Source organism: Ruditapes philippinarum, unplaced genomic scaffold (genome assembly GCF_026571515.1).
Source record: "Ruditapes philippinarum isolate M1 unplaced genomic scaffold, ASM2657151v2 ctg4691_1_1_1_1, whole genome shotgun sequence".
Taxonomy (NCBI): domain Eukaryota; kingdom Metazoa; phylum Mollusca; class Bivalvia; order Venerida; family Veneridae; genus Ruditapes; species Ruditapes philippinarum.
The window spans coordinates 5,978-74,965 of record NW_026860664.1 but is presented as its reverse complement, the minus strand read 5'-3'; the positions used below and the strand labels follow the sequence as shown (position 1 = coordinate 74,965).

Here is a 68,988-nt window from a genome sequence, read left to right as displayed (position 1 = left end):
GAACCCGTGCCAATCATGTTAAAAATCAAGTAAAAAATGTATATTAATTTTTTCATTCCATTTTTTTAATAGTTAGGGAGAAAAGGTTTTAAAAAAAAAGCAAAAAAATTTAAAACCATTTTCATCTAAAAAATATTTTAATGCACCAAAACTTTAATGGGGGACTCCCAGAGGAACACTTTATATATTTTTGGCCCAATTAAAAAAAAAAAAAATCATTGAAGGCCATTTTTGGTAAAAAATTGAAGACACAAAGTACAACTAACTTGAAATAAAAAGAAGATGCAAGTAGAAAATGTACCCATACCCATTATTTTTTTAGTCCCACAAGGCTAGTCAAGACCCATGTGTTTTTGCCTACGAACAGACAGACGACGGAGAAGTGATCCCTATAGGTCACCACTACTCTGTAGAGGCAACACAAAAAGTTACAGAAACCCCCAACATACCAAAAGTTAGCCTGTTAGACAAAACTACAACTGACAATGCCTATCAAATGTATACTTTATTCATAAGTATATTAACAATAATTGTATTTTGGTAAGTAAACATAGATAGGGAATGGAAACCCAAGTCTCCAAATGTTCCGACAGGATATTTCACCTCTATATCATCTTGGCTTCAAATTGCACAGGATTGTCAAACGCAAACTTGTATTTTGATTTTATTATGAATTCATTTTCCCTCATTTTGATTTATTATAGCATCAAAGAAGCAAGGTTTAACCTTATGTCAAGCATCTCTCCTCACACTGGAACAACTTCTTGTTGTAACACAAATCCTGCCAGCACATAATGTACTATTAAAGCTATTTCCATACCATATCCTCTTGCGAGTTATATAGGGCACTGGAACTACTCCCGAAGAACTGGATAGTTTTTTGTCCACTTTTTCCCAACTTTCACACCCTCCATGGTCTGAAAAATACCAGGGTTTACAAAATAACAATTTTAAATTCCACAAGCTTTAAAAGAAAGAACACACAAGTAAAGCAGAATTAAAAAGAATCAAAGAAAATGTACCAATACCTATTATTACTAGTTCAACCCAATGTGTTTTGCACGGAACAGACAGACGACGGAAGAAGTGATCCCTATATGTCACCACTACTCTGTAGAGGCACACAAAAAGTTACAGAACCACCAACATACCAAAAAGTTAGCCTGTTAGACAACTTACAACTCACAATGCCTATCAAAAATGTATACGTTTATTCATAAGCAATATAACAAAATTGTATTTTGTAAGTAAACATAGACAAGGAATGGAATAGTCCCAAATGTCGAACAGGATACTCACCTCTGTAATTCATTTGGCTAAAATTGCATCAGGATTTCAACGCAAAACTTGTATTTTTGCTTTTATTATTATGATTCATATATCTTTATTATATGATTTACTATAGGGCATCAAGGGAGCAAGGGTTTAACTTTTTCATTACAAAAGCATCTCTCCTTCACACTGGGAACAACTTTTTGTTTACAATATGCCAGCACATTAGATGTTACTTTTAAGCTATTCCAATACCATTATTCTCTTGCGAGTATAATAGGCACTGAAACTCTCGAAGAAACTGATAGTCTTGTCCCACTCCACTTCTTCACTCCCTCCAATGGTCTGAAAAATCACCAGGGTTTACAAAATTAACATTCTAATTCACAAGATAGGCTTAAAAGAAGACACACAAGTAAAACAGAATAAATAAAGAATCAAAGAAAATTGTACGCAATACCTATTATTTTCCTAGTCACCCATGTGTTTACAAAATTAACATTCTAATCTTATAATGTTAATATTTATCATGTCTTTACAAATTACTTTTTCAAATAAGCAGGTAATTATCAATATTTCATTGGTTTTATATAATATGATGACCCATACTTTTATTTATATGGCAGATTAAAGGCCGTTCAAAAGGAGTTTTTATGGTTGGGGCATAGTTCATGCTAGTAGAAACCACTTACCTTCCAGTCTAGCTAGCTAAAAGACTATCTCCAATAGACATTCCTATCAACTGTTTGTTGAACTAGCTGAATTTTTTTATCTTGTAAATAATTGATACTTTGCAGGCACAAATATAAACGGTTACAAAAAAATCCTTAAAGTATAATATTGAAAATACCTAATTTCTCGCATCATGCCAGTTTCACAAACCAATGATTACACATCTATCCACATCCTCACGTCTTCGCCACAATGTAGAACTTAGAACACCAACATCTTCTTTCCAGGTGGTTTTCAAAAAGACAAAAAAACAAAAAACATTAGAATATAGGCAAAAAAAAAAAACATTTAAAGAACCTGGAAAATAGATCTGCAATACAAAATATAGGTATTAGAGCAAAACAAATACAATCATTCAAACATTATCAAACATAATCATAGGTTACACAAATTTCTAAAACACACAAGTCAAATACAATTACGCGAGTATAAAGTATATCAAAAAACTGGCGGCGCATCACGGTAGCCTGGCCAGAATCACATTTTATAAACAACCATCAAACAATAACTTCAACTCAACACATTACTAAATACAGGGATCAACTTACATAAAGATTTTTTAATAAATCGGAGAGTAATATATCAAAAAACGCGTGGCGGATCAACGTAGCCTGGGTCAGAATCACATTTTTATTACAAACAACCATCAACAATAACTTCAAACTCAACATAATACTCTACATAGGGGTACAGGATAACTAAATATTATTTTTTTTTAAAAAAAACAGCGAAAAGGCATTGATATTATATTAGGTATTTTATTTTTTTTTTTTAAATTTTTTTATTATTTTATTTTATTTTTTTTATAATATTTTTTTTTTTTTTTATTTTTTTTTTTATAAAATTTTTTTTTTTTTTTAATATTTTTTTTTTTTATTTTATTTTATTATTTTTAATTTTTTATTTTATATCATTATATTTTTATTTTTTTTTTTTTTAAAATTTTTTTATTTTTTATTTTTTTTATAATTTTATTTATATTTATTTTTTATTTTATATATTTATTATTTGATTAAATTTTTTATTTTTATTTTTTTTTAATTTTTTATTTTTTTTTTTTATTTTTTTTTTATTTTTATTTTTGGTTTTTTTTTTTTAAATTATTTTTTTTTTATTTTATTTTTTAATTTATTTTTTTTATTTTTAATTTTTATTTAATTTGTATTTATTTTATTATTTTTTTATTATTTTATATATTTTTTATTTTTTTTTTATATTTTGATTTTATTATATTAATTTTTTATTTTTAATTTTTTTTTTATTTATTTTAATTTTATTTAATTTTTTTTTTTTTAATTTTTTAATTATTTTTTTATTTTATTTTATATATTTTTTTTATTAATTATTTTTATTTTTTATTTTTATTTTTTTTTTTTTATTTTTTTTATTTTTCTTATTTATTTTAATTTTATTTTTTTTTTTTATTATTTTTATTTTTTTTTTTTTTATATTTTATTAATTTTTTTATTTATTTAAATATTTAAATTATTTTTTATTATTTTTTTTTTTTTAATTATTTATTTTTTTTTTTTTTATTTTTTTTTTATTATTTTTTTTAATTTAAATTAAATTTAATTATCAATATCGGGCGCATCACGTAGTCTGGCCAGAATCACATTTTATAACAACAACCATCAACAAATCACTTAACTCAACACATAACTACAGGGGTTCAGGGATAACGTATATAAAGATTTTTTATAAATCGTGAGTATATAAAAAAACCGCGGGGGCATCACGTAATCTGGCCAAAATCACATTTTATAACAACCATCAACAATAACTTCAACTCAACACATAACTAACTACAGGGGGTACAGGATAACTTATATAAAGATTTTTTATAAATCGCGAGTATATCAAAAAACCGTGGCACATCACGTAGTCCTGCCCAGAATCACATTTTATAACAACCATCAACAATCACTTCAACTCAACACATTACTAACTACAGGGGGTACAGGCATAACTTACATATTTTTTTTTATAAATCGCGAGTATATCAAAAAACTGCGGGCGCATCACGTAGTCTGGCCAGAATCACATTTTATAACAACAACCATCAACAATAACTTAAACTCAACACATTTCTTACTACAGGGATAACTTACATAATTTTTTTTTTATAAATCGCGAGTATACAAAAAAACAAAAAAAAACGCGGACGGATCACGTTGCCTGGCCAGAACCACATTTTATAACAACAACCCTCAACAATCACTTCAACTCAACACATTACTAACTACAGGGGGTACAGGGATAACTTACATAAAGATTTTTTATAAATCGCGAGTATATCAAAAAACCATGGGCGGATCACGTAGCCTGGCCAGAATCACATTTTATTACAACAACCATCAACAATAACTTCAACTCAAAACATAACTACAGGGGTTCAGGGATAACGTATATACAGATTTTTTTTGTAAATCGTGAGTATATCAATAAAACGCGGGCGCATCACATAGTTTGGCTAAAATCACATTTAATAACAACAACCATCAACACTAACTTCAACTCAACACAATACTAACTACAGGAATAACATATATAAAGACTTTTTTATAAATCGCGAGTATAAAATTACCAAAAAACCGGGCGCATCACGTAGTCTGGCCAAAATCACATTTTACAACAACCATCAACAATAATTCGACACAAAACCAACTACAATGGGTACAGGAATAACTTACATAAAGATTTTTTTTATAAATCGCGAGTATATCAAAAAACCGTGGGCACATCACGTAGTCTGGCCAAATCACATTTTATAACAACCATCAACAATCACTTCAACTCAACTCATAACTAACTACAGGAATAACATACATATTTAAAGATATTTTATAAATCGCGAGTACATGAAAAAAATAGCATACATAAAGAACAATATAAACGATCAAATACAAAAGTTGTAAAATATTATCACACTTACTCTATTAACAAAGAACGTCTTCTCGGCGCGAGTTTCCCACCAAAAATGAACTGTTAGCTCAAATGATCACGTGGTCTGTAATCTGTGAAGCGGGAAAATTCGGCATTTTCCGCCGTGCTTCTCATCTCTGACCTTTTCAGTATTGAAATATTGTTGGCCAATATTGGCCTGAGACATTTGAATATTCAATGACCTTTTATCGGCAATCATCGGAATCCGGCATTCAAATAATTATGATCGAGAATGGGAAATCTTAATTTATAAGTACATAGGGGTGGCAGGATAAAGCCATATACGAAAACGCACGAACAGGAATAACATATGACCTGTTTGAGTAGTGGTTAAGGTCCTTGTTTCGCATGCGGAAGGTCGTGAGCTAAAATCCCACAATGGGTGAAACTTTTATTAGCCCTTTGAATTAAATCATTCTATTTTTGTTTTACTTTTTAATTTATTGATTTTTTTATATTTTTTTTGAATTATTAATAATCATTATTTTATATATTTTTCCATGTATTTCATATACGAGAATGATATAGCTTATAATGTATGGTGGCTGAGTTGGTACACTTTGCGCGTTGCGTTGTCGATAGCGACAACACAACCTTTATCGTTATCGTCTTTTCGTCTTGTCGCTAGCGGAACGCACCAAACGGCGCGTTGTCGCACTGTCGTCTTGTCGCTTGGCTTATAAGCCAATCCTTTGATTTGAGCGACATCGCGACAACACGCCGCACGGCAACGCGCCGTTTGGCGTGCTTCACTAGCGACAAGACGAAAGTAATTAATATATCTAGTAGATATAAGCCGAAAACTGTCCAATATTTTACTTATTGGTCAGTTTGAGGCTTATATCTTACTTAAATTACTTCTGTGACGTCATTTCTTTGTTCTGACCGTACTGTATTTTTAATACAGTACAGGTAGGTGTCCAATATTAACGTGTACAAGTCCAATATTAATTGTGTAACACATTAATATGAAAGAAGCTTCAATCACCACAGGATTTTGTGGAAAATCATCAAAATTAAAGAAAGAATAAAAGATTAAATAAAATGTAAGTTAACACGAGTAATGCAACGTTTTTCCTTTGCCCATTACGTATTTTACAGAATTTTACTAAAAGAACAATAATTGTTATCTGTCGATGATTTCTTTGCTCATTTCACGAATTCTATTTTCAAGCCTACTGGTTTTCGATCTCCAAGCTCTTAAAATTATATTACCGTTTACGCTTCCGTAGTGAGTCAGTTAAGATATGATTTTAATGGGATTGTTAATTCTTGCCTATTGTCCGTTTTTTCTTTTTACATGTATTTTAATTGATAATTATACTTGATTTGATTCATTGTATGTACGTACTGTTTCAGTAAGGTCAACTTTTCAAATAAGTGTAATGATCAGCTTTTCAGATAGATGAAATTATAGAGAAAATAAATTCATCTTTTTAAAACAAAAGCTGTTATATTTGATTACATATATGTTTGACTTATACCCCTGTGGTATGACAAATATCAATTCAAAAATAAGAAAATCTCATTTCGTTGCGTAAATATCCAAAATTAACCCTAATGGTCATTTTAACACAACATTTTACATCTGTGATAGCTGTAGTCATATGAAAAATAAAAATATCATTTTTAACACTTAATGGTCAGTAAAAATCCTTCCTAAAAGTAATAAAATAGAGAAAATAAGAATCCATAAAGTCATCTCAGTCAAGCATTCAAAATATCCAAAATTTAACACAAATTTAAAAACTTTTATTTTTACTATTTCTTGTAAAAATCTCCAATGTACAAATTTATGTAACTGTATGTGTGTAAATCCAACATTTTGTGTAACTGGTTTATTTTGTGTATATCACCGTGTTCATGTACATAATTGGTCTTATTTCAAAACACGAAATGTTCATGCTTCGGACATTTTGTTATTTTAGAGGCTCTCTATAGGGTTTTGCAGGTAAGAAAAAAATAATTACTAAAGCATAAAATTGTACATTTCTAGCACAAGAAACATAATGTCTAATTTTTCGATGGATAACATGATATTTGATAGTAAAAGTAGTAATTTAAAGTTATATATAACTATAATTATTGATAGTTAAATAACGATATCAACATACAATTAAGCAAGACGCACACAGCAGAAAGCATAATGTGCATGTAAGAAAGCAAGATGTAAAAGTCAGAATGCAAGATGTACAAGTCAGAATCTGGGACATACGATAAGTTATAGTATGTCCCAGTCAGAATGCAAGATGTACAAGTTAGAAAGCACGATGTAACGTAAGAAAGCAAGATGTAATTTTTGCGTTAATACCCTTCCATACACATGTATGCAGGACACTTAAACAAGTGGAACTCAACCTCAATTTCATTTGTGTTACAAATTAAACAATATCTTTAATTACGATGTTTGTCTGTATTCTAAGATAATGATCTGAAGTACGCAGTTTTCTCAAAGCTATTCTAAAATAGAGAGAAATAAAGAATCCATAGGAACTCGAGAACGGGACCGCAGATTGCGGCGTATATTTTCAATCGTGTAACGGTTTTTAAAAACGTTTCTGCTACATCTAAATATCTTTAAGTATTATCCGAGTGTATGGACTCAAAAAAATTATTATCAATTGAACCCAATCTGTCTCTTTTAAAACTGGTCAAATTTTACGGTATTATAAAAAAGACATTCTATATACCGTAAATTTGACTGATTTTTAAATTAGCGGATTATATTAAATTGAGATTAGATAATTAAAGACCACCCGCTCGCATAATATGAAAAGATATTCAAAGGTCGGACAAACTATATGTAAAGCCGGTAAGGATTCGGATTTATGCGCCGCAATATGCGGTCCTGTTCCAGAGTTCCTATGAAAGAATCTTGACTCTAAGGCTTCTTAATTGGTGCAATATTTTCTAAATAAGGTTGTCCATACAGAAACAATACATCGTTAGAATTTATACTAGTTCTCCATTTTTGTACATATCCATCTATGAAAACAATGAAATGATTTTATTTTGACCATACCTAAAAAACGTATTTTTCTAAAACACTTCGTACACTGTACATTAGCAAAACGGTTTGTATACCCTACTGTATGCTTGTATCAAGCATAGGCCTACATGAATAAACAATTGAATTTATAGCAATATTAAATGAAATTATTATCTTAAACCAAAATTTTACAATTCGAACATATCTGATAATATTTTGGGCAGTTTATGTTATATGGGTATTATTTTACCAATTTTATAATATTATTAGTGCCGGATATAATATTAATAATTAGCACAGTTACTGCCCTTTGATCAATATTTTCCATTTGTTCAATAGGTTTTTAGAATCTACGCACTCCAATTTTTCTGTGTTTTAACGATTTGGTGCGTACTTTTAGTAAAAACTAATGGAAAAAATGTAAATATATGGAAATTCAGGAATGATATGGAAGAAAGCAAAGGTCAGATATGTAAAATAATCGCCCAAATCGGTCCCTAAAATAATTGTTATGAAACAGTTAAAAAGACAGATTTTTTTGACATTTCTGCAGTGTTTCTGTACTGTACAGTACAGTTCAATACGACTAAATTTTAATTTAAGTATATTTTACTACTTTTAATTGTGAACCCAACAAAGTAAATACATAGAGTTTGGTGTTTCATTTTGGAAAAGTCAATATATGATTGCTAGGCAATTAATAATTCTATTTGACTAAATTTGAAGAAAATCAAACATTTATTAATAGCAATTCTTATGATGGCCACGAAAGTATTTATCTATGCAAGCAAACCAACCGTCAGCACAGATTTTAATTGACAATTAAAGTATGTACTCTCACAGTTAAACTTAACTGTTAGTTGAAATTGTGATATAATACTTTCATGGTCATTATACATGTATTGTAGGCCTACACGTTTTACTGTTTCTTGAAAAGTTTCTACTTCTGGCTGTTATCATTATTGATCTAAGATTATTAAGGCTGTTGAACATCTGTCCTAGTCTTGCAGTTGGAACTGAAATTTAATGTTACTGTTGTATGGTTCTCCCTCATTGTATGATTATACCTGTAAAGGATATAAATGCCTTGTTAATTTAAATAAGTAAGGTTCAACAATTTCTTGTGTAAACCATAGAAATATATGCATCAGAGTGCCAAAATACTGTGCTGAAAAACATAAATGGTCAATGGGCGAGATGCATGATAATGCAGCATGATTAACAACATTTACCTATAAAGAACATAAACAAATGCATTGATTATCTAAATAAATAAGAAACAACAATTCTGGTGTAAACTATAGAAATCAATTTTTCAAAGTGCACATGATGTGTGAGATAATTTGTCTGTGAAGTTTGAAAAAACTGAGGCTTGACATGCAAATTATGTTTAGATGAAATAGAAGTAATAAGTTGTTAGGATGAATAGGTGATGAGATGGGAATAATATAGGATGATGGCTTGTATATCAGACTGTAAAGAAATATAAAACACATAACGAGACACACAAGATATATACAATTACGAAAAACAAGATGATGCATGAAATGATATTCAAAATAAAACAAATATTGACCACATGACATTACAAACAGCTAGGGTCAAATAAAATATAAATGATTGCTATCACAGGTTAAACAAAATTTTCTGTACGACTGACGTCAGTCCACTAACAATGGTTTTTCTCACTAAATTGGGAAGAGGCCCTAGCCACTTGATTTTAGGAACAATTATCGCTAAAATTGCTAATTGGAAGTAAAAAAGCAGGTTTAAGTTCACATTTTTGGGAAAACTGCATGATTTTAAAGAAAATTTCATTTGGGAAGAGGCCTTTTATATGAGACTGTTATATAAGCAGGAAAATCACTGACTAAGTACACATTATCTTATCCTTTTTTAACCAAACCCGATATTTCAACAATTATTTTTTTCAGATCGGTATCCACTACATACAGCATGTAAAGTTGGAGATGTCAACTTGGTTAGAGAATTGATCCATCAAGGGCATATGGTGAATGATGGAAACTTTGACCTTGTTCACCCTCTACATGAAGCTTGTTTCCATGGCAATATAGAATGTGTACAGGAGCTTCTATCAGCAGGAGCAACAGTAAATAATTTCTTAACTACAATGAATCTTTTCAACATGTCAATATGTTATTCTACAAATTTGCAAAATATTTTTTTCTTTTTTTTTAGCATAATTTAAGAATGCAGTGACTGTGATTTTCGACATCTTTATAATATTTTGCTAGTTTGAGGAGGTTTAGAACATTCAAAATAACAACATTTAATTAATGGTTAAACTATGAACTGTTGACTCCCTCCCAACCAAGGGACCATGGGTTTGTGCTTGTCTTGGGTCACAACCATATGTCATCCGCACTGGTTAGTTCCTAGAAGCTGACTTGACAGTAGTTTAAACTTCAAAGCTAGAAACTTGCCTTAATATTGAGCAAAAATAAGTAAATGTCTTACACTAAACTGTTGTAAATTTTTGTTAACTTTAAATATAATGTTTGCATTTTGTTTTTACAAACAGGTAGACTGTAGGAACATTGATGGAAGTACTCCACTATGTGATGCTTGTTCCAGTGGTAACGTTGATTGTGTGAAGTTGTTGCTAAAAAGTGGAGCTAATGTCAACCCTAAACTTCTCCTGTCATCACCATTGCATGAAGCTGTTCTTAGAGGTATCTGTTCTCTAACATCAAATATCTGTCCTTAATTGCAGTTGGGCTTTAAGTCTCACCAATTTTTTAATAGATAAAACAGCAACTTTCCATTTAATCAAGAATGACACCCTGGAGCCTCCACATTTGTTTCTTTAGGCATAAGTGGTCATCTGCATAGAAAACATTCTAGCAGAATTGAAGCACATTCTGTTGAGTGACAATTGATTAAAAGTCGGAGAACTTAACTTTTTGGTATAGATGAAATGTCTTCTTTGAAGTTTTTCTCTTCTTTTTTTTCTGTTACATATTTTTTCTTGTCATCAACATAAGTAAAACTAGCTTACAATAAAACCTGTGATGGGAATTCATTGGAGAAGAGTAATCAACTCGGCTGTCATTCCCTCTTTTAGTTGCTGTGCCATACATGTATTAAAGATTATGAGTTTGAATCCTCCTAGGGACAGAGGAAGCTATCCAGTTGGTGGTTCTTCTCATTAGCCTGGCTGAAGTGATCTACTGAGGGACACCTAAGGTCTTCCTTTTCCTAGTAAAGCTGGAATGCCACTATATGATCGAAACAGGGTTGGTTTGATTTGAAACACAACCAATTATATACTAATACTTGTACAAGTAAAGTGTAATTACCTCTTATTAATTGTATCGTAAATACATGTACATATGAGCCGCGTCACGACAAAACCAACATAATGGGTTTGCGACCAGCATGGATCCAGACCAGCCTGCGCATCCGCGCAGTCTGATCAGGATCCATGCTGTTCGCTTACAGACCCTTTAACAAGTAGAAAAACTGATAGCGACAGCATGGATCCTGATCAGACTGCGCAGATGCGCATGCTGGTCTGGATCCATGCTGGTTGCAAACCCATTATGTTGGTTTTGTCATGACGCAGCTCATATATATTAAAGATAAAGTGGAGTGTGCCCAGTTGTTGGTGGATGCAGGAGCTAACCTCAATCAAACAGACTGTCATTTTGGTACACCTCTACATGCAGCTGTAACCAAGGGAAGCTTGAAGTGTCTTGTTTTACTCTTGAAGGCAGGTTAGACCACTGTTCATCTAACTTAACCTTTAGTCTGCTGTTAGCAACAGGTTTTACATGTGTGAGAAAACTTAAGACCAAAATTAGCCAACACATCGATGCCGTCTGATCATGGTCCGAATTGTTTGCTGTCAATACTCATTTTGAAAATTTTCAAAAATATGATAAATGGTTTTGTCCAGTTTAAGATATTTAGTGGGGTAAGGAATCAACATCATACATTGAGAGAGGGAGGAAATTAAAATTATAGTTGGAGTTTTAAAAAATGGTGTGTTAACCCTGTTAAAAAAGCTTTCTGTATGATTTATAATCAGAAGAGAATTTAGGATTTTAGAATTTCAAGTTCATGATTTCATTGAGGAATCAAGGATAATTTGATATGTTTTCACAATTTCAATGTCAATTAAATGAACCATTAAACCTCTTTAACTGTTTGTTAAAAAGTTAGATTTTTCTAATATGTAAACTTTGAAATACTTTACATTATCAAAAGTTAAATTATTTCTTTAGTTGTTATCTTCTGTTTATATAGAGGAAAACTTCTTTTATAATATTTCAATTAATTTAAAAAAACATACACAACTCATTTATTCATTTTCAGGTTGTAATGTGAACTGTATAAAAATATTGAACACCCCTCTTCACCTGGCAGCGAGACAACAGGACATAGATGCTGTATCCGTGTTGCTACAGTTTGGTGCTAACACCAACATGACAAATAATTATGATCTGACGGCTAAAGATATGGTTCCTAGCTCAACGTCCTCTATACGACAGATCCTACAGCAGTGGGAATGTAGGTTTATACTTTTTCAATCTACGTCATGTACATTTTCATACTATTCTTCTGTGTACATGACTTACATGGTCAAGTGGTTATAGTTACTGTATCTGAAGTTAAAACCTGGCTTAGAAGTTGTGTTCAATACAAATCATTTGAGGAAGCTATCAAGATAGCTTGAAAGAGACTCTTTGATTGAGTTTCATTTGAAGAAGCTATCAAGATAGCTTGTAAGGGACTTTTTGACAGAGTTTCATTTGAGGAAGCTTAAATGATGCCTGAAATAAAGAACTTAGAAGGACCCCAAATCTTCCTGCACCATTTAAGCTGGAAAGGCACCATTTGACCTTAGCAGTGTCAGATCAGGAGTGAAATTCTTTTTTGCATTCAGTAGAAAACACTATTTGTCAAAGACGCTATATATGACAAACAAACTCAAAATTAAAAAAAAATTGCAAAATACTGTGAAAAAAAAAGAAAGAATGATGTTTTTTTTTCATTAATCCAAAAGCTACCCTATTATACACAATGATTGGTAATGCATTTTTCAACAGTGATTTGTTAAGTTGTTAAAAGTACATGTACCTGTAACATTATGACTTCAGCTTATTTGCAAGCTAATAATATTTTTGAACTAGTCTTAAGATACTAACCATTGTTGATGTAATTAGAGGAAAAGTGGTAGGGTTCCAAAATTCCTTCTTATGAAAATTCCTTACTTACTTGGCCAGTGCTCCCTGTCAGTTGTTCAGTTGGTTATTCACTTGTTACAGACATGAATTCAAATAAGCTTTTGAGATAGAAAGAATTTCATATGAACAAATCTTGGTCATGTTGAAGACAAGCATAAAAGGAACTATATTACTGTAGTAAGTATATGAAAAGTTGATAAATAGCAAATATCAGTACTTTGCTACAATCCTATCTATTTTAATTGTAAATGTATTACAGGTAACCCAAGAAGTATGAAGTTTCTGTGTAGACAAGTTATTCGTCAGTGTCTCGGACAAAATGGTTTGCGTCAAGTACACAAGCTAAATTTACCAAACCTTCTCACGGATTTCTTGTTGTATGAATATATCCATTGATAGTACATAATTATACCCTTTTGTTATGTTTGTTGTTGTTAAATAAAATGTATAAATTAAAAGGTTGTTGATTATTAGTCATGACTATCTGTAGACAGTATATGACTTTTCTAAAGTCTTTGTTTATGTATTTATTAATGGTAGCAGTGATCTAGTAAAAGGGCAAGCTATTTAAAACTGAGCCCTTGTTGTGGAAACTGCTAATTTCTTTGAGCAAGAAATTTTACCAAACAATGCTTCATACAGATGTGAAAGGGTACCCCGAGAGGGCAATAAAATTCCCTAGCAGACTGCTATAATCAGATTGAATGACTTCCAAAGTTGATCAATAGATGACCAGCTGTAAAGTCAATGGACATGCTGATGGCATTAAACTGCGTTAGTCAGTGGGATAATTTATTACCCCCACCCCCTACCTGGGAAATAAAGGGATATTGTTTTAGCACTAATTGCATTTATGTCCATCTGGAATCTCATTTTGGAAACAGTTTAAAGTATGTTGTTAAAACAAGTGTAGATAGTTATAAGGAAACAAGACCTTGTGTTTTAAGTTTTCATCAATGTTTTTGGGAAGCACTATAGTGATTGAAGAAATGAGTATGTGTGTTGTTATAGGCAGATTACTTGATAAACCTTAACAATCTTGCTAACTGAAACAATGCTTGAAATTTATCTTCTAAAACTTTCAGAATCGTAAATAAAACATATGGAAGCTGTACAGGTTCATTTGAGGAATTTAGCTTAATTTTCTATGTAAGAGTTTATGCTGCAAGCTCTAGTACCATACCTTGTGGCTGAGGGGTTGCCTCTAAGGGTTGAGGCCTTTGAATTGCAGCCACCATTTATCCCTTCCTAATTGTAACAGGCGACTAAATGAGTTCAATTTACTGGAGTCTATGCACATCTCTTAGTTCCAGCTGTTAAGGTGGTTTTGATCCCGAGGTTAGCCAAAATTATCTTTCCTTTTTCGGAGCTATATGACCCAAATTGTGTTGGTACACCGTAAAACCAATAAAACAAACAATAAATCAGTGACAAGAAATTTCTGAGTAGCTTTTTGTCCGTCCTTTCATGTCTAAAAAGCATACAATAAAAAAGAAACAAGCTTTAAGTTCTTACAAGTTTTTATTTGTATAAGAACATGCATACACAATCATTAAATTAAAGCTAACAAAAATTGAAGTACAAAATGAAATATGAAAGTAAGTGAAAAACAATTCATATTTATGATACAAGTTTGCAAAAGAGAATGAGTGGGAAACATTATTAATTTAATAATGTATTTCTTAACCCTTTCCCCCATGAGCATATTGTGAAAAATGGCCGTTTTCACTGAAAAGCCTCCTGTTACAAGTTCAAACTGTTATGAAACTATGAAAAATGCTTCAATACTAATCAAACTTGGCACAAATGTTGACTGGACCATTGCCTTTGTAACTACATGCTCAGTCTTTAATTTCCTGTTACCATGGCAACAAGGGGACATCTCAAAATTGCCAAAAATCACTATTTTGCCTCGATTTTTTCCATCAAAATTTATTTCAAAGTGCTGCAACTGTTCAAGGGATTGAGATAGAGTCAAAGGCTTTTCAGCGTTGGTTAAACGTTACATTATGATCGACTTGGGGTCATTTTTACCTTCTCACAAGTCCAAAATTTTCTTGGCGATGAGGGGGACTCTGCCCCCCTTTTCAAACCCCCTAACAGAAGGGGGCACATCCCCCTTCTCGCAACCCCCTGATGTATCTTTTGGATGGGGGGGGCGGCGCCGAAAAAGTGCTCAATTTTTTAAGCAACATTTCTCAAACGAAAACTTAGGTTTGGGGTCCAAATAGGACATTTTTTCACTATTTGAGGCCTTAAAAAAGGGGGGGGGTCGAAAGTGCGTTGTTTCGCGTATATATGTGGTAAAGGGTTAATACATCAACATATCTAATTTAAAAAAAAATTAATATTTTCATTTTCAGTTTGCAAAAGTTTGTCTGCCAATAAATTTTGCCGAAATATTTACCATACTGTGCTGTATATTAAATTTATATGTTAAATGAGCCGATTTAATGAACTCCGCCTATTTACATAATGCACTCGATTTGAATGGGCGGTGCTAACTGTAAGTTGGTAATAGGTTATATACAAAGTTTTAAGAAATTAATTTTCTTGCGTCACTTCATTCACTCGAAAATTAATTTCTTAAAATCCTGTATATAACCTATAACCTATACATATTTATCTTTAAAAATAAATAATTATTTCTCACCAGTTCTATTTGGTACTGGTAGGTAACTCCAATAAGGATAATATTAGTTATAAAAACTAGTTTGACATTCAAGCTAAAACAATTGTTTAAATAATGATAAAAATCTTAATGTTTGTAGATAAAAACAACAATGAAAATATATGTTAGAAAAATGTAAATGTTACTACCCTTTTGTTTCTACAATGATCAAATGAGAGACATAAGAATACAGTGTATAAATCTTATTGGTTGAAACAGATATATACATCAGGCTATTAACCTTGATCCATCTGTAGTTTTCTCTTCACTCTTTCCCTCGATACGTGCATATTGTTGACAATGCATAGGGCATCGCCAGAAGTTTTGCGGCATAGCGATGAAACAACTTAAACTGCTCGTACTTCGGTACACTTCTTCGTCTAATACAGGAGACCAGTTGCTGATGTCCTATCTAGAGTCCAGGGGAATGGCAGAGACGATGAGGACAGAGGGTGTGTGTGCCTCAAGCATAGAGTGATGGATTGAAAGGCAGGCCCTTTTCAGGCACAACAGCCATTTATAGGGGTATATACCTCCACCTTTTCGTATTTTCTCAGGTGACTGTACATTAAGGTTCTCATTGGCCACCATGCAGTGACCTACTTTTGGCAAAATTCATATCTTTGGTTAATACTTAAGAGGAATTGTATTGAGGTAATTTATCATCACTTTGTGCTTCAAAATTTACTTTTAAGGGCATGACATCATGTAAGTTATCAAATGACATGAAAATTTTACGGAGGCTGTGTAAAACAGGAGAAAATACTGAATATGATTAAGGCAGTGTCTAGAATGAAGTCAATTCTTGTTCAAATGTCTGAAATCGTCACCTTAGTGCAGTAACAGGTTAACTCCTATTGAATTATATAAGGAGTTAACCTGTTACTGCACTAAACAGACTAAATATGAGATTTAGTGACCTTATAATTATCAATAAAAGCTAAAGTAATCAAAATTATAATGTATATATATATCACAAAAAAACATGGAATTACATTTTTAAAGTTAACTTACTTAACAATTCAATATTTTACAACTTAACCTTTGTACAATCTGGTCAACTTATTCATGAAAATATAGCATTTGTAATATATAGCATTTGTAATATATAGCATTAAATTTTGTAATATTATAAGGCAGTTCTGTCATGCCTGTCAATATATCTTCACCTATTTATGCATGTATGCATTAAAATACTATAACACCGAGGTGACAAAATGGCTAGATAGTAGATACCCTTGGAAAAAGCTCAGTGGAATAAAAAATGATTACTGTTGTACAATTGATTGCTTGATCTTAGAAATTTCTGTAAAAATGTAAACAATATTCAAAATATACAGTTACATTATTATAACTATATACAAACTGACAATTGTTATCATACATGTATATTAGTAAAACAAAGAACACATATTTGGCATGATTACAGAGACAGATCCACTAAACAGTGGTCTCTGAAATATAATGGGATAAATACTGTTATTTTTATCATTTATCTTTTCTTTATTATAAACACGTAGAAGGCATTTGCCACAAGTGAAGAGTCAGGCCAGCCTTCACACTAATGCAGTATGACCAGGCTCTATATTGGTGGTAGTTAAATTTTTGTATCTTTAAACTTGGATTGGAAATGTTCCAAATTCATGTTACATAAATCCAGCATGTTAAGGGTTAAGCAGGACAGACTTGCTAGAATCCGGTCATATTAAAGGATTAGGTACCCTGTATATGTAAGGTTGACAAACTGTAATGTTTTTACCCTTTACCCTTTTTATATTTGAAAAATGGACTTGCCCAGATTAGAATACAGAACAGTCCATTTATGAATTAAAGGGATTTCAGGATCAAAATGCTAAATTTAGCCAGCCACCAGTTTAATGACTGGTCAGGCTGCTAGAAGGTGCAGTCAAGCCTGTGCTGGTGTCACAAGTCTTTTTACAGTTAAGGTAGCACTACTTAGTTGTGTGTATCAATAGATTGACAATAGACAGCAACAGATGTAGGGTAAAACAAACTTTGAAATATAACAAATTCGGACAAAAGTCTTAAAATATGTTCACATTATTACTTTCTGTTGCAATACAGACACAAATATACAGGCATGAAATTGCTTTTTTATGTCTTTAAACAAGCAACTGAGTTGAATAAAAAAATAACACAACATGTCAGAAATAATTACAAAATACTTGTGGAATGTTAAAACACAAGATGGTCCCTTTATATATTTTGTATAAATGAATTAATTTATAAAATATAAAACTTGCTAAAAAACTTTGGATGCTAATTATATCTTAAACATTTACTATTCTTTAATATGAAATAAGTTGCTTAAAAAAAACTAAATTTGGTCCTTAAAAAAAGTCTATAACTTGTGTCAAATTTAACATTTAAATACCATATTGTTTCTAATTAATGCCCCTAAGACGTGCATTTTTCCAAAAGGGGTGGGGGGATTAAAAAGAGCTTTAAATTTGTGCTGTAAAATACATAAGTAATTCAGTATATCATACAAGCAAGTTTATTTGTATTAATCTGTTGTAGATTTCAATAAAATATTGTTTTTTTTCAAGAATAATTGCTCTTTCAGTATGGATTAAATATACTATGAGACACCTTTAATGCAAGAAATTTCTTTTTGTCAAATGTGGCAGGGAGCGCTAATTAGAAGGTGGGCATTAATTGGAAACAATAAGGTATACATTATGCTTACTAACATTGCAATATAATGTTTAACATTAAAGCGTCAATTGAAGAACATCAGCAACATATACACAATATATATATATCATAGTTCTATATAATGAGCAAATTTCTTGTTAAAACAATAAAATCAAAATACTTCATCTATTTTTTATATTTGAATAGTAACTATTTTCACCTAACAATTTTTCTATCTTTAACAATAATCCAGGGGAATAATAATTATGATAAAAGAAAGTTCAAAACAGACACTGTAGTCTTTGAAGTTCCTATGTGCACCAATACTCATTCTCTATATAAAGTTTAAACACATCGTAAACAAACACAGTTTGACTGTTGACTGGACCATTTTTACTTGGATTGTTCCATTATAATACATGAGGTAGATCACCTATCGACTGGTTGAGTATCTTCTAGGACTGGTATCACAGATTTAGCGGCTATCTTCACTTTTTCGTCATCATGTTCCGTAAGCTGTCGTATAACATCAGGTATACTAGAGCTCAGCAAATCTTCTCTTAGTGCCTCTGAAATATAGTTTAAACATTGATCTATTTTTATATACAAGAAAATGCTATGGTAAGAATCATATTAAACAGTTTCATTATTAAATAAGGTCATTATTTATTTGAGAACATATCCTTTAAAAAAATCATCCCCTATAAAAAATGACTGAATACAGATCTAAATCTACATTGTAACATTGACCTTAGATTGCTGTTAGGACACTCACAATATTTTCCATTGTGTTGTCTGCTTAAATTTTTTAGCATTCATTGTGACATTACACATTGACTAGAGATGGCAATCATGATATTGAGATTAATGTTCATTGACCTAAAATTGTTAGAATGACATTTAGATAAGTGTTCATTGACCTGAGATTGCCATTATGACATTCAGATAAGTGTTCATTGACCTGAGATTGCCATTATGACATTCAGATAAGTGTTCATTGACCTGTGATTGCCATTATGACATTTAGATAAGTGTTCATTGACCTGAGATTGCAATTATGATATTCAGATAAGTGTTCATTGACCTGTGATTGCAATTATGATATTCAGATAAGTGTTCATTGACCTGTGATTGCAATTATGATATTCAGATAAGTGTTCATTGACCTGTGATTGCCATAATGACATTTAGATAAGTGTTCATTGACCTGTGATCGCCATTTTGACATTCAGATAAGTGTTCATTGACCTGAGATTGCAATTATGATATTCAGATAAGTGTTCATTGACCTGTGATTGCCATTATGACATTTAGATAAGTGTTCATTGACCTGAGATTGCAATTATGATATTCAGATAAGTGTTCATTGACCTAAAATTGTTATAATGACATTTAGATAAGTGTTCATTGACCTGAGATTGCCATTATGACATTCAGATAAGTGTTCATTGACCTGAGATTGCCATTATGACAGTCAGATAAGTGTTCATTGACCTGTGATTGCCATTATGACATTTAGATAAGTGTTCATTGACCTGTGATTGCAATTATGATATTCAGATAAGTGTTCATTGACATGTGATTGCAATTATGATATTCAGATAAGTGTTCATTGACCTGTGATTGCCATAATGACATTTAGATAAGTGTTCATTGACCTGTGATCGCCATTTTGACATCCAGATAAGTGTTCATTGACCTGTGATTGCAATTATGATATTCAGATAAGTGTTCATTGACTGTATGCATTATGACCAGATAAGTGATTGACCTGTGATTATGACATTTAGATAAGTGTCCATTGACCTGAGATTGCAATTATGATATTCAGATAAGTGTTCATTGACCGAAAATTGTTATAATGACATTTAGATAAGTGTTCATTGACCTGTGATCGCCATTTTGACATCCAGATAAGTGTTCATTGACCTGTGATCGCCATTTTGACATCCAGATAAGTGTTCATTGACCTGAGATTGCCATTATGACATTCAGATAAGTGTTCATTGACCTGAGATTGCCATTATGACATTCAGATAAGTGTTCATTGACCTGTGATTGCCATTATGACATTTAGATAAGTGTTCATTGACCTGTGATTGCAATTATGATATTCAGATAAGTGTTCATTGACCTGTGATTGCAATTATGATATTCAGATAAGTGTTCATTGACCTGTGATTGCAATTATGATATTCAGATAAGTGTTCAATGACCTGTGATTGCCATAATGACATTTAGATAAGTGTTCATTGACCTGTGATTGCCATTTTGACATTCAGATAAGTGTTCATTGACCTGAGATTGCAATTATGATATTCAGATAAGTGTTCATTGACCTGTGATTGCAATTATTACATTTTGATAAGTGTCCATTGACCTGAGATTGCAATTATGATATTCAGATAAGTGTTCATTGACCTAAAATTGTTAAAATGACATTTAGATAAGTGTTCATTGACCTGAGATTGCCATTATGACATTCAGATAAGTGTTCATTGACCTGAGATTGCAATTATGACAGTCAGATAAGTGTTCATTGACCTGTGATTGCCATTATGACATTTAGATAAGTGTTCATTGACCTGTGATTGCAATTATGATATTCAGATAAGTGTTCATTGACATGTGATTGCAATTATGATATTCAGATAAGTGTTCATTGACCTGTGATTGCCATAATGAAATTTAGATAAGTGTTCATTGACCTGTGATCGCCATTTTGACATCCAGATAAGTGTTCATTGACCTGTGATTTTGACATTCAGATATGTGTTCATTGACCTGAGATTGCAATTATGATATTCAGATAAGTGTTCATTGACCTGTGATTACCATTATTACATTTAGATAAGTGTCCATTGACCTGAGATTGCAATTATGATATTCAGATAAGTGTTCATTGACCGAAAATTGTTATAATGACATTTAGATAAGTGTTCATTGACCTGAGATTGCCATTATGACATTCAGATAAGTGTTCATTGACCTGGGATTGCCATTATGACATTCAGATAAGTGTTCATTGACCTGTGATTGCCATTATGACATTTAGATAAGTGTGACATTCAGATAAGTGTTCATTGACCTGTGATTGCCATTATGACATTTAGATAAGTGTTCATTGACCTGTGATTGCAATTATGATATTCAGATAAGTGTTCATTGACCTGTGATTGCAATTATGACATTCAGATAAGTGTTCATTGACCTGTGATTGCCATTTTGACATTCAGATATGTGTTCATTGACCTGTGATTGCCATTATGACATTCAGATAAGTGTTTGTCGACCTGAGATTGCAATTATGTATGACATTCAGGTAAGTGTTCACAAGCCTGAATTTGTAATTATGTATGACATTCAGATAAGTGTTCACAAGCCTGAATTTGTAATTATGACATTTAGATTAGTGTTCACTGACCAGACATTGTCATTTTGACATTCAGATAGGTGTTTACTGACCTGAGATTGCCATAATGACATTCAAATTAATGTTCACTGACCTGAGATTATTATTATGACTTAACATTAATGTTCACTGACCTCAAACTGCCATTATGACATTTAAATTAAGGTAAGTTTTCACTGACCTGAGATTGCCATTATAACATTTATTTAAAAAATCATTTTGACATTGACCAAATAAAACATTTACTGTTGATTTTCAATGTGATATTGACTTAACGAAATGACCTTCCAATCAATGTGTGAAGATCATGCTAATTGTTGTCATGATGATAACTATAGTATATAGAGACCAGGTTGAGGCATATCCATTGGACCACTATGGTCAGTTTATGTAATTTACAAATATGGTCAAGTATACTTTCTTGCTTTTCAAACATTCTCCATGTGCAAAGTGGATTTGTAATGAAAAGTCAATAACTGTTAAAACCTAAATCAAATGATATAAAAATAAAATAATGACTAATAATAACTAGACCTATCACTGAAGGTGATTAATACCCCCACCTGAAACTTTGACTTTTTGAAAAAAAAAGTAGTCTGAAGAAAAATTTGAACACAAACTATCAACTGTGTACAAAGAAATATTTCAATTAATTGTAATTGCAACTGGGGTCTTGAAATAAGCTTGCTATACACCAAGTTTGATTACAATATCTCATTCCTAACTCTACTTATTGTCCGAAAACCATTTTTCTATTTTTCGTAACGGTGACCTTGACCCCAGGGGGCCCAAATGCAATACCAACCAAGGTCTTCATATAAGCTTGCTATACGCCAAGTTTGATAATAATATCTCATTCCTAACTCTAGTTATTGTCCAGAAACCATTTTTCTATTTTTAGTAATGGTGACCTTGACCCCAGGGGGTCCAAATGCAATACCAACCCAGGTCTTCATATAAGCTTGCTATACATCAAGTTTGATTACAGTATCTCATTCCTAAGTCAAGTTATTGTCTGGAAACCATTTTTCTATTTTTAGTAATGGTGACCTTGACCCCAGAGGGTCCAAATGCAATACCAACCGGAGTTTCCACATAAGGTTGCTATATACCAAGTCTTCATATAAGCTTGCTATACATCAAGTTTGATTACAGTATCTCATTCCTAAGTCAAGTTATTGTCTGGAAACCATTTTTCTATTTTTAGTAATGGTGACCTTGACCCCAGAGGGTCCAAATGCAATACCAACCGGAGTTTCCACATAAGGTTGCTATATACCAAGTTTGATAACAATACCTCATTCTAAACTCTAGTTATCGTCCGGAAACCATGATGTGGACCGACCAACGGACCGACCAACAAGCTGACTCCTATATACCCCCCCCCTAAACTTTGTTTGTGGGGGTATAATAAACTTTGTTTGTGGGGGTATAATAATTATATGAATAATTCAAAATAATGCAAGAAACGATTGTATATATAGATTACACCACAAATATACAAGACAATACAACAAGCTGCACATCACTAAACCAACAACATTTTGCATCAAGCCACCATAATAGTCAAAACACAGTGTCTGCCTCTCTATAAAGGGACCATGGGTAAGAGCATTGCTGCCAGCAGTCTAAGGGTTAATATAAGCCAGTCTATTATCAAAGACTAGGTCAAACTATACTTTCAACTATTCCTACGCTTGAAGTACTTGAAACATTGTTTCTGCAGAATATCTCTTACACCAAATTCATTTAGCACCAAGTAATAGCAAAATAAGTGCAAAATGTAAACTCCAACAATTTTATATACTGATGTGTTTGTTAAGGCAAAAACTGATGCAGAATCAAATGCGCAAATGTAGAGTGAATCTGCTCACATACAGGTATGTGCAACTAAATCAGAAATAAAACTTTCCTCGAAAACCAGAAGTTTACATAGATTTTATAAACCTGGAACCCAGACAGTAATAAAAATCATCTTAATATATTATACTTATTTTATTGTATGCATGTGAGTGCATTCCTGAACCTAACAGTAAGGAAAATATCCTAAGTTACATGCATAATTCATATGTGCATGTGCATATTTACTAACGTATATGATCAATTAGAGAGACACAAAATTGGCAGTGTACATGGAACCTTTTAAGTCCAGACTCTAAAAAAAACAACAAGCTATCAATTAAATTCAGTGCATGTACAATGGAGACTAATGATTTATACTCATATTGGTCTATTTTAATGTCCCTGTTTTTTTCTATTCAACCAATTGTGATTATGTTTGTTTTATTTTTCATAGACATAGCACCTAAATATTTACTTCATTTGCAGTGTGCAGTGTCAATATTTAGGTGGTATGGGGAGTGGCTGAAATAGAGACTTAATAGGTTTCACCTGAAACTTTTGAAAAAATTAAAATGCTGGTTTTTAACTTTATATAGATTATTAAGACTGTTTTACTTTAAACATGCAAGGTAAAATATTGTACTAATAATTATGTAATAGATAATCTAACAAGAGCTGTCCGTAAGACAGCGCGCTCGACTTTTTTATTGCTTGCCAATAAAAAAAGTTTTTGCAGTAAAAGGCAATACAAGAACCAAGATTCTAAGTCGATAAAAGGCCTTAATTTTTAAAACAAATCCTTGACAGAGTTACCTTCTCTTGCGTACAGATGGGGGTAATGATGTGAAATAGCATTAAAAGTTTCAAAGCAATATCTCAAAGGGTTAAGGCAATAAGTGGATTTTACCCATATTCAATGTATTTTCTAAGTCAAAAAGGGGCATAATTCTGTCAAAAACCTTGACAGAGTTATGTCCTCTTGTCTGTTGATGAAGGTCGTGATGGTAAACAAGTATGGTCAGTTTCAAAGCAATACCTCCAATGGTTTTGAAATAAAGTGAGGTGGTACAAAAAACTTAACCAAGCTCAATACACTTTCTAAGTCAAAAAAGGGCCATAATTCTGTCAAAAACCTTGACAGAGTTATGTACTCTTGTCTGTAGATGGAGGTTATGATGGTGAACAAGTATGGTAAGTTTCAAAGCCATACTTGTAATACTTCTGAAATAAAGTGGGGTGGTACGAAAAACTTAACCAAGGTGTGACGCCAACGCCGACGCCGGGGCGAGTAGGATAGCTCCCCTTTTCATAGAAAAGTCGAGCTAAAAATTAACTTAAACATACATGTAGGATCAACAGAGGAAAAACATTGAAACTACACACCTACATTTAAATACAGATGGCTCAAGTAATCTTACTGTGAATTAAATAATTTTAATATACATGCATTCATGTATAAATTATACATATAGTATATGTTACATTAACCACATATAATTATCTTTCCCATAACACTTTCAAATCCAATACATCAATCCATTTAAGAACAAAAATTGTCCATAGAACATCATGCTTGTCTTTTCTCAGTGGAATAAAAAGAGGCAGGTACTTATGTTGAAGTTCATGTTCTCTTGCTAAAGATCAGAAATAAGAATATTCTAGATTTTAAACCCAAGAGGTTTTCGAGGAGCAACACTCTCGGAGCTGGATAGTAAACTGGAACTATTTATAGTGTTGTTTCCATTTAAGTTAATTACCATGAACAAAAACTTAACCAAACAAGTTTATGAACGCCACTTCTACCAAGTGGATGGAAAAATGGAATTAAAAATACCTCAAATGGTGAAGTGAAAACTGAAAAACCTCAATGGTTGCAGTAAATATGGGGTGCTACAAAAAACAACTCGCCAATTAAGGTGTACACTGAATGAATGTAACCATCAAGACATTAGTGAATACAAAAGCCCTCCCTTTTTTTTTGCAAATTTTTTAATTGAGAAACATTTTGACATACTATTATGCTACATAGATTAAAAGATCCAACTTGAATGCTTGGAGATTTTAAAAAACAAGCAGTTATCCAGAAAGTATTCCTGGTATCTGTACCAGTGCCTACCTGCACTGCTGCATGACAATTTTTAGGAAGATGAAAACAGTTTAAGACGAAAAGTATTAGATAAAATTTTGTGACTGTCATCAAAAACTATGTGCATTACCCAGGATTTGAACTTTTCTATGTAAAAAAACTCGATGCTCATAGTTCTGAGGTTGGTACTGTTAACACTCTTTCGACTATATATCAAACAGGATTTACAATTCATCAACAGAAATTACTAAGGAAGAAAATAACAAGAGCTGTCCGTAAGACAGCGCGCTCGACTTTTTTATTGCTTGCCAATAAAAAAAGTTTTTGCAGTAAAAGGCAATACAAGAATCTCTGTATTTTTAAAGTGAACAATGGCCATGAGCATTAAGATATTTAGTGAAGAATTATTTTACTGAATTACAAAACATTGACAGTTAAGGGCCATAATTCAAATAAAATCTTTGACAGAATTACCTTCTCCTGGACATGTTTGGGAATCATGATTGTAAACAAGTATTCCAACTTTCAAATTAATATCTCAAACAGTTCAGTCAAAAAGTGGACTGGTACTAAAAACTTAACCAAGATTCTAAGTCGATAAAAGGCCTTAATTTTTAAAACAAATCCTTGACAGAGTTACCTTCTCTTGCGTACAGATGGGGGTAATGATGTGAAATAGCATTAAAAGTTTCAAAGCAATATCTCAAAGGGTTAAGGCAATAAGTGGATTTTACCCATATTCAATGTATTTTCTAAGTCAAAAAGGGGCATAATTCTGTCAAAAACCTTGACAGAGTTATGTCCTCTTGTCTGTTGATGAAGGTCGTGATGGTAAACAAGTATGGTCAGTTTCAAAGCAATACCTCCAATGGTTTTGAAATAAAGTGAGGTGGTACAAAAAACTTAACCAAGCTCAATACACTTTCTAAGTCAACAAGAGCTGTCCGTAAGACAGCGCGCTCGACTTTTTTATTGCTTGCCAATAAAAAAAGTTTTTGCAGTAAAAGGCAATACAAGAATCTCTGTATTTTTAAAGTGAACAATGGCCATGAGCATTAAGATATTTAGTGAAGAATTATTTTACTGAATTGTGTGATACCCTTGAACACTGCAGCAAAGTTTTTTAGTGCTTGCCTATAATACAAAACATTGACAGTTAAGGGCCATAATTCAAATAAAATCTTTGACAGAATTACCTTCTCCTGGACATGTTTGGGAATCATGATTGTAAACAAGTATTCCAACTTTCAAATTAATATCTCAAACAGTTCAGTCAAAAAGTGGACTGGTACTAAAAACTTAACCAAGATTCTAAGTCGATAAAAGGCCTTAATTTTTAAAACAAATCCTTGACAGAGTTACCTTCTCTTGCGTACAGATGGGGGTAATGATGTGAAATAGCATTAAAAGTTTCAAAGCAATATCTCAAAGGGTTAAGGCAATAAGTGGATTTTACCCATATTCAATGTATTTTCTAAGTCAAAAAGGGGCATAATTCTGTTAAAAACCTTGACAGAGTTATGTCCTCTTGTCTGTTGATGAAGGTCGTGATGGTAAACAAGTATGGTCAGTTTCAAAGCAATACCTCCAATGGTTTTGAAATAAAGTGAGGTGGTACAAAAAACTTAACCAAGCTCAATACACTTTCTAAGTCAAAAAAGGGCCATAATTCTGTCAAAAACCTTGACAGAGTTATGTACTCTTGTCTGTAGATGGAGGTTATGATGGTGAACAAGTATGGTAAGTTTCAAAGCCATACTTGTAATACTTCTGAAATAAAGTGGGGTGGTACGAAAAACTTAACCAAGCTCAATACACTTTCTAAGTCAAAAAAGGGCCATAATTCTGTCAAAAACCTTGACAGAGTTATGTACTCTTGTCTGTAGATGGAGGTTATGATGGTGAACAAGTATGGTAAGTTTCAAAGCCATACTTGTAATACTTCTGAAATAAAGTGGGGTGGTACAAAAAACTTAACCAAGCTCAATACACTTTCTAAGTCAAAAAAGGGCCATAATTCTGTCAAAAACCTTGACAGAGTTATGTACTCTTGTCTGTAGATGGAGGTTATGATGGTGAACAAGTATGGTAAGTTTCAAAGCCATACTTGTAATACTTCTGAAATAAAGTGGGGTGGTACGAAAAACTTAACCAAGGTGTGACGCCAACGCTAACGCTAACGCCGACGCCGACGCCGGGGCGAGTAGGATAGCTCCCCTTTTCATAGAAAAGTCGAGCTAAAAAAGGGCCATAATTCTGTCAAAAACCTTGACAGAGTTATGTACTCTTGTCTGTAGATGGAGGTTATGATGGTGAACAAGTATGGTAAGTTTCAAAGCCATACTTGTAATACTTCTGAAATAAAGTGGGGTGGTACGAAAAACTTAACCAAGGTGTGACGCCAACGCCGACGCCAACGCCGACGCCGACGCCGGGGCGAGTAGGATAGCTCCCCTTTTCATAGAAAAGTCGAGCTAAAAATTAAAAGTATTATTTTATCTAACCCTTATCCTGCTGGAACCAAAACTGATTAGCCACTACCACCACCAGTATAGAGCCTGTCCAGCCGGCACATCCATGCAGTTTGACCAGGCTCCATACTCTTAGTAGCTCTGTTTTTATAATTTAGATATTGAAATCCCTTAAACTTTGAATGAACTGTTCCAAATTCAAAACAGGGCAAGTCCATTACACAAATTCAGCAGGTTGTGGGTTAAGATCAATGTTTCAATATGATACTATGAGAACTATGAATAATGAACACACATTGCTTAGCAACTACATATATAGACAACATATAATACTCAGACACATACTGCCAGCGTAGGGGAGAAGACCGGTGCAAGCCAGAAGTCTACAGGGAAGTGACTGGGACATCTGCGGGACGGCTGTAAAGCATGGGTGCACAACACATGTTAACAACTCTATCACTTCTCAATATCTATACTGTATACTTCAAAATTACTCAATTTAAGAAGAATACAAAATTATTTAATCCTTAACTTGCTGAATTTCTTAAACAGACTAGTCCAGTTTTCATTTTTGAAACTGACTATTATTATATTATCAATTTTAGGAACATTAAGAAGTAAATTTAACATAGATCAGCCAACAGTACAGAGCCTGGTCAGATTTCATGGAAGTGCAGATTGGCTCGGTTCTATACTGGCCTGGTTCTATAATGGCGGCAGATGACCATCACTTTTAGTTCCAGCAGGGTAATAGTTAAGGACTGTTATAAATATTTTGCTTATTTTTTTTTCTGCTTGATTACAATATTAACATTCTTAATTTTATTCAAATCCTATACAAGAGAGTTGGTATGAAGCACTTTATGTCCCTGGATTGTGCACCATTTCTAATTTGTTATTTTTTCCCCACAGCTGTAGCAAGTAAACATAGCACGATAGCAGCCTTGAATCCATAGATGATATATCTGCTTAACCCTTAACATGCTGGAAACAAAGTGATGTAACATTTGCCATCAATATAGAGCTAGGCATGGTTGCACATCAAAGCAGTCTGGCCAGGCTCTATATTCTAGTGCTTGCTCAATTTTCGTACATGTATTTTAACATTTAAATCCCTTAAACTTTCAATGGACTGTTCCAAATTTATAGCAGGGAAAATCCTTTATACAAATTCAGTAGGTTCAGGGTTTAAAATAACATGGTGTTATTTTAGTGGAGAGATTACACATACATTTTGTATACATTTATGCAAATTTACATTATATTGAATTATGGATGGAAGTATTCATATTTAATATTCCTGATGACAGAGACTATGCTGTTATTCTCATGACAATAGTTTTTCAAGTGATACTTGAAAACATTTTTTCAAATGATAATTCAAGCTGGTGAAATTGTTTCTTATGTAGGTTTTTTTACATGATCAATTGGTTCATTAAAGCGAAGTACACATGTACTATCATACTGTCTGGAAATGATTTAAAAATCATCACAGCTGCTTTTTTTTAAGTTATTTATATATTAAAGATTATAATTCAAGATCAACGTAATTAAAAATAGTCAGTATCTAGAACAAAACTTTCCTAACTGTTGCTTTAGCAACCATTGATTTATGTAGAATTGATCAGCTTCTGGAGTATTAGCAGCAATACTGACTTGCCTATCCCACCAGTATAATGCAAGACAAAAACAATCTGCAATTCCGCGAAGTCTAACCACTCTTAACTATGCTGACAGCTTTGATTAAATAGAAATCCCATAACCTTTAACCTGCTGGCAGCTTCTGAATCTATCCCTGTGACTACTGTAAATTGTGATCCACTTGCACATTACATGCTGTCTTATAAACATATTCTGCAATGTTTGCTATTCAGCTGGTTCATATTTAATTTTTCCCTAAAAACTATCAATGGTTTTGCCCAGATTGAAAGATGGACAAGTCCATTTAAGGTCTTTAGCGTGGTTAGGGTTTAATTCAAAATATTGGAATTCAAAATAGGACAATTCTATTCCATCAATTCAATACGGAAAAGGTTGAAAATGCTTTAATACTGAGCAACAAAAGAAAGCCAGTTTAAGTTATAAGAACAAAGAGGTGCTCTGAAATGAAAGCAAAATTAGACTTAGTTAATAATGTACACTCCATTTTAAAATATAGTCAAACTGTAAGCCTTCAAATCAACACCTCAGAATATTATACCTGTTAAGACAATAGCAAACAACTTGAATAAATCTATGCCTAAACCTATGCCTAAACATTGACATTTTTTCAAGACTAAGTCATAAAAGATCAAGGACCAATGGACCTTTGACCCTTTATATGTTTCCTAGCATATAGATCAGCCACATAGCAGTTATCAGATAGTAATTAAGACTACTGATTAAGAAACTGTTGAAACCAAAAATTAACAGAAACAAAAAAACCTATTTGGTGTTGTTGTTGTTGTAGTTTTTAAGAATGGTGCAAAGATATTTACCTGATGAGCATATAGTTCTGGTCAGAGTTAGTGTATTACATTTGATCTCTGGTAATGTTTCATCTGCCTTTAATAACTGAGTTATAGTGTCTAAAATATCTGCCTCCTTCAGTGGTAGAGCTGCATCAGCTGTAAAAAAATAACATCAATTCTTCTGTATCTCCATAGTAACAAAATCAACAGATACATTTTTTACCAATGATCATGCTATATTTGTTTTTTTTTTTTAATTTTGATTGTTTTGTTCTGTTATAGCGCTTTAAAATTTTGATTGTTTTGTTTTGTTATAGCGCACTAACACAATTTAGGTCATTGAAACACCAAGATGATTTTGGCTAACCTCAGGTGTTACAAACTTTAAGCAACACCAGAGGTCAAAACAACCTCAATAGCTGGAGCTTAGAGGTGCAATGACTCCAGTATTTCGAACCCATTTAGTCGCCTCTTACAATCACACAGGGATAAAATTAATAGCTGCTGCAATTCTGATGCTTCAACCCTTATATTCTGATTAAAATACAATCAACTCCCAACTAAAATGAAGACTTCCTATAGTTTGCAAAACAATCGCTGCTTTAACATATTAGCCAAAAACTAGTAAATTTGATGTCTGGCATTATGAATTAACCTAATTTCATGACTCAAAATTTTCCCAAATCAACCTAGCCAAAACCTTTTCCCAAAGGGTAGAAAAACACTGAAATATCCTCTACCAGACATAGCCGTTGGAATAAACATTTAATTTTCCATCATATAAACTGCAATCAATAAGTAACTTCACTCTAACTTGATAATTTAATAACAAACTTACCTAGCACTGTTGAAGCTATTAAAGTAAGTGCAACTAGAGATTCATTCTGCATGACTATATGTTCTGATGTTGCCATAGCAACCAAAAATGGTATCCCATCAGCCCTTATAATGTTTCTCATAACGTCTTCCGCTCGACTGTTCTTCACCAACCAAGCCATTAGTCTAGTTGCCTCCCCTTGAGCAAAATACAACATCTCATCAAAGCAATGCAACACTATATAAATCTATGATTGCTGTACATATCTTTTAAAATCATAATGTTGCATCATTCATCATGTCTTATCATGATGAATTAAATCACCATCAATCAATACAGCATAGAATTGATGGCAACAGAAAAATCATTTTATTATCTTGCTTTCCAATAAAATATATCACACAGAAAGCTCTGAAGTTTGTCTTACTTTCTATGCAGGTGGCCTAACATAAAACAGAGACTGATGAATGAAATACCTAAAATTCAGCTATAAAACAACAACAACAACATCAACAACAATAAACAACAGAAAATTGATTCAGAGGAAAAAAACCTCTTCAGAGTAATTTGATACTCTGATGTATTTTTTTTAATGATTTTTTTATCAAATTAAATGAAGCTACTGTTTACATTCAGTCAGTATCAAAGTTATCAAATTAGGCCCATCCTTGGCATAGCCTCAGGGGAGATCACTAGAGAAAATAATTCAGATGTCTAGTTTCCAGTTCATGTTATAAGAATATGTTTGTTATAGAAAAAGTACTACCAATTATATTTACAGACTTTTTGACTGAATTACAGATCACAACAAACTTCAAGACATTTTCAGGAGTTTTTATATTGACATATTGGCAAAATTAAAATGTTCAATAGAATTTTATTAAATTTGGCATGTTGTTAGAATATGATAACAGAAAAATTTTAAGCGAAAAATTTGGGGGTCACCATTCTTATTTTTGAGTTATTTCTGCTGAATTGGACATTTTTTAATCAAGGGCAGATAAGTCACAAATAAGGTAAACAATACCATATTTTGTAAAAATATTCATGAAGCTAACTTCCATTAAATTTCTAGGAAAAATAAAGAGCGAATTGGCTTTTTTCCATTCTCTAACACTGTGACATTTTTTCTTAATAAATGGCCTATTTCTAAAGAATTTCAAGTCCCTTTTTTTAAATTGAAAAACTGTACCAATAATTATTTATGAAATTGCACGTTAGTATGTAATGTGATCAACAATAAAAAGAAAAGAAAAACATTCTCCAGAAGTAAAAACAATAATTTATAGACATACATATAAGTTATCTGCCCTTGAAATGACCTCAAATAAGTAAATAATTCTGATTCAAGGGCAGACAACTCAAAAGTGAGATCGGTGACATCCAACTTTTCCCCCCTCAAAATATTTCTGTAATCATATTCTAACAACCCACCATGTTTAAAGAAATTCTACTGAACAGCTTTAATTTTGCTTATATGTCTATACGAAAACTCCTTGAAAGGTCCTTAAGTCCATGTGACATTATCTATACATTTCTGTTAACATAACAACAATAAAAGAGCACTTCCTCAATATCAAAAGTTAAATCATACAAAAATTACCTTTGACCCCTGGGTGCTCTTCACAAGCACTCCACTCTACAAGTCTTGTAACAAATTCTCTATGTTGACCTAGTTTCACCGCAGCATCATCTTAAAATAGAATATGATGTCATTCATTAACGATGTTTCAGTTTAAGCAAAACTCACCCTGTGATCCCTATCACATTTTTCATATCTGTGTGTTGTCTGTTTTCTTTATGTGCCATACCATATATTGTTCATTTCTCTTTTAACTTTTCATTTTTTTCTTTATGCCAACTAAAGAACATGCTACGCTAGTATTTGTGATGATTTCAAACAGCAGTGATTTTATTTTTAAACAAAACATTAAGTCTTAACATTTTTTAACAAGAGCGATCAGTAATCACATGTGTCGCCTCATGATGGCCAATTTCATGTTGGGACAAATTTTGTGACAGAAGGACAGACAGTGCACAACTAGACTTGGTACTGATCATTCCTGTAAAGTTTGGATAAAATTGCACCAGTAGTTTATGAGGAGTAGTCCGGACAAGCTTTTGCGTATCTGGCAACACACAGAAAAAAAACCACCTTTTTATCAAAGGGCCATAACTCGGCCGAAAATCATTCAACCGGAAAACCCGTGCAATATGCGCAAGGACTTCAGCTACAGATCAATCCTGTAAAGTTTCACTGAAATTGCATTAGTGGTATAAGAGAAGTAGTCCGGACAAACTTTAAAAATCAAAATTATTAAAGGGCCATAACTCAAACAAAAATCATTGAACCAAAAAATGCTGACAATTTGCACAACTAGACTTGGTACTGATCATTCCTGTAAAGTTTGGATGAAATTGCACCAGTAGTTTATGAGGAGTAGTCCAGACAAGCTTTTGTGTATCTGGCAACACACAGAAAAAGAAACCTTTTTATCAAAGGGCCATAACTAGGCCAAAAATCATTCAACCAGAAAACCCTAGCAATATGCGCAAGGACTTGAGCTACAGATCAATCCTGTAAAGTTTCATTGAAATTGCATTAGTGGTATAAGAGAAGTAGTCCGGACAAACTTTAAAAATAAAAATTATTAAAGGGCCATAACTCTGACAAAAATCCCTGAACTGGAAAATGCTGACAATATGCACAACTAGACTCGGTACTGGTCATTCCTGTAAAGTTTGGATGAAATTGCACCGGTAGTTTATGAGGAGTAATCCGGACAAGTTTTGTGACGGACGGACGGACAGACAGACAGACGGACGTTCTCTCAGAACAGTAATTATGTGGCTACTCTATTGTTCTCTCTATTGTTCTTTTTAGCCACACAAAAGAAAATAGCCACATTAAAGCATTACGGAATGAATGACATCAAAGAGAAAGAACAGTTACCTATTGTCCCTCTAGCCACATAATTACTCTCCTGTGAGTGCGGACAGACAGACAGACAGACAGGCGGACAGACAGACGACGGAGAAGTGTTCCCTATATAACGCCACTACTCCGTAGAGGCGACACAATAAATAAAGCTCTATTAACCTTAAGCCTGCTAACTGCAACTACCCATATGACGAGAGGGTATTAAAATCATGGTCTGCTCTATTCACTTTTCAGTCAGTACTAATTATTTTGAAATTTTCGCTAAAAAAAATGAATGGATTTCTCCAGATCGTCCATTTTAGAAATTTCATATCTTGGGTTAAAATTTCATAAAGTAAGACTGACAAAACATGAGAGATTTATTTTTTTGTATGAAAATGCATACTTTTCTGTCAATAAACATAACAAACACAGTTAAGCAACATACCTTGACCATCAACAAGCATACGTAACACCCCTAGCATTTTGAATATAACGGCTAACATTTCTGAGTCTACAAGAACCAACACAGCATCTATAACTCCCTCTTTGATCAGTGAAGCTTTATTACCCGCTGTAAAAAAAATATGCTGTTTGTCTGCTATTGTGTTTTCAATTTTAATATTCATGAAAATTCAAACGAATAAAGTAGTCAACAAAACTACAAGCAGTCAAAAATCGTCTACCAAATGTTAATACATTTTTTTTTTATTTGTTGGGTTGCACCAACACAGTATAGGTCATATGGCGACTTTCCAGCTTGACTGATGGAGGAAAAACCTCAGGTGCCCTTACACTCATTATTTCAGCCATGAACAGGCACCAGAGTAGGTAAGCTAGCTGGATAGCTTCCTCACATGTAAAAAGTCCCTGTTGGGATTCAAACCCCCAGCAGTGAGGGATAAGTTGTTTGAAGTCAATGACCTTAACCATGGATGCCCTAGATGTTAACACAGAAACATAAGTAGGATAATGATTACATATATGAAAACACATGAAACACCAAATACATGTACTATAAGGTCAGATTGACACAGCCACTTTAGTAGATTAATTTTTATAATTTTGAAGAAAAAAAATCAAAAAAGTTTCAAAGAAATATTATACATGTACAAGAATGGTGATACACATAATTTCTTAAACATTGATAGGTTTGCTTTAAATGCTACATTTTACCCATGTTTTACATTTTTCATGATCTGATTAGCTTTTAAGTTTTATTAATCATAATAGACTATAACTTATATATGTAAGTTTAGACATAAAAGTTACAAATATTTTCAGGAATATCTATAAATAATTTTTCATATATGGGATAAATTTGTACATTAGCTGAATATGGTTTATTGATACAATTTGCAGACCAAAATTATGCCTTCAGTGTAATTTGCCAAACCAGTAATATAATCTGAAAGGCACTCTTTATCCTGGAATCATCGGCGACATTTCCCAATAACCAAACCAAATATCAATAACAATTACATGCCATGACTCTTAACCATTTCTATAGAAACAGTTTATTGTACAAATGACAAGTAGTTTAGTAGTGGGGCATAAACCATCTCAATAATTATACAAGAGTAAGATTATTCCACGGTGATTCCTCGAGGGTAATTAGGAGGCCTAATACGATATATTATACATAACAAGTAAAGTAAGTTAAGATGAGAAATTCTTTCAGCAGTTTTAAGACGAGAAATTCTTTCAGCAGTTTTAAGACTTCAAGAGACAAAAATATTGAGAATATCAGATAAATCAAATGTTGATTTGCCAAAACTAAAAAAAACTGGTGTAAAACTGAGAAAAATTTAAGCTAGGCGACCTTGAATCTCATTTAAAGTGCAGATGACTCTTCAAGGTGAAAACTTATCAAATATTGATAATATTGGTTAATTATTTAATAATCTGTAATGGGAAAGTAGAAAATCTATTTTTAGCCTCAGTAACCTCAAGTCCTATCAACATCAAATCATATCATCAGGTAGCAGTCACATCAAAGCAAAAAAAAATAAAATAAAAGAGTAAAAGTACAAAATGATATTTTAGCCAAAGTGACCCTCCAAAAAACACAAAGCCCATCAAAGTATAGAGGTCCATGTGTTGCACTATAAAGAGAAGTTTGATAGATGAACAAATATAATACTCACATGCATTTATTTTAGGGGGGGGGGATGAAATACACTATTTGTCATATTGTAAAAAGAATTTTTTTTGACAATTTTTTTCCACATAATACTTTAAACCTTTATGTAATAGTTGCATAATCTAATATAAATAATCATTGTGCTTTATAACAAAACAATCATTTACGATGCCAAAGTAGACAGATAGAGTTATATATACAACAGTTGCACAAGAATATACCTATTGTATTAATAATAAACATACTTCACAATAAAAAATAAACACTTGTGATTACAAAGTAGAATGGTAATTGTAAATGACAGATTTAATACAGGTAATTACACCTTCATGAAGATAAGAGAGTTATAAATAATTTACCAGGTATAGCCAGATTACGTAGAGCACTGAGACTAGCATGTTCTAAAGTACATTTCTGTTCTCCATAAACTGGTTTCAGTAGACGTAGTAACCTTTTTATAACGCCCTGTTCTACCAGAAACTGACAGTGTTCATCTGTACAAAAAAAAAATATGATATTGAGATTTAATCATTGTGCAATGTGGTAAATTACTTAATGCTGCATACCAAAATATTCATGCTTATTTTAAAAATGTAGAAAATGTCCATAAAAAAGTCGCTAAGCTAGCTTATGGCACTAACTGTCCACTTAAAATGTGCCAAAATATACAAAAATAGCCCTACTTAATACATTTTACAGGATAATCATATAATGTTAAAGATAGCAAATTTAGTCACTTTTGACACTTAATAATGTCAAGGACATACATGAACTTTCTGACTTGACTAGTGGAGGAAAACCTCTGGTGATTTGTGCATTATTTTAGGCAATAGAAAGATTAAGAAATAAGATTGACTTTTTTTCATAATGACTGACTAATTTTCATAATGATTTACTATTTTTCATAATGATCAACTTTTTTTCATAATGATCAACTTTTTTTCAATCTTATACTGTTGCTGAAATTTGCATGAACAATCTGTTATCACTCAAAATAATCTGACAGAAACTAACTTCATATCATATATATGCACCTGTTTATACATCTTTGGCCAGAATTCTTTCAAACAAACAGATTAAAAAAACTGTTTACCATGCTTCAATTTCAACGAAAGGACATCTTAATTTCATCTGAAAACCAAAACAATGGAGAGCCAAGAATTATGATACTTTTTTCAGCCTTTTATTCACAATTTTGTGATAACTTTATTACATTATGCTGGCAAGTGAGTGTAAACATGATATTTGTATTGTGAGAGATATTTACCACTTCTTGCAAAGTTGCCAACAGCGAGGGCACCACAGAGCTGTAGATGCTGTTCATCACTATCTAACCAGGTCATTGACTCCGAGAATATCTCCCCTTTACCACCGTCAAACAATATCTCCATACTCTTCTCTGAAAATACACAAGAATTATTTACTAGTATTGTTATTCCTTTGTCAAATATCTGACTTATTTCTTGACCCTCTATATTTCTAAAATGGACTTCCAGTTACTTTTTTTTTTTAACTGTTCATTATCAATTTTGGGAAAATCAAGATGGAAAATTTGAAGTTTGTGAACCAACAATATAGAGCCTGGTCAAAGTGCATAGTGTGACTGGGCTGACCTGACTGGTGGCAAAGAATGTTAATTTTGTTTACCTGCTTGATTGATTCACAGATTGATTGATTGATTCATAAGGGATTAATAAGTATACTCATAAATATTATTCTACGTTATGTTAGGCAGAACATATTATACATGTTTCAAAATTTAATGCAAACATTTTTTTACTGAATATCTGACAGAATATTTAATTTCTTCATACAATTTTAAGAAACCATCAATAAAATATCCTGTGAAATGAAAACAATTCATGATTTTCAATTATTTTCAAAGTGTTTCAAGAATTTAATAAGTCATTTCCAAGTATTAAATATTTAATATCCACAAAACAATTAAAATTCTTTCTATTTTAAGCTAATTAGTGTTAAAGCTTTTACTTTCCAAAAGAATTTGTCTACAAAACATTCAATATCCATCAAGGTAAATCAAATTTAATTTTCACAATAATTTATCTACAGTAATTGATACAAATTATTTCTCATTTCTAAGATATGACAATAAATCATAAATTTCAAGTTATCTAATTTTAAATTTACTAACTAAATTTAACCTTATGATAAAGCCTTGACCATATAGAATAACCTTTGTGAAAATCAAGGAAAAAATGTCAGCATCATTAGAAATTTGATAAACTAATTAAACAAATTGCTAAATCCTTGAGGTTCAGCCTCCATCAAATATACACACAAATAAGAAGGATGAACAATTAGTAATTACATGGAAAGGTGACTAAGATAAAAGACTAACAATGCAAAGAATTGGACAGAGCATATAAAGCTTCTCTTTAAAATTGACTTTAATTTACTTCTTTTTGGAGATTTTAAAACGAAAGAAAAAATTTAATTCAATACTGCCTGAAAGATAAATTGTTCTGTTTTGATTTACAATACACTTGGCCTATATCATGAAAACGAACTGAGCATAAATAAGATGTATCTCAAAATTGGCTAATAGCTGCCTATCATGTGACATATCATCAGAAATTGTTGAAATGATAAGTTTCTAATAGAGAGAGAATAATCTAAAAATTATGTGGGTGATATACAGAAAAAAATCCATATCTTCCTTACAGCCATACATTTGATTTAAATCAAATGAGATTAGACAAATTGTCTTGAATAAATTTGTCCCAAAAGCATGAACCACTTTCAGATCTAGAGTTCATAATTCGATGCTGCTTCATCTTCACACTACCTACTGACCTCACAGGGTGTCCTTCCAGTAAGTGTGGAAATGATCTCACTTTCAGTGAGTTACAATATTTTCTCCAGTAAAAGTGAAAACGATCATACCTCCAGTAAGCATGAAAATGATCTTACCTCCAGTAAGTGTGGAAAATGATCATATCTCTAGTAAGTGTGAAAATGATCTTACCTCTGGTAAGTGTGAAAATGATCTTCCTTCAGTAAGTGTGGAAAATGATATTACTTTCAGTAGGTGTGAAAATGACCATAGTTTACCTCCAGTGTGAAAATAATCTTCTCTCTAGTAAGTGTGAAAATGATCTTACCTCCAGTAAGTATGGAAATAATCTTACCTCCAGTAAGTGTGGAAATGATCTTTCTTCCAGTAAGTGTGCAAATGACCATACCTCCAGTAATGTGGAAATGATCTTTCTTCCAGTAAGTGTGAAAATGACCATCCCTCCAGTAAATGTGAAAATGATCTTACCTCCAGTAAGTGTGGTAAATCATCTTACCTCAAGTAAGTGTGGAAATGAGCTTACCTCCAGTAATTGTGGAAATGACCAAACCTCCAGTAAGTGTGAAAATGATCCTACCTCCAGTAAGTGTGAAAATGATCTTACCTCCAGTAAGTGTGAAAATGATCTTACCTCCAGTTAGAAGCAATATAAGAAGATCTGAAGACATCTTCACCTTCTGCTGATTATCTTCACTATATTCTGCGTTCTCACCCAATGTAACTTGAGCCATTTTTATAAGTTGTTTACATAAATCTGTCTGTGCTAACAAATCTTTCACTTCATCTGAAACAAAGAGTTGTTTTTTTTATAAATTAAATTTTGTTGGCCTTTATATCACTGAAAAGTTATATGATTCACTGGTAGGGCAAGACCCTAAGAGGTGCTTCTGTGCATTATTTCAGGCACAAAAATGTTCATCATCAGTACCAGCATCTACATAGGCAAGCTTGATATCCACTTCAAAAGAGAGCATTTGTTCTAATATGAAATGAATTGTTTGCAAGTACTTTGACAAGTATAGACATCTAGTTACTTTTGGAAACATATGTTTTATAACTATTGGCAAATAAAACTCTTGAACTATGATAAAGGAATGACATTACTTCGGGCTTACCCTTTTCCCTTTGCCTTTTTTGTATGATAGATTTTGGGACAGATTGGCACTATCCCAGTAGCATCGATCTGTTAGCTATCAAACGGCAAAATAACTAAAAACATTCCATTTTCTAAATATGTCAAATTGTTACTTGAAATAGAACAGTCAACATTATGGATTTGGGTCGGACGCAAGAATGTGCAGCTGGCCTGCTCTATAATTGGTGGAAAATAGCCATCCGCCAAATCTAAAGGTTTTTCCAAAGCTGGCCCGCCTTAAACAACCTATAAAAAGTAGAGAAACTGATAGCAACAGCATGGATCCTGATCAGACTGCGCGGATGCGCAGGCTGGTCTAGATCCATGCTGGTCGCAAACGCATTACGTTGGTTTTGTCATGGCACGGCTCAAATAAGCTCTATATACATAGGAAGAATAACTTACCCCATTCAGATAAGGTTATGAGTATATCCAGTACTGATTCATACTGGTCTTCTCCAGTAGGTGTTTGCAAGAAGTCAACCATAGATTGGCAAAGATTTGATGCAAATAATTTCTCTTTACACATCTCTGAAAATGTCACATTTAAACATAATGATCTAGTCTAACATTATTATGTTTTAAAGAAAGAAGAAAGAAGTTGATTTCCTGTCAGTTATAAAAATGCTATATATGTACAAATATAAAGTATAAAGTGGGAAAATTGTATTTTGGGAGCTAAAAATTAGTTTCCTGCAACCAATTGATACATAAGATTGGCATTGCAAATAATAAGAAAGTCTGGAAAATAATTTTTAAGAAGATATCAGTTTAAATAACCAGGACTAGTATGAAATTAGAAAACCTATTTGGGATCCAAATATGGCTCATCAGCACAAGATTCCTGGGCTAGTCATCAGACACAACCAGGCCATAACTTCACTTACATTATCTTAATAAAAGCTATTATTCCTCATTGTGAAAATTTTTGTTCAACATACCTGAGTCAGTAAGACTAGCAATTGTAAGAAGAACCATGTTACATAGCCTTTCATCTGTCTCGTAGTTTTTTAAATACTTGGCTATCAGATTCAAGGCATCTTCCTCCAATGCTTTCTTCTGCAGGGTTTCTATGAAAAATAAAATTATCAATGTAGTTTATCTTAAAGATACATTTTGACAAAGAGATGTTTTTCTTTATTATATTTTATATAGTAGACTTCATCTTACATGTTCGCTTTTGTTCTAACGATTGAGCAATTTCATTACTGAGCTCCCAACAGCATAATATGGTTAGTAAACATAATTGTCAAATCAGGACAGATTCAATGTGATCAGATACATAAATGTCAGGAGGACTTGACAAACTCAATCTGTTCTAGACCACACAAATGTCCTGACTGGACAGACTCAAACTGTACTAGATTACACAAATGTCCTGACTGGACAGACTCAATCTGTACTATATAACACAAAAGTCCTTCACTGGACAGACTCAAACTGTACTAGATTACACAAATGTCCTGACTGGACAGACTCAATCTGTATTAGATTACACAAATGTCCTGACTGGACAGACTCAATCTGTACTAGATAACACAAATGTCCTGATTGGACAGACTCAATCTGTACTAGATAACACAAATGTCCTGACTGGTCAGACTCAATCTGTACTAGATAACACAAATGTCCTGACTGGTCAGACTCAATCTGTACTAGATAACACAAATGTCCTGACTGGACAGACTCAATCTGTACTAGATTATACAAATGTCCTGAATAGACAGACTCAATCTGTACTAGATTACACAAATGTCCTGACTGGACAGACTCAATCTGTACTACATGTAGATAACACAAATGTCCTGACTGGACAGACTCAGTCTGTACTAGATTACACAAATGTCCTGATTGGACAGACTCAATCTGTACTAGATTACACAAATGTCCTGACTGGACAGACTCAGTCTGTACTAGATTACACAAATGTCCTGACTGGACAAACTCAATCTGATTAGACCACACAAATGTCCTGACTGGACAGACTCAATCTGTACTAGATTACACAAATGTCCTGACTGGACAGACTCAATCTGTACTAGATTACACAAATGTCCTGACTGGACAGACTCAAACTGTACTAGATTACACAAATGTCCTGACTGGACAAACTCAATCTGATTAGACCACACAAATGCCTTGCTGGACAGACACCAATCTGATCAGACTTGTACACAAATGTCCTGACTGGACAGACTCAATCAGCTGAGACAACACAAATATTTTATTCTGGTCAGACTGCACAAATTTCCAGAAAGAACAGATGTGAAATGTAACATATAGAGATTAAAATTGTCTAGAACATTTGTCCAATTTCATGACTGCAATCATGCCAGAAAGTGATGCATTAGACTGAATGTCACATTCTCATTTTGTATCTAAAGAAAAACAAGATCTGTCAAGGTTATAGGAAATCATTTATCTAAAAACGATCTTTATGTCTAGAATAATTGAAGCTAACTTTATACAGAAATATAGAAAATAACAATGGAGCAGACGCATTAACAATAAATAATAATGATAAGTGACTTTTAAAGCAACCACCAAATGTAGGCGAACCAGTATATATATATAAGTTGGGCTTTTTTTCTTTTCAAATTAATTGTGTTTTTCAAAAACTTAATTTTTCGATTTTCTCACTTTTGACATTCATTTCCAATCCCAAAGTCATAAGCCATTTATATAAACCACCAGAGAATCATCAACCACAACCACTGACATAGTGACATTCACCTTTCAAAGTTTGACAATATTTGACATTTTCTTCAAAACATCTTATTCCTATGGTAATACGCTAATACTCATTTTTTTGTATGATTATTTCCTCACATTCGGAGATAAATGTCTTATGAAAATAAAGCAATCCTGTTAAAACTGTTTATACAAAATAACAGAAAATAAATCTTCAAATCTCTTACATCTCTAAGTAATCTAAATCAAAACAAATATGCATTAATACTTTGTTTACAAGGTCCATGTTTTAAGACACAAGACTTTAGTATGCTTTACTTATAATATTATTTGAATGAAAATATTATATTTTGGAAAGCATTTTGAATTGAAAATGATCATAATGAACTTATTCCATTACTAAACATCTGTTGATCTTTACTATGCCACATTTGACCTTAAATATGACCTTGACCTTGGAGCAAAGGACATATACCAAACTTATTCATGAAGTTGGACATTAATTATGAAAAACAATTGATGTAATAATGAGAAAGATATTGTCTCTTTTGCAATTTTAAAATGTGACCTTGACCTCATAAATTCTATGTTGTACACTTAAATTACAAAATAGAGCACAAAATATTTCACAAATCTATATTTTCTCGATTGCCTGCCTCACGCTTTATTGTATGAAATTATCATTCATCTTCATTTCAAAGAAAAGACTACACAATTGTTAACCATAATGCTTAGAAAGGAGCTTTAATGAGTCTGACATTCAGAATTTATCCTGAAAACTTTTACCTCAGCAGAATTAAAATGAAGAAATGAGAAAGAATGACTGTAATGTAGTAAATCTCCACAAACAGCTAATATGTTTCCATTACTCAATCCTCGAACATAAAGTTAATTAACTTTTTCCTTGACTAAAACTTGGCACTAAAGCAAATCTCTCTAAGTAGGTAAAAAACCGATTTCACCAGGCATCTTGTACAATTCCGATTAACAGAAGCACAACAGAAGCAGTCAAATTTTAAGTATCAAGTAGAAGAAAAATGCTTCCTGTTCAAGTTCCATGAATTCTAAACCTTCAATTATGAGAAAATACTGATAAAATGAAATATTTGCAAAAGTGTTAAAATTGGGTTAAACTTTTAGAAAACGTCCAGTTTTGAGAATTAAGTAAATATATTTCACATTAGTGTTATGGGGAGGGGGGGACTGTGGATTAAGTTAGGATAAAAGCTTAGAGATTAGGAGATAGGAGCATCCTGATATATGTAAACCTCGCCCCCACTCCCAACACCCTAACAAGAAGTTTCAATCCAATCCAGTATCAATAGGGAAGCTAAGTAGGGGCATAATCAACTAAATGTATATCAGGTATCATAAGATAGAAGACTAACCAGGAAGAGTAAAAGATGGATACATTTTTAAAGTAGCTCATCATGACTTGGGATAAATTTTAAGTAATTATAATCTGGTGAACATTCCAGGCACTTGAACTTTTAGTTTAAACATATTTATTTAAGCTCGATTGCGAAATAAGTCCTTGCAACTTATACTAATCACTTTCGAGTCCGCTTCCTGGAACCAACCAGTACTGGTGTCATATGAAGAAACATGGTTGTGACCCGAGTAGGGCTCGAACCCATGATCTTTGGGTTGAGAGGCAGACACCTTAACCACTAGGCCACTGCTACCTTTAAACTTTTAAAACTTAAACTTTTAAAAACTATATTAATTTTATGAACATTCAACTCTATCGCAAAAATTTAATCATTTCTAATTTTGTCTTGTATTTGGTTTTATAGATTTTGCTACATTGCCAATTGACACTCTAAGCCTGCTAGCAGCTACAGAATCTATTATCCAGTGCTACCAGTGCAGGCCTAAATCAGCCAGCACATCTGTGCCGCCTGACCATGGTGGTGCTGCACTGCTCACTTTTAAGTCAATACATACCAAAATGTTTTTGGAATTTTCCTCCAATAAGATTTAAAAATACTTTTGCCTAAATTGAAAGAGGGACAGGTCCATTTAAGATATCTATCAAGGTAAGGCTTTATGTCTGAAACACAGTTCATCATTTTCATGATGAAAATCTCAGATTAATCAAATACATGTACATCATTCCTTTCTTCCTACATTGTATTGAACTAGTTTTTAATTAACGAAAAACAAAAGACACAAAATTAGATTTGCCCACGCAAATTAAAGAAAGAAGTTAATCATTATGACAAAGTTTCATAACGTTGCTATAGTCGTTGATTTATATTGTAAGAGATAATTAAGTTATCATTACTCCTCTGAAATGAGGCACGTTTGGCATTCATGCCAATCAAATGTTTTAATGTTTGCTATCTATTATTCTGGTGTTGGCTTTCCTTCAAAAATCAATGTTCGGCCAGGAATCAGGATAATGCCGGGATGCTTGTTTACAAATTCTATACGTCAACCACTTTATTGGAATCACTTGATTGTTCTTGCATTTGTTTGGCTTTAGTTTGAAGTATTTTTTATTATTAAAGCTCAATTGTTGTGAAGAAACCTTGTAGCTTATTTGAAACAACTCTGCTTTCTGGAACTAACCAGTTCTCAGATGTTACATGGTGTCTTATGTGGTAACATGGTTGCCACCCAACTAAAGTTCAAACTAATGACCAATAGGATGAGAGGCTGCGACACCTTTATCACTAAGCTACAGCATGCTCCCCTTGTTTGGCTGTAATTGTCAGTTTTAACAGTATGTTCAGAATAAATACTAACAATTAATTAAGTAGTTATCTAATAAAAATCTTTAGAAAAAAAATCTCCACATGTAAAATTTAATGCAAACTTCTCCACCACTGTCACATTTCTAATCACTTATGAGAAATTGAGGGAGAAATGTCTTCAAACATCAATAAAACCCATTCTATTAATCTAATAGTATTCCTAGTAAGCTAAAGTAACATAGGCAGAAGAATCAATTTAAAGCCGTATTTAGAGATTTGTCCTTATTCTTTGAAAAACTGGAAAGAGTAAAGACTGGTAAAACAAAACCAGCAAACCAGGTTAAAGCTGCATGTCTCCACATGAGCCAAAATATTTCAAGAAAAATTACCCTTGAGAAAAAGCTACTAAGATTTTAAGAAAAGTAAAATATTCACAATTAAAGAAATAATTTACATGCAAAGTGTCATTTATGACTGCTTTTGCAGTATCAATCACCATATTTCTATTGTGTGACTAACACAGTTAGGGCTATATTTGCAAATTCTTACCTATTTTGATAATTTTTGTAGATTTTAAGTGCTATTTGTAATATGTAAATTACTTTCTTTGTTCATTAAAAAATTTTGACAATATTTTACTGATCTATAAATTAAACAAATTTTTATGAAAATTAGCATGACATTGGAGGCATGCTACTTTAAGAGCTAATGTAAGTTACATATTATTCTTTAACTCACCATTACTGTTAGTAAGATTGAGAAGAAATCCACATGCTATAGTCCTCAGTTTGTCCGTGCCACTTTTGGTGTTACCTAGCAGGGAATTTAGTAACGTCAGCAATATAGAAATACCGTCATCCTCGTCTACCTTTGCTCTACCAATATCTGTAAGATAATTAGTCAAAATTATCACAACAGTCAGACTTATCAGTCATAATGTCAAAAAATATGAATATGACCAACAAAAAAATTGCCAGTTAAAATATATCTGCACAAAATTATCTGCAAAAGAAGAGTAAGTCAAAATTGTCAGCAAAAAAGCAGCCAATTTTAAGCAAAATTGTCAATAATTGTTTCTTGTTTGTTTTTTGTGTGCAAAATAATCAATAACACAACTGCAAAACAATTTTCCATTAATTCTTTAATTGCTTTTTCTGTAACAATGCCTCTTATTAATTTTATGACAAATTCTTAGTTTTACTGATGTTTTTTTGTTTGTTTCATTTTACGCCTTTTTCCAATAGTATTTCAGTCATATAGGCGGGTTAGTTTCCTAACCATCGTTCCTGGAGAGTTACACCAATACTAGACTACCTTCCTCCGCACTAAACTACCAAAGCATCTCCCAGGGATCGAACCCACGCCAGAGAGGTAACTGGATTAGAAGTCATCGACTCTAACCCCTCGACCACGAAGGCGGTTATTTTACTGATGGACTCAGTTAAGGGATGAGCTGTCACCTGAGGTAGAACCACCATTCTTCCATAATATTGAATGGGTATCTGGATACAATTTCTGGAAAATAAGTTTACTTTGATCCCCTTCCTACTGTGGTGAGAGTCAATCATTTTAACCAGTACCTAGCCATAAATGCCCTTTACAAAATAATAGTGCCAAAAAATTGGACAAAATAATCAGATTTCTTTGATCTTCAAAAGCTGACCAACCATCAAAATACATGTACTCGCAAAAATATTAAGATGTTATGTAACATATTGATCACCATTCCTTTTTTTCTTCTCTCTCTCTCTTTTTTTTTTTGGTTTGAATAATTTTAGTGCATGAGAGACTCCCTGTTATGTTTGGGCATTTAGTTTTTCCATAAATTCCCAAGTTACAGATAGGTTTGATTGCATTGCAAACATTTCGAGAACGTTCAGAACTATTATCAAAAGAGATCCTAAACATTGAGAACAGATTGAATGCAGACATGTCTGCAGCTTGATAAACAACCTCTCTCTCTGTCTTGTAAGATTATAAATTTCAGGTTATTTTACACAACTCACAGTACATATTTCAATCAACAGAAACTATCTCAATTTCTAAATAAATGGTAAGATGGTATTTTTATGGGACAATTAAATACAAATATATACTAACTCAATTGGTTCAAAGGTTTATTCCCTAAATTTGATCATTTGTAGAGCATTAAAACACATGTCTGAAATACATATGATTTACTTATTGGTTTCTCCATCTCAACTTACTTTAAGTTACACTGGCTTATAGTAGATATAACAAAAAAGAATGGCCAGATATGAGCAAAAACCCTTTAACATTCTTGTTTGAGCAAAAAACCCTTGAACATCCTTGAATGAGCAAAACCTTTGAACATTCTTGTATGAAGTACAGTATGAGCAAAACCCTTGAACATTCTTGAATGTCAGCAATAAACCTTAAACATCCAAGTATGACTGGACAGAAGTCTCATTAAACAAAATCAAAATGTATAAAACCATTGACTGCATAGAAACATGAGATAAAGTGATGTGATGATTGTGAGGAATTCAATACATTGATGAGTTTATTCTGCTCTTGCAAACATCAGACAAATGTCTCTGACTACTGCTATTGACGTATCATATATCAGCCTAAAGACAAATATTCACTTTGAAGAAACGCTTCAAAACAAATTAAGTTTATTCAATGAACTAGCACAGCTTGCGATTTCTGTCTGCTATAATGTAAATTCTAAATATATGAGTTCTTGCAGACAAGTTGTACTTAGATTATATTCTGAAAACATTAGAGACTATATGTTTATAGAAACTACAGCAATAAATAAAACATTTCTTAAATGGGCCTGTCTAGTGTCCCATTGCTTATTGTCTGTGGGAGTACTAGTGTATATCTTTACAATATTTATATTCTTAATATAATCCATACAGTCTGTCTCCTTGTGCTTAAAAGGGAACACATAATACAATTTTCTGTTCTGTTTGATGTTAGATTTCCTATATATTGTTTAAGTATTATGGTCACTTTTAACATATTAAGGAAGAACTCTACCACCCAATATTGCCTCTCCATGCACGGTTTCATTCATAACTGGCAAGGTTTGTCATTAAAGAGTCAGGTGGGGGCCAAAATTACCATCTCAAAAGCATTTTACTAAGAAAACACTCTCTGTTGCACATGTATAATGGATAAACCAAAAAATATCTGCCTCAAATTCAAAATGGACCGTCTTAGTAAAATTTCAATAACAACCCTGGACCCGATCAATAAGTGTGACCTGAACATAGAGGATCTTATACAGGCTAGATAGTGTCTACTCCACAAGAATAATTTATATCAGCATGCATTTTTCATTTGTTTTGTGTTTTAAAGAATTTTCAAGCTTTACTGCTGGAGAAAGACCTAAAGTGACCCCTGGTGAATTTAATATACATGTATATAAATACTGGTATAAAATATACAGATGACACCTGAGTATTAACATTATAATTTGCATTTTGCAGTCAGTCAAAATTTCCACACAAATCACTGGAATACTTATTAACTTGTTCTTTTCATATTAAATCATAATTGTGTAACAATATGTTAGATTATCTATTATCTAACCATAAACACTGGTTATCTATTTTCCATGGTCAACTATCATGACAAAAAGAAATAAACTATACTGGGAAGAGTCTGACAGGATAAAAAGTCTTCGCAAAATAATCAGAAGATAACTGTCCACAGTGAGACGATAAGACGTTTGCTCCATCAATTAATCGAACTTCAACTCCCTGTGGGCTCAATAAATGCCAGCCTAGAACACAGCCATTTCCTAGAAATTGACATTCAGTTTTCTTCTTAATTCTTATTATACAGTGTTTAAGCAGACATGAAAAAAGCAATCATGCTTTATTGCTTGTCTGTCTATAATGTAAATTATGTCTTAGCACTCCTCAAACAAAGGGTACATAATCTTTCAAGGGTCCTTACAGACAATAATGACAGAGCAATTTTTCTGATTACGAAACAAAACAAACATAAAATGTTTTTTAATGGGACTCAACTTAGTTTTTTGACATAAACAGATCAAAAATATTTTTTGAAGATTTTTTTATAATTGGATGTAGGCCAACATAATGTGTACAAAATTTCTGATCATTCCCAGGAATTATCAATTTCAATGTGCAAATTGACCCCAAAATGAAAAGGCAGTGCAACATTTTTCATCCAAACCTGCCAAAAAATTGGATAAAAATTGATTATCAATTTAATACCTTACCAAGTAAATTTCTATGTTATCAAATGCAAAGTTTTCAAAGTTAAGTTTAAGAAAAAATTAAAAATTTTATGATTTCAGGCTATTGAACCTCAGTGGAGTTCCTTTAATTATTTTCCATACACTTTTTTATACAATTCAAAGAAGAAGACATGTCACAATGATGAGCTGAAGGTTCACTCTTTTTAACCCTTAACCCTTTCCCCCATGAGCATATTGTGAAAAATGGCCATTTTCACTGAAAAGCCTCCTCTCACAAGTTCAAACTGCTATGAAACTATGAAAAATGCTTCAATACTAATCAAACTTGGCACAAATGTTGACTGGACCATTGCCTTTGTAACGACATGCTCAGTCTTAAATTTCCTGTTACCATGGCAACGAGGGGACATCTCAAAATTGCCAAAAATCACTTTTTTGCCTCGATTTTTTCTATCAAAATTTATCTCAAAGTGCTGCAACTTCTCAAGGGATTGAGATAGAGTCAAAGGCTTTTCAGCGTTGGTTACACGTTATCTTATGATCGACCTGGGGTCATTTAAAGCCTCTCACAAGTCCAAAATTTTCTTGGCGATGAGGGGGACTCCGCCCCCCTTCAAACCCCCCAAACAGAAGGGGGCGCATCCTCCTTCTGGCAACCCCCTGATGTAATATTTGGATGGGGGACTGCGCCGAAAAAATGGTCAATTTTTTTAACAACATTTCTCAAACGAAAAACAGTGTTTGGGGCCTAAATAGGGCATTTTTTCACTGTTTGAGGCCTCAAAAAGGGGGGGGGGGGGCAAAAAGCCGTCGAAACACGCTTATATAAGGGAAAAGGTTAACCTGCAGGAATCAATAGTTGTTAACCTTTGCCACCAGCATTAAAGAGCCAGGCAAGTCTGTACTCACATGCAATCTGACCTGGCTCTATACTGTTGGCTGACCAACTTTTAACTTTATATCATAAACCCTAAAATTGTTTTAAACATGGAAGTTGGACAAGTCCAATTAAGAAATTCCGCAGGTTTAGGGTTAAATATATATCAACATTCCAAAGACAAACTATTCAGTCACAAAGACTAGTATGTTAAAATATACAAAGTTAAGTGCAATGCCTTAAAAGTCCGCAAAAACCTATGAACATGTACATGTATCACACGGTCCCCATATTAATGAAACAGTGCCAGAATTTTTCCAACTTAAGGCACAAAACATCAAATTAGGGCTGACTCTAATGCAAGTTTTTGTAAACCATTATTAATCCAATAAAACACTGACAAGATCTTTTCTAACATAGTGAACGGATACGGTTTATATCTAAATGTCCTCAATCACATATATATAGCTGAATGAACACAAGGAAACAGCAACATTACTTTGTATAATTCTGAATAGAAATCTGTTTATTTAAACATGTAACAAGTAATAGTACCAAATGCTGTTGCTATTTTACATACGTCACTAATGAAAAGGCAGTATAAGAGGCATTCCTATATCAGTAAAATGCTTTAACTTTATTTTAGGAATAACACATTTTATTTTTGGAATAACATAATTATTTTATTTTAGTCGCTCTTTTGCTATCCTAAAAAAATTACTATGTAGAGGGTTAGGCAAACAAGAACATCATCATTGGGAAGTTCAAAAAGCAAGTTGTTGACACAATTCAAGAATATTCCCTTAATGTAAACAAGAGCTGTCTAAAGGAAGGGCACTCTCTAATATATGAAATTGTTTTCCAAGAAATGTGGAAATATAACTGAAGAAGTGATATTTGTTCAATAGCCAGATTAACTGACATGGCTCTGTTAGGAAACAGTAAACTACAGGCATGTATCTTGAAGATTTTTTGTTTGTCTAAAAGTATTCTGCCAATCAGAGCACAAATTGCAGTATTCTGCCAATCAGAGCACAAATTGCAAAGGATACAACATGTCCACATTACTTTCACTTGAAATTACATATAGTATATTGCAAAACTAAAGTACATAAAAGTTACTTTCACAGAATTTTATCAATACATATACACCTTAGGGCTCTACAAGACTGTATTTATTATCATTACTCTCACATACCATAACAAAAGCTATATTTCATAGGGCTCACAATACTATCACTTACCGTTATCAAAACAAATATTTCCAAGAGCACGACAAGCCTGTGTCATTCTATCTATATCATCTTGCCTCTCTAGCACTTTCAGTAGAATGGGAATAAAACCTTTCTCGACACACGGCACTCTAACAGATTCTGAAATATACTAGTGAACATTAAATTACACATAATTATAATACAACCATTGAAAGGAGTGGTGGCCTTGTAGTGAAAATGTTTGTCTCTCAACCCAGGGATTGTGGGTTTGAGTCCAACTTGCTTAACCCATGGATCCTAGGTTTGATCCTACTCGTTCATAATCATGTTCCACATATGACACCAGTAATCATTAAATGATCAGTGCAAGGAAGCAAACTCCAAACTAATTTATATATAAATAGCAAAAACTTGTTCCACAATAGAGCTTTAAAATATATCTCAAATAAAACTCATCATTAGAATCATATCAAACATAATGTTCATTCCTATCAGACACAGTTAAATCAACATTTAAGTTCAGAACAAAAAAAATGCATTTCAATTCACAAGAACAAGATGTATTTAAATTCACAACAACAATATGCATTTAAATTCACAACAACAAGATGCATATAAATTCACAACAACAAGATGCACTTCAATTCACAACAAGATTCATCTGAAAATTTTTTTTTTGCTGAAACAGATTCTAATCAATTAGCAAAACTAAATGTCAGCTGAACAAATTCAATGGTACTATTAGCAATTAAAGTAATTAATTCAGGTCTATGTGCACTACGTAAAACATTCCAATATCAAACACAATAGGTACTTCTCTTCTAAACAGCCAATTCATTCTAGACTACTGTCATAACAGTAAGCATTCCACTTTCAATTACAAAGCTTTGGCATTCCTCCTTTAAACAGAATATGCATTCCCCTTTTCAAACACATGTATTCCACTTTTCAAATACAATATGCATTCCCAATTAAAACACAATATGCATTCCCCCTTCAAACACAATATGCATTCCCCCTTTAAACACAATATGCATTCCTCCTTTCAAACACAATATGCATTCCCCCTTCAAACACAATATGCATTCCCCTTTCAAACACAATATGCATTCCCCTTTCAAACACAATATGCATTCCCCTTTCAAACACAATATGCATCCCCTTTTCAAACACAATATGCAGGGCCTTTTTACCTTCTATAACAGGGGCCGGTATAGGGCTGCTTCCCCAAAGAAAATTTCTTTAAAATCATGCAGTTTTCCCCCAAAATTAAATTTACATCAAGTTTTTTCTTCCCCTTTTGCAAATATACCATATAATTTTTCCCCAAAATTAAGGACTGGGCTGCTTCCCCAACCTGTGAAAAAAAGCCCTGATATGTGTTTCACTTTCAAGAACAGTAATCATTCCAACATTTGCAAACATAAGATTGCAATTGCATTCCACTTTCAAATAGTCACTATCCCAACTGTAAAGGCTGTCAGTTATTGTTACTTTTTGTATGCCAAATTATTTACGTAGGTGTCCACTTATGTGCTGCAAATTCAACTAAATACATTATACTACTGATAATCTACTTTCAAACAAAGCATGTCAGTTTCAAAGACAAGTATTGATATTCTTCTTTCGAACAAAACATATCATTTTCAAACACCGGTATTGATAATCTACTTTTGAACAAAACATGCCATTTCAAACACAGGTATTGATAATCTACTTTCAAACAAAACATGCCATTTCAAACACAGGTATTGATAATCTACTTTTGAACAAAACATGCCATTTCAAACACAGGTATTGATAATCTACTTTCAAACAAAACATGCCATTTCAAACACAGGTATTAATAATCTACTTTCGAACAAAACATGCCAATTCAAACACAGGTATTGATAATCTACTTTCGAACAAAACATGCCATTTCAAACACAGGTGGAGTCCCACTTTCATGCACATATAACATACAAAAGAAGTAAACTGGTAAAGCTATTATACACATCTGTTACACAAACCAAAGCATCCATTTCATTTCTAACAAATGGCATTGCAATTTATGATTAAGAAATTTTAAATCAAAACAACCAACAACAAAACCTTACCATTTTTTGCTAGCTCAGCAAGAAGTTGACCAACAGATGCCAGAGTATCTTCATCTCCAGATACATTTATTAGATCATCTAGTATACCCTCACTTGTTAACCTTTCAGCTATGTCATCAGTTTCTTCTTCTAAAATAAAAGATTTCTAACATAAGCCAAATTATACATAAAATAAGGTTACTTTTTAAATATCAAGAGAGGTCTATTGTGAGTTTTCAACTTTCAAGCTTAAAGTGAAATTATGCTCATCAAACAGTATATAGTGAGTAAACACATGGAAGTCAAAGTAAGTTTACAATTTGCCATAATTCCTTTTAATTCTATAATTTTCTTCACATGAATGAAAAATAAGGCACATTGCCCATAGAAATTTCTGTAAATGTACATCAGAATAACTGATTTAACTTGTAATGTTTATTTTATAAAAAAAAAGTTGAACAGTCAGTTAGAGTGTCCGTTTGACCCTTGAAATAACTCTTTTACCCTTCAAATTTCCAAAAGGCCCAATTTGACCCTCAGGATTTTAGCTGGAGGGTCAAATTTTGTTAAAATCATGGGAATTTGGCCTTGTAGTTGGTAAAACTTAGTCAAAATGACCCTCAGGATTTCGTGGCTAGTGAACACCCTCAGTAGCCTAAACATTTTCCAGTATCAACTGTTGGTGAATAGCCATAATAACAGTCAATCTTAAGATTGAAATATAAAGTTAATTCATCTTAACTTGGCAATGAAAAAAAATGAACAAAGGGTCACTTAAATACATTGTATTGGCTTCACAGACATGTTAATGATAAACATAACTGTAAAATCATCTGTATCAGGCTTTGCCTCTAATGGAAAGTCCATGGTTTAAAAAATTCACTTCCATTAATTTAGTCTAATTAATTTGATATGGGTGGTTTAACATATAATTACAGGCTATTTCCCTACTGTCAAACCATTTAGAAAAGACAACACCTGAATGTCTCTTTCACATTGAAGTCTAATTCATTAGACTGTAATTAATTCATCAAAATATCAAATAATCTCACCTTTTTGAGTGCCCTCAAATACATCGAGTATACTATTAATTGCCTTGACTTTGTCCGTCTTACAATTTGCTGCTCTCAAGCATTCTAACATAGGTGATATATCTGTAAATGAACAAACATTCATTGATTTAATTCACTAATTTAAAATATTAACTTATGTATAAAAGCACAGTGTCAAGATGATCTTTTTTGTTCAAGTTATGGCATTGCCGATGTTGGTCCAAATATGTTAAACTTATAACTATTAATTTCTAAGCATATTGAAAACTAGAACTCCGCAAGTCGAATGTGTCACCTTGTGAACAGTTTAGCAATCACTTAGGCACTTTCTTCTTAAATATATGTAATGCAGGAAAAAATGTTCAAAAAGTGACCCTTTGATGGTCCCCAAACAGTAGTTATTATGAACTTTGTTATAGTTTTACAAATAAATAAATATGTAAAAAAAACAGTTGCCATTAATATGCGAGCATGCCAATATTACTTATCTTCGGTTCCCTTGATGGTCAAATCAGATGTGTTTATTTTGCCAATACACATTTAAAGCTACATTTAATTAATTTCATAAAAACAGAAAAAGCGACATTTCATTAATAAATTGGGTTTCATATCCACTCTAGATCTTATTTTGTGTCAGAACAACCAAAATGAGTTTTATAAGCATAAAAATCTGCAACCTCATTGTGGCAAAATAAGAAGTACAATTCCTGTTTGCATGAGAAACTCTGCCTTTGGATCATTTGTACATCAATATTAAATCAAGAAACGTGGTGTTATAATTTTTTTAGATCAAACTAAGGCTTTTGATAGGGTAGAATGGGATTGGCTTGATATCTGCTTAAAAAGGTATGGTATAGGAGACAAATTCAGAAAATGGGTTCAAATGTGTTTAGTCGGCTCGGAAACAGCTATACAAACAAACGGGTTTATTTCTGAATATTTTCAAATTTCCCGCTCTATTAAACAAGGTTGTCCAATAGCGCCGTTTCTCTATATCCTACAAGCAGAACCAATGGCTTGTGCAATCAGAAATAATATTGATATACACGGCATTAAATTGCCTTCGTTAAATGGCTATGAGCTTGAATTAAAAGTATGTCAATTTGTTTACGATACACAATTTTTTTGTGAGAATAAGTCTTCAGTTCCAGAAATATTTACTTTAAAAGAATATGAAATTTCCTCTGGGGCCAAAATGAAAAAGGATAACAGGCATCTTTATTGGAAAATCAAAAGAAAGGACTCCGAAATTTAAAGATATAAAATGGACGAGAAATTATGTTAAAACTTTAGGAATTTGTCACGGCTATAATATAGATACGAATGAAATTTGGATGAAAAAGATAAACAAAATTAAAAATTGTCTTCAAGTATGGAAAGCTCGGGGCCTGACTTTAAAGGGAAAATTCTTGTTCTGAAAACATATGTACGTAGTTTCTATTATTAATTTTGAAATTGAAACGCGCGGTATACCGACAAAATGCATAGAAGAAATCGAAAAAATTATGAGCGATTATCTTTTGGACAATAAGCGACCGTTAGTTTCAAAAAGCACAATTCTCCTTGACCTGAAAGACGGAGGTCTTAACTATTGTAATGTTTCAAATATTCAAACCAGTTTGGATGTTAAAACAATATACAAAATTATACACTCTGACATACAGAACTGGAACGCAATAGGAAAATATTTTTTACAAAAATATGATACTATTGGAGAAAATAAAATTGATTATTTTCTGTGTAAATGTTCTTCATTAGAAAATTTACCTTTCAAATTGAACATAAGTACGTTTTACAACCCCGCTCTCGAAAATTGGTGTCGGTTTAAAGCGAAGTTTAAGCCAAAGTCTCTGTCCGATGTAAAAGATATATTTCTTGTTGTAACACTGAAATTCGTTTTCGCAAGAAAACACTTTACTTCAATTCATTTGTAAAAAGTAATATATTGTTTTTAAAAGATATTTGGGACTTTGAAAATAATAATTTTATTAGCATAGACACTCTTTTAAGGAAATTAAAATGTAAGCGAAACTGGATTGCCGAATGGCATATTCTCAAATCGAGCATTCCTAAAATGTATATAACTGCTTTAAAAGAACATCATTATGAAACAGTGTCGAATTACACTCACTTAGATGATATTGTCTTAACGAGCAAGACGCAAACAAAAATATTGCCTGAAAATATTACAATAAAACAAATATCTCATATATGGAATCAAAAGACTGGTAAATTAAAAAGTGAAAGTAAATGGGAAACCCTACTTAATATGGAGTTACCATGGAGTAAAATATGGTGCCACGTTTATGATTCTTTTTCTTCATGCAAAGCTGTACAATTTCAGTGGAAATTTTTACACAATGTTATTTATACAGAACACAAGCTGTCTCTTATGAATTTATCTGACGGTAAATGTTGTATATGTAAATCTCACAGAGAAACTTTGTTTCATATCTTCTGGGAATGTGATTTTTCTAAGAATGTTTGGACATGTTCTTCAAAAACTTAAGTCCGCTAAAATTTTAGAAAATGATTTTTTTTTCATATTTCCAATCTACTGCAAATTTTAGATCTTTTGAACACGAAATTAATGATAAATTGATCAACACTGTAATATTCGAAACTAAATGGGCAATATGGAAATATCGTATCAATTGTAAGCATAATTATCCATATCAATCAATACCTATTTTGTTAAGAAATTTGTTTAATGTTCAAAAAAATAAAATACCAGTTTGAATACAAATGTAAAAATAAAGACGATTCAGTGACAGAAATTATAAAACCATAAAATGTTGTTATTTGTATGAATATTACCTTTAATGTATGGGACGCAACTCAATTGAAATTATAAATTTAATTCATAACGAGTTAACTAGCTTTTCAACCTTATCATTTTTCGCTTTTTCGGACAAGTAATGATACGTTTGCGAATTGTATATTTTTCACATTATCTATACTGATTCTTATTTTGTAAGAAATCAATATATATACTTGTATTATTGTAAGGCTGATAGGAGGATGCTCCTCGACCCCTATTATGCCAATGACGGGGAAAATAAATGGGGTTACCCTTAACTGGGCGCCCGAAACTGAAAAAAAAAAAAAAAAAAAAAAAAAAAAAAAAAAAAAAAGAAACGTGGCTTTAAGTAGCAAGTCCTATTTTAACAATATATTTCCTCATTGTAACAGTCGTTTTCATACAAATTTAATCTTTTTCATCAGATTACTTTTTCTGAACAACATGCCTAATGCAAAGCTAAAACAGTTAAAGTGTGTTTGCACAAGAAAATCTCATGTTTGTTGTGTTCCAGATAGCAAAAATAACACTGTGATGTCTTTATTTACATGTTAACATTCGTATACGAACTTTGGTGTATCCATGGGGTTTTCCGTTTAAAATCAAAACTTATGAACAATATTTGATGAGATTTAAATCTGTACTGTTAAAAAGGTGAATGAAACTGTAGAATGCTTGGTTTTAAGGCAGACGGCAAAATATTTTTACATAGATATTTATTAAATGCAACTTTAAAAGTTTCACATAATTGTTTTAGTTGTCGATCCATACTTAACACCCTGATACATGACTGCATACAAATACTTATCATATTATTAAATTCATGCATGATGCAAAAGTGTATTATACTGAAACTGTACAGTACATAATTATACAGTGCCTATTATATTACTGATAAACACTGCAAGTTAGGGATACAGAAAATTATAAATATGACTTTCTATTCCTGCAAAAAATACAGATCATAGTCAATATCATATCTTTTGTAATGATGGTGCGTTCCTCGGAGCAGATTTATGTTACTGAACATCTACATGCTCCGAGTTTTCACAATAATCAATTTCAAAGCAAAAAATTATCAGCACTTAGTTTGTAACCTTGTTCATTATTGTCTGGTGCAAAGAAAATCAGAACTTACAAATGCTGTTATTCAAAGGCATAAATTTTGTTAAAGCATACGTACCCATTATTTCAATATAGGAAAGTATAGATCTAGTGTCTTTGCGTATCACATGTGGTTTAAACTGACAGCTCCTGTCATTTTACCGGAAGTATACACCGTGAAACCTAACAACTGCATGCAACCACAAATTCAATTATTGCGCGAAACATGAATTATGAAGGAATATTTGATGAACATGAAAATTATTATGAAACAGTACATTTGATTGAGATGCAATCTTCTAGTGTATTTAAATCCCTTCAGTATTAAACTTTCCCATTAAAAATAGCAGAATTACGTGATCTTCGAAAAAGTAGTTCTGTTGACAAAAAAATCGAAAGGAAATTTTCTTATTTCCGTATACAAAAATTTGAAAAATAATTGCATCAGAGATAACCAAATTGATACATATATTAAACAATGATTATCATTTTCTTGATATAAAAATAGCTTTAGAACAACAGGAACACCAAAAGTCATTTCATTTATTAATTAGCATCACCCAACCTTTACGAATATTATCCATAACTCCTTTCGGTCAAACAGGTAAATTTCATGGCGGTTTCGGAATAGTTAGGATGAATTTTTCAGTGACTTTAAATGGAGGCTCACCCTGGGGATTTCGGCTTCAGGGTGGAAGGGAATTTAATGAACCAATCCGTATTGCCAAGGTATATTAAATATTTAAATTTTTATGTTTTGAAATGTTGTTCTTCCCTAATTACTTTGAAAGTTTCTAATGTGTCAGAAATGACAGGAATCTGGTGACCTTTGACCTCAGTTCCGGTAATAAGTTGTTGAAGATTTAGGAAGTAAGAACTTATCCGACAGCATGTGTCAGCCTCTTGATACTTATTCTTGTTACAATGTCATATGTTTTTAATTTTCCCACAACAGGTAGATTTACCTGGTCTTGTTGATTTGTTTTTGAAACATTAAAAAGTTTATAAAAACTCCATTCAATTAAAATTTAAATCTGAGTATGGGGGATCTCTCCATTGTTTCCAATTTGAGAGACACTGGTTTATCTAATACTTTATAAATAGAACCAATACTTTATTACAATAAAAATATAAAGCTCTATGTATTTGGACATAATGGTTTAATTGCATGCCTATCTTATTATTATAACAGTTATAACTCAAACAGAAAGCCTTGTGCTGATGCAATTAGTGATTTTCATTTAATTTAATAAGTCTTTAGAAAAGATGGCCCATATTAAATTATGGTCCATAGTTATATGTATAAATGAGCCGCGTCATGACAAAACCAACATAGTGTGTTTGCGACCATCATGGATCCAGACCAGCCTGCGCATCCGCACAGTCTGATCATGATCCATGCTGTTCGCTTAAAAACCCTATAGTAAGTAGAGAAACTGATACTGATAGTGAACAGCATGGATCCTGATCAGACTGTGCGGATGCGCAGGCTGGTCTGGATCCATGCTGATCGCAAATGCACTATGTTGGTTTTGTCATGATGTGGCTCATATTTTATTGTCTGAGTTTAGATTCTTTTTCTCTTTGCACTTCCCAGAGGACAGAATGGGCTAGGTAACTTTTTACTGGATAAGAAAGTTCACCACATAACCTTTATTTATTAGTGATAAAATATTTGTTTAATTGATATTTTTATATTTATATGATTATTTACTGTCATATGCTTGTTATCTGCGATAAAAAAAATAATGAGGTCACTAGATACATATATATGTAAATGATTTACAAACATAAAAAGGTAAACTTTTCTATATCATTTATGTCTCTAAGTAGATTGTATATATAATTTCCACAGTAGACTATACATATTATTTACACATATACAGTAGAAAACTATTCTCCAATATGCTCCACTGAATTTTTTGTTTGATGAAGTTCATTTGTTGAACTGTCAGTATCATCTTTTCATTTTTATAAGCTCTTTCTCTGATTCTCATACAGCTTTCATAAAGGTCATTGAGTATAAAGAGTCCTTTTAATATTAAGAGATTTCTATTTGTATTATATATGTCATTGTTTAATCTCCCAACCTCAAATTCTCTTTCAAGTATTTTCATGAACCTTGTGTTTGATATAGACTGTGCAAAATATATATGTGGCACTTCAGTATCAGTTTAAGGTCAATGTCACATTTGAAGAATTATGTCATGTTTTAGTCTTAATATGTTGCTCTTAATTTTTTTCCCTGAGCATGGGAAGGAATTGCTTTACTACAAGCTTAACTCATATGCAGACAGTGACTAGTATACATGTAAAAATAATAATGTAACCTTGACTGTACCAGCTAAGGTCAAGGTTATAACCTTAATTGTGAAGGTTTAAATGTGAATTGTGTTGTCATCTTGTGTTCTACATGTAGTTGTGTCAGAATACTTTTTGTTAAAATGAAGGCAATAGTTTAGCCCCTGGTGCAAAGTCAGACCAGCTTTAAATCAGTTTGACCAAATTTCTAATTGTAATAATGTTAGCTGCTCAAATTTAGTAATTTAAAATTTGTTATTGTGGCCCCTTTAATCAACAGTGGGAACTTCCAAATTCAAAGCAGGACAGGTCTATTACACAAATTCAGCAGGGCACAGTATATTAAGATTAATTTTGATACACAATGCAAAAACATAATTTTATTTGATTACAACTTTTTCCCTACACTCATTATGTCCTGCTTTTAGGGTTAAGCCCGACTAATAGTTTTCTCACTGGCCAGTGTTTAGGTGGTGCAATTATTTAATAATCTTTTCAAAATTAATACATATTATTCACACTTGATAAATTTTTTGAAGTGGATTACGATCAGATACTTGACCCGATAACACATACCATTTAATAGATATTTTAAATGGTATTAAGATAAACTTGTTACCTATCAGAGTTATAGATAACAATGATCTGTATAATAGATCACATTGTATTGCTACAATTTTCTTCGGCTGATATCGAATTTCTGATTAAAATCATAATATTAATATTCCAAACAAAACAGGTTTTTTTCATAACAGAAATTTATCAGTATTATATTTAAATTTAAAAATTCTATTCATCCAATACATTCAAGTTCAACATAAAAGATCTGAATCTGTTCATTTAAAATTTAAAAATCCGAGCATAAACCAGTTAATCAAATTTGATGAGTCATAGCTTTCAATGAGCAGCTATTTTGTAAGAAGTATGATAATAGTTTCCATAGTGATATTTTTAAAAAAGGTATTTAAAGTTGTATTAATTCAATATGCAGCCAGGTATGTGTGGTGTAATCTTTGACAGTGTGTATGAATGGCAAGGATGAGTAACGTAATCGGTGTGGGAAGCGAATATTATTGAATAGCTTTCTTTCAACATGTTAGATATTATGTATGTTTATGTATGTAACATATATGTTTCATATATCTTTGCTCTTTGATAAATAGCATCATAATGTTGTTTTTGTGGCCCCGTTTCTTCCCAGGCTCATTTCATTTCAAGTGTTATTGTTATTTTATGACTGTAACAGACTTCAAAATATATTTTTCTTTTAGTTTGTATTACACTGTACTGTAGCTAGATAACCAAAGCACAAACTTGTTAAACCTATTTGTGTTTGTGACCTTATATTTGACTTTGACTGTTTGTGGACATTTCTGGCTTCAAAACATTAGTGAGATGAGGGAGTTGGCCTAGGTGTGGGAGGTAAAAAGGTTTGTCCTTGAATGAGGACAAATTAATCATCCCTTTATACTTCAAGGCAAAACAATTTTTGGAACTTGACCTTGATCCCCATAAATGACCATGACCTTTAACTGTTTGTGGTGTTAAAGGCATAGCATGTTGTTTAATGATAAACATGTTGATGATCACTGTATTTCTGTCAGTCCATTTATATTCACTTTATCTTGTTCTCGTAACCTGCTCAATTTACAAACTTAACTGGAAATTTCTGTTTTAAAATTGTTTTTGTGTGTGAAACTCCATATATAGATAATATTGTGCGTAAATAGTTAAGCCTGGTTTATAAAGTATTTTGAAAAAGTATTTTGTAAAGATGACAGTTTACTGACCGTCTAACAATTGATTTGTCAAAAGGGTCATTGCTATTCAGGTCAATTTAACGGACATACATGTAATGTATTATAAAGTTTTTAACTAATATCTGATGTTTTGAAATGATCCTAAGACATTGATTAATTTTAGTTATTTCGGACAGTGAAAATGCTTTCTAAATTTTTTAATAATCCCATGTAGGCAATATGATATTTAAACAAAAAATGAAAAATTACTGGTTCTCAAAAAAATTGACTATTTGAATATTGAGCACTGTAAGTTTGATTTGTTAAAAAAAGTTACCAATACTGATTTAAGGAAAAGGAGATTGGTGAAATTTACTTATAAATTTAACTCAAAGTTTAAGATAGTGACCTTGACTTTTCTGATTGTGAAATTTTTTATCTGAGGTAAATCCCTTGTTGTGGCTGAGGGGTTGCCTTTAAGGGTTGAGTCATTAGAATTTATCCCTGCGTGATTGTAAGAGGCGACTATTAGGTTCGCATTACTGATGTTTATGCATCTCTTCATGTAGCTCCCGCAGGTGTGGTGGTTTTACCGCTGGTGTTGCTTTAACAATGTAACACCCGAGGTTAGCCAAAATCAACTTTCTCGTTTTGGCGCCATATGACCTAAATTGTGTTGGTGCACTGTAAAACCAATAAAAAAACAACAACCCCTCCCCCCAGTTTTTAAAGCCATTTTAAACATATGAACTGTAAAAAAGACCCCAACAAATTATGGATAATGTCCCCCCCAAAAAAACAACAGGAATGCTGGGTCACTGAGGATAATTTCAAAGCTGCATAATATGTGCACATTTCAGATAAACAGCTTGAAACCAGTTAAGTGTAAATATATAAGTGTCAGTTGAAACATTTAATGTTAAATTATGGCAAAGAATGTAAATATTTGAGGGGCTGATAAATTGTAGATAAATGAGCAGTTTTTTGATGGCTTAATTGACACTCTTGCTCACTTTGATCATTGTTCAAACAGATAACTACAGATACCAGTAATTACACTAGATATTCACTAGATTGTTTCTCCAGCTTTATTACAGTATATTTGTAATGTGATCACATTTATAGGTATGACTGTATCACCTCAATACTTAACATACTCTATATTCCTTAGCCGGTATATTAAGCTAAATGGGTGTTTTGTAGTTGGACCTCCCGATCACATTAAAACTAGAGCACAGTTCAGTCACAGCACCATTTCTGGGCAAGCTATCAGGCAGTGCACAAGTACTTATTCACTTTTGCAAGGAACTGCTAGTTACTTCTGCTCATGCCACTCTGAGCAGAGATACAGTGAGAATGACTGTAGATCAGCTGTGAGTCACCATGGGAGTGACCTTAACCACCCAGGAATCAAACCCAGGTCGCCCATTTCACAGTCCAATGCTTTACCAATTGAGGTAACCAATTTTTACCAGTCTATTATTACTCATCTCCAACCCAGAAAAATAGTGGGGACTTTGATTTTTAGCAACCAGTGAAGCCCTGGTGAAGATGTACACCCTGTTGGAGGTTAAGGCACCAGTCATTTGGAGGTAATGGCTGGCAATGTTTTAGTAACACCAACTGTTCTTTTCTAAATGCTGAATATCTATTATTTTAAATGATTTTGATTACATTTATTGTATATTATTCAGTTATACATAATAGTGCTGATAATCACTTTATGGTTACTTTATGGAATTTACCAGTATTTTACTATCTTCACAGCAGCAGGAAAAAATTGTAAATTTTTTCATCTAATTGGGCAAGGAAGGCATACCAGTCTATGTCAATATGATGATGTTTGTCGGATTAAACTAACATATTATTAGCTCATTTTACCTTATTTTTCTCCTGTATGAACTTTGGTCTTTCAGCTAATAAATTGATTCACTCATCATTTCTTATATGTTATAATGAATTAGTACTGATCCCACCATTGTGTAAAAAGATGATTTAAGCTGGTATCTGCTATCATCATCTTGTTGTTAATTGATGGTTATATGGCATTAAATTACTACTTTTGTAGGATTCTTTTGGATTCTTGTACTACTAGGCTACTATTCTTTATCTATGTAAAATGTGAGTCTTGTGTAAGTAGGAAGTTTCTAAATGCATGTTTATAGACAATATAATAGTTACATGTACCAGTATTTACAAAATGTACTTATTTTCCACAAGTGAACCAACTTCTCCACACTCCACATCAGTCAGTGTTGGGGGACTCCTTTAATTGTTTTGCCCCTGATATACTTCCTGAACAGTCTCAGTGGACCACAAGTATGTATTTCAAATTTGTGATGCACCTTCAAGTTCAAGGTCACTAAGGCTAAAAATACAGTCATGGAGATTTTTAAACTTTTCCCAATAATGATTCCTGGAAGTTTTCAGGTTTGCCAAAGCACCATCTGGTGTTAGAGACATTCTTAATAGTTTTAATGGCAAATTAATACAAGGTTTATTAAAGATAAATCACTGCTGGTATACATATGACTTTTGTACCTTGATCATTACATATTTTACAAGATCAGTAATAGGGGTTAGGTCTAATGATGAGATGAATGCTGACAAGTAGGTATGTTAGATAGGGTGTACTGACTGCCAACTAGCTGATTGACAACACCAATAGTCCACATTCCTCCATCATGATAAACAAATACTACAGGTGAACCCATCATATATACTTGTTAATCAAGTGAAGTTCTATATATACCTTCTTCACATCTATGTGCTTTTTTGTGTAATGTAAATTAATGTTTAATCTGGTATCATATCTCCTCTTGAATCACTGCAGAATAAATTATACTATGGGTATTCCATTAAGGAATAGTATATACAATTATATAATATCTACAGAGAGATAAATCTATTAGTGCATATGTTAAAACATACTAGCTGTACTATGAAACATGGCCATGTATAATATATGTTTACCTATCCCATAAATATCTTGTACCTATCCAGAGATGCCATGTAAAGGGTTACAGGGGAGGGGTAATGGACAGCCTATGGTTATCAAATTTGAATTTTGATTCAATACAATCATCCGAAATTGTCGGTGGACCACCACTATACAGTGAAAATCTACCCTTCCGCCAGCAAAAAGTCCTGAGTTGGCCTTAATTATTAATTCTGCATGACCTCACAATGGAATCAAATTAAATATTATATATGAAATCAAAAATGCTGACTTGATTGATGACTCTTACTCTTGGAAATCTAATAATCAAAGCATTTATTACATCAAAGCATTTATTACATGAGCCGTGTCATGACGAAACCAACATATTGGGTTTGCGATCAGCATGGATCCAGACCAGCCTGCGCATTCGCAGTCTAATCAGGATCCATGCTGTTTCTATCAGTTTCTCTACTTGTAATAGAGTTGGTAAGCGAACAGCATGGATCCTGATCAGACTGCGCGGAGGTGCAGGCTGGTCTGGATCCATGCTGGTCGCAAACCCACTATGTTGGTTTTGTCATGGCGCGGCTCACATGTAGTTAGGTTTGAATATATTCTGGGATCTATTTGCTTGGTCTGTACATGAATATGGCCATGCTCTGTTTGTAACACACTAAAATATATCTTGAAAGAATCTTGCTGGTGAAATAAATGAGGTACTAAGTAGTGTAATTATGGACCTGTGTTTGATAGATATACCATACCTACCTATATGAACACCTATAAACAAAGATTCTTATATCAGTGACACACTAAATTAAATCCACATAGCTTATCCTAGATAAGAATCGGAGGATGTGAAATATTTCTTTTTTTGTTGTTGAAATTCTCCTAGAATTGTATATATACATATACTTGTTCTGTTGTGAAATTCTGGTTAATATATTGAGAAGTTTTCAAACAAGTGGTTATCATCTTAGGATTTCTTTTGAAACTTTTAAAAGGACATTAAATATATAACTATTACGCAAAATGAATGAAAACAATTAATGTAAAACATGATTATTTTAAGGATCAATCATCACTGCACTGTTAATCATACAATCAGTCTTGAAAAACAAGAATTTAAAAACAAGCATTTTTAATTTTTGTTAACTTGAAATATTCATTTTTTTGTGATGAAAAAATTTTACACACTGTTTCTAATAGATTTTGAGTAAATTTGCATAATTTCAAATTTTGAGGGAGAGCAATTGATGGATGAATTGGTCAAAGAGTATATAGCTTAAAATAATGGTTTTTTAAAAAAATGATGTAAATTTAAACACTTGGAGCATTTGGGCTTTGGTGTCTGAAGCAGTTAAGGTAGTTTTCCAATCATCACTTGTTGGCATCAAGGATTTTGGATTTTTTCTTTTGGGAGTAAAGCGGTTCCAGCTGCAAAATTGTAGCTTTAATGAAGGTTAGACTCAAGTGTCTTCTTTTGTGTACATAAAAATTAATATTGTCAGAATTAATTCAAGTAGAGGCACCTTAAGAATTACAGCGTTGTTTGTTGACCTAAAACCCAACTAATCAAACACATTTCTGTGCAGCCATTGTGGAAGATAGTTCACTATAGTTTTTAAAATCAAGGTGAATTATATTTACATGCACTGGAAACTATTGAAAAAAGTGAGGGGGTGGTCTCCCAACTTTGAATGTCTTATACAAACTTTTGTCTCTTTTTGGAACAAGAAGTGCAAACATCTGTTGAATTTATGAGGTCAAAACATTATTCATTCTGAATAAATGACTTTTATACTTTATGTAATGCTATGTAGCTATGGATTCTTTTTTTCTTTATCGGCGTTTAGAAATTTTTACAATGATTGCAACTCCAAGGTTTAGTGAAGACTTACAATAGTGGATTTTTTAAGGCTCGCAATTCTCATTTGGGAATGTGCAGTCAGTTATAAAATCAAGGCTAGAAGCCTGGCAACTGTGATTTTGGACATATCCGTAAATTAAACAACAAAGTGCCAGGCTGGGTTCATTTCCATCCTTTTCCTTTCATTTCTCTGGATGGGCTGGCATGCGATCCTTATACTCTTGCTGTTAAATTGAAGGTGAATTGGATATTAAAAAAAAATGTTGATGTATAACATAAATACTATGTATTTTTCATTAAGGCTCTCACATTTGTAACATTCTATAAATGGTTTTAGCAACCATGAAGTGATACACATTTACAACTTTTGAATAAACATTTTCTCAATGTTTGCATTTCAGGTAATAGTATTAACTAATTTTGCATTAATGTTCTTGTAAATTATAACACCTTAATATGCTGATATAATTATAGCTGATTTAATGGCTGCTGCAGTGTAGTTGTCTGTATGTACTTATATGGTAATTCTTGAATTTTAACTTGTCTGTACAAGGCTATGGACAACGCTTGGATTCGGCAATTGGAGTTTGCCCCCTGCAGCGCACAGCCATACAGTTGATCATTTAAGCTCGTACTGTCCATAATTTGTAACTGTTTGGCAGTTAGATCACTTAAACATATTTAATCTTAAAATTGATAAAAGGATAAAAGGAGGTAAATTTATTTCAAAATTCAGCTGCTCAAAAGATTGGTCTTATGTTTCGGAAAGAAATTTTTGTTTAGGCAAACTGGGGTATTAAAGGTATTATTATGTATGTTTTGTTGAATAGGGATGTTGAATTATGGAATAGA

General features: G+C 32.5%; 2 protein-coding genes across 4 annotated transcripts; one reads left to right on the top strand and one right to left on the bottom strand.

The window, feature by feature from the left end:
• The first annotated feature begins 8,244 nt into the window (after positions 1–8,244).
• On the top strand, positions 8,245–13,607 carry LOC132712969 (ankyrin repeat and SOCS box protein 13-like). Of its 2 annotated transcripts, none has more exons than XM_060695411.1 (6): positions 8,245–8,402; positions 9,874–10,049; positions 10,482–10,632; positions 11,542–11,676; positions 12,278–12,472; positions 13,409–13,607. In XM_060695411.1, exons 1-6 carry the CDS (start codon positions 8,387–8,389, stop codon positions 13,543–13,545), a joined length of 810 nt encoding a protein of 269 aa, XP_060551394.1. In that variant the 5' UTR covers positions 8,245–8,386; the 3' UTR covers positions 13,546–13,607. The 2 variants fall into 2 exon arrangements, with proteins under 2 accessions (XP_060551394.1, XP_060551395.1); XM_060695412.1 differs by having other exon boundaries at positions 8,276–8,325.
• Positions 13,608–15,572: 1,965 nt separating this feature from the next.
• LOC132712968 (rap1 GTPase-GDP dissociation stimulator 1-like) lies at positions 15,573–59,513 on the bottom strand. 2 transcript variants are annotated; one of them, XM_060695409.1, is made up of 16 exons: positions 59,365–59,513; positions 55,382–55,483; positions 54,351–54,479; positions 52,282–52,410; positions 46,698–46,844; positions 41,511–41,639; positions 40,975–41,100; positions 40,066–40,218; positions 37,887–38,018; positions 36,979–37,113; positions 34,925–35,050; positions 33,160–33,249; positions 31,578–31,754; positions 30,767–30,895; positions 28,635–28,706; positions 15,573–19,047 (listed from the first exon to the last, which is right to left on the bottom strand). In XM_060695409.1, the coding sequence occupies exons 1-16, from the start codon at positions 59,366–59,368 to the stop codon at positions 18,908–18,910; spliced, it is 1,920 nt and encodes a 639-aa protein (XP_060551392.1). In that variant the 5' UTR covers positions 59,369–59,513; the 3' UTR covers positions 15,573–18,907. The 2 variants fall into 2 exon arrangements, with proteins under 2 accessions (XP_060551392.1, XP_060551393.1); XM_060695410.1 differs by lacking the exon at positions 28,635–28,706.
• Between the last annotated feature and the right edge of the window lie 9,475 nt (positions 59,514–68,988).

Excerpts from the sequence above, each read along its gene's own strand:
- LOC132712968 (XM_060695409.1), bottom strand. Across the intron at positions 41,101-41,510 it reads TGCTAGTCTTACTGACTCAG|AGATGTGTAAAGAGAAATTA; the intron begins GTATGTTGAACA and ends TGACATTTTCAG. Across the intron at positions 19,048-28,634 it reads TCTTCTCCCCTACGCTGGCA|AGGCACTAAGAGAAGATTTG; the intron begins GTATGTGTCTGA and ends ACTATATTTCAG.
- LOC132712969 (XM_060695411.1), top strand. Across the intron at positions 10,633-11,541 it reads GCATGAAGCTGTTCTTAGAG|ATAAAGTGGAGTGTGCCCAG; the intron begins GTATCTGTTCTC and ends TATATATTAAAG. Across the intron at positions 12,473-13,408 it reads GATCCTACAGCAGTGGGAAT|GTAACCCAAGAAGTATGAAG; the intron begins GTAGGTTTATAC and ends AATGTATTACAG.